The sequence below is a fragment of the Brachycentrus maculatus genome, unplaced genomic scaffold, assembly GCF_059751285.1.
Source record: "Brachycentrus maculatus isolate JH-2025_06_01 unplaced genomic scaffold, ASM5975128v1 h1tg000495l, whole genome shotgun sequence".
Taxonomy (NCBI): Eukaryota; Metazoa; Arthropoda; class Insecta; order Trichoptera; family Brachycentridae; genus Brachycentrus; species Brachycentrus maculatus.
In genome coordinates, this window is record NW_028281242.1 from 44,845 (window position 1) to 116,933 (window position 72,089).

Genomic DNA, 72,089 nt, shown 5'->3' on the forward strand with positions numbered 1-72,089 from the left:
AAAGCGAAAGTGTTAACAGGATAATAATAAAAAATGTTTGCAAAAAGGATGGCGCGATATTTAGAAAACACAGCACCGGAATAATTATTCCTTTCAGTGTGAGGCACTTGGTTGAATTCCTGAAAATTGTTTTAATTTGAATTCCTTCAAACGGAACAAGATAGCAATGAAAACAGTGGAATGTTTAAAAGCTTTGAAAAATGGTACGCGGAAAGCAAATTTGTTTCTGAAAGTACAAAAAGTACAATATTTTGACATCTCAACATAGGTGAAGAAGCATATGGAAGTCTGGGTATTTACAGGCCTTACGACCTGTCATAAGCTGGTAAATTTGGTACAAAACATAGCGATTTCTGATTGATTGTCAACCATGGATGGAATGGTGAATGCTATAAAGTGATCTTAACTAATTAACTAACTAACCATCACGCCGCTTCCCCGCAGGGGTAGGCAGAGAGAATAGAGCGCCACACCACTCTGTCCTTGCAAACATTCTTCGCCTCTTCCACGTTCATGCATCTCCTCATACATACCCGCCGATTGTTACGACTCCTAACCTGACCACTTTCAAGTATTTGGCATATCTGATCGTGCCATGTTTTTCACTGTCTTCCTCTGGTTCTTTTCCCACTAACATTCGCCTCATAAATTTGTTTTACCGTTCTTTCCTCACTCATTCGTTCTACATGTCCAAACCGTCTCAACACACCTTTCTTAATTTTATCGATAATGCTTATCTCAGCTTTGCATTCCTTCCTTATTTCACTATTCGCACATCTATCATACATCGTTTTGTCGCACATTCTTCTGAGATATCGCATTTCGACTGCATTCAGTCTACTTTCATCCTTCTTTTGCCAACTCCATGTTTCACTTCCATACATAAGGGTTGGAACCAGGACTCCGTTGTGCACTGCCAGTTTAGCTTCCGCTGATAGGTTTTTATTTGCTATAACTGATTTCAGTGCACCATTCACTTTGTTCCCAGCATTCACTCTCCTTTCTATGTCTTTAAAGTGATCTTATTCTTCTTTATGGCTTTTCACCCTCCCAGAGTGTTCTAGCCAGTGTAGAGTTAATATACATATGTAGAATATATATATATATATATATATATATATATATATATATATATATATATATATATATATATATATATATATATATATATATATATATATATATATATATATATATATATATATATATATATATATATATATATATATATATATATATATATATATATATATATATATATATATATATATTTATATATATATATATATATATATATATATATATATATATATATATATATATATATATATAAATATATATATATATATATATATATATAACGTGGTAATATTTTCCTTTTATTTTTACCTAGTTATTTTATTACATATATATATATATATATATATATATATATATATATATATATATATATATATATATATATATATTTATATATATATATGTATATATATATATATATATATATATATATATATATATATATATACATATATATATATATATATATATATATTATATATATATATATATATATATATATATATATATATATATATATATATATATATATATATATATATAAATATATATATATATATATAAATACATATATATATATATATATATATATATATATATATATATATATATATATATATATATATACATATATATATATTTATATGTAAATATATTTAAATATTTATTTTTTCAATTAAAAGAGAAATAGTTGTGTTTTTTTTTATTATTTACACAAATATTTCATACTATTTCCGTGAGCCTGAACGGCTCATTATTAGAAATAGGTATCAATTGTGGTAGACTGAGTTCGAACCGAGAAACTCTGAAGAGTCCGCGACACTAACCAAGGGACCACAACCCAATACAATATTGATCAATTGAACCAGAATTGACAGGTAGTAAGTGCTGTAAATATAAATATTGAATACGGCACCAATCTGTCTTTTGAATCTATGAAAATATTTTTAAAAATTAATAAAACAACAATGCAATCGAAAATATTAAAATGCTGAAAACTGACATCACCTATCAAGAAGGACTCTGTCCACCATGAGTAATGTTTAGAATTGCGTGTGCTGCTGTTAAGTTCAACAGATGGTTCTGCCATTGCGGAAAAACTGTTTAAAAATAATAATGTTTTATATATTTGTCACAAGAAAAAACACCAGTCAAACAATTAAAAATACTCTCATATTCGAATGCAACTTTTATCAAAATTCCAATGCAATCGGTGACCCTAACAGACTTAAGATTTTGAACAAACAAACGTTTACACTTTTCACAGCATTTTGAGTGTGATATACTTGTGCACAAATCTAGGTTCCTCCAATTAGTTATATTACATTTTTGACATCTCAACATATGTGAATAAGAACATGAAAATCTTGATATTTATAGGGCTTACGACCTGTCATAGACTAATTAAGTGATCACTCTACACGCGTGTAACATTCAATCAATCATCAAATCAAATCAATCTCATGACGTTTTATGATCGAGTTCACAACAGCCATCTATGATATTGTCAATCGTGCGTAGAATGGTGAATGTTACACGTGTGTAAAGTGATCACTTAACCAACCTAAGACAGGTCGTAAGCCCTGTAAATACTCAGACTTCAATATTCTTCTTCATCAATCTTAGAATGTCAAAATTTACGTTTTTGGTATTTGTTTTTTTTTTAATGGAATGGTATATTTTGCGAAATTTTTACAGCGGATTTTTCCATTTCGGGTGAGAAACGCAATGGAATATTTTTAAACCTTGTTAAAATTTGTTGCAGGTGTCAGAATAGCACAGTTATTTAACGATAATATGTGCTAGTGTGAACGCTAACGGAATAGTTTGCTGAATTGCTCCATATTTTGGTATATGAAATTCCTTATTGTAGGTTATGTCACATTCTATCGCATTGTACATAGATTGTACTTTCCCATTCCCCGAAGTGGTAGTTGAAAATATGCACACAATGTAACATCCCCGGAGATGCGGCTTCGTTTGGGCGCAGGTGCATATTTCCCAAGACACTTCATGAATATATGAATGGAAAATTACCGCGGAGTGATCGCCATCCAGCCAGAATTTTCCCGCGCAAATTCGCCTTAAGTGTTGCCACTTCAGAAAAATCACATTCCATTTTTTTTAAACTTGTACTGAATGTATTGGTGAGCTAAACTCTTTTTCTGTCCAAGCGGCCAAGTGTTGCCACTATAGAAATATCAAATGTCATTTTTAAATTCTTGTCCCCATTATTCTTGTCTCCTTTTCGATTTTTTTTGTGTTTTTACCTAGAATTTTTATTCATGAATAACATAAAATTTTACTAACTTTAAATATCAAGAGTAAACGCACTTCCAAGTAGGAAAAGTCTATAAAACTTTTGGCAACAAATGGTAACGCTATCTGTCAGTTCGAACTAAGATACGAATGTCATTGCTGCAATACTGCATATATACAACTTTCAAAAACAAATTACTTCATTGCTAACTTAGAATCATAACGTCGTATAAAATTCATGCCTTTAACAAGATAGCGTTTGTTTTAGTCTAGTTTTTTTTTCAATTTAATTATATACAATTTTAGTAACTTTGAACATAAAGAGTAAACCCACTCACAAGAAGGATAAGGTTATAAAACTTATAAAGTTGAAGCCTAAGTTGGAATATGATAAGTGGTATTGCATAAGCCGTAACTAGATTTCAGAGTCATTTGAACGTTAGGTAATTAATAACAATCAAATTCTTTTATCCAATCGGTTGAATGTTGGTAGACTACTGTAGAAAAAAAATCCTAAGCATTTTTAAAAGTTCTTGTACAGAATACATTCGTGAGCTGAACTAATTTTCTGGCCAAGCGGCCAAGTGTTGCCACTATAAAAAATATCACAATGCTTTTATTTCAATTTCTTGAACATATAGTGCACATAGGCAGGCTAATTGCATAGTAAACGAATGTATGACAAAAAAATCCTTTACTAGCTCTTTTTCTTTCCAAGCGGCCAGACAATGGAATGAATTACCTCCCTGTGTGAAAAAACACCATCTCTGCTGACCTTCAAGAAACGCCAGAAACATTACTTTCTCTGTTTGTAACCTAAACTGCTACCTTTACCTCTCCGCCTCAACTCCTTTCCCGACCATAGTTCCTTGTTTTCCTTACCTTTCACGTTTTAATTAATATTCAATAAGATAATTACTTGATCATTAATACTGCAACTCATTAAATTGAATGTTCTTTTTTAGTTTTACTTATTGACAAACACTATATACCCATTAATATTCAAACAGATGTGTAAGGTTCAAATCTCGACAAATCTCAAATCTCAAAATTTATTTAGATAAATTGTATACATTTATTTAAAGAACAATTATGAACATTTTTTTAAATTGCCGACAGCCACCAAGCCACCTTGTGTGTCTTGTCGGTGGAGTTCTTTTTTAATATATTTTTATTTGTTTTTAACCATTATAACCAAATATACACACAAAAAAGAGTTAAAAATTAATAATATAAACTATTTTACAATTTTCATATAATTAACTCTTGATCATTTAACAATTCCTTTATTTTGCCTTTGTTCCATGTTTTATTTTGACCTCTAACATCCGTCGGCAACAAATTAAAAATGTTCTGAACGATATATTGCAGTGTTCGACTCCCATATTTATTCTAAACCTTTATCCACACCCAATGGTGCATAGGACACTGCATGATATAAACGCAATGTTATCTTGATCGTTAACACATGAAGGAAAGGTCATCAGCCCTCCGCTTCAGGTACTAGTCTAGGGTAGTATTAAATAAATATTATAGTGTAAAATCTCTAATATTTATTTTCACCCCCCTGGGAGTGGAACCCGGAACCTCCAGCATGGTAGCTAAACACGTTAACCATTACACCACGGAGGCGAACAAAGATTATTACGATGTTATTTATATACGATATTGTAATTACTTGATTATTTGTACTGCAACTCATTGCATTGAAAATTATTTTTTCGTTTTACTTATTAACAAACACTATCTGCCCATTAATATTCAAACAGATGTATAAGGTTCAAATTTTGACCTGTAGCTGTGTATTTTTTTTTCCTCTTCGTATTACTTTCGTAAATCAGACATACTCCATTCATAGTATATTGGTTCATAGTTTTGGAGTGAATATAATATTTTTCAATTCACTTTAATTTGGGTTACTGAGTGTCTGTATACCTAAATCAACGTCGTTTAATTTTTTTCTTTGGAAATATTATATTGACTACGAAATGTTTGCAAAGTTTTAAAATCTTTATCGAATTATTATTTTGTTCGATATTTAGTCAACAGCCAGCTTTTATATATATTTTTTTCTGAAATAATTTTTTGAAAAAATATTTGTTTAATACTTTTTATTTGAAAAACTTTAATTTATCTGTTTTAAAAATAATCTTAATTTTTTTTTATGAAAATGATAGTTAAAAAATGTTTTTTCTTCTTTTTCTACATAAAGCAAAAGAAAAAAATTGCGCGTGCAGCACCGTACAAGTGAAACTTCTTAAATAATCTCTAAATACAATGATAAATATTACCTACACATCCCGCGGCAACTCAGGTGTTCATATATAACGTCTGACATGCACATCTACAACACTCGTATTCTATCACTTTGTATCGTTGTGCATGCGTCCCTCTCTTTTGCTACACTCCCGTGCAGTCAAATTCTTTACCTTTCTTTCTACTTTTCTGTACGTTATATCTTTCTTCTCTCTCATGTAACGAAATTTGCCTAATAAACGTGTCACGTCCTTGAAATTTCACTCTCAATTATTGTCTACAACTATCGATTATCGAATCGCCACCTAAGAAGTTTCACTTCAAAATTATTTATATTTCATTATCTTTGTCAATTTCAAATTTATATTTATTTCTATGTTAGATTTAAATGTACTTGTTATTAAATATTTTGTTCCATTGTGTAGATTTTTTGACCGCGACCCACACATGTGACAGCCGGGCAAACATAAACATCTATTCAGTCTGCAAGTGCATTGTGTTACGTTACATTTTTGGTTCCATGTTTCATTAGCCGGGCGAGCCGAGTCGAGCCAAGCAACAATGCGGCGTCCGCCTCCGGTCTCCATTACATTTAATCACATAAACACGTACGCACTGTCATCTTTCCATTCGTTCTCGCCCGTTTGACATTCTTCGCGTAGTTTGGTGGACACACTCTAGGCAACTCGATAAAAAGTATTATTTCCCGCCCTAAAATGCATAGAAGAGTGAAAATTTCTAAAGCGGCAGCTACGTGCGCGAGGTGTTTCCAAAATAATACCGGGTTTTCATACAAAGATTCCGTTTTTGGACGATTCAAAACTTTGGTAGCTTCTTCAAATAGTGCGGCGAAAAAGGACTACCACAGTGATAATGGAGTGTACGGACACAGGCCTAATAATACAGATGAATCCAATGGTAATAATGAACTTTTTATATATAATATCATGTTATAAAACTTACGTAAGTTCTTTATAAGTTAGATATCAGGAATGCGTGGAGTATATACATTTTATGCATTGATAAGGGCATAAATAAGTACTTAGGTACTAAGTCAACGACCGCTCTACGAATGCAATAGCGACCTGAACATATTACGTGTTTCTAGACACCATAAAGTGACAATTTTGACGTTTAATGTCAATTTTGACAGCTGATTTTCGCACAGCTGATCTGTCATCGCGAACGTTCTGCAAAAATCTCTTACAAGTTTAAACTCTTGAAAAGTTCTCGACGCGATTGTTTTTTTCTTCATTCATAAATTATACACTTGACTACGTATTTTTACCTATGTATTCGTGTATGCAAGTCGTTGGCGAGCGAGTGAATTGTCGACGAACTTGACCTTCGCTCCCTGGATTGTGGTAATTATTAATTTAGTAATATATGAACCTCATAACGCTTTGTACTTATACGTTTTGACAGATAATAGTAGCTGTAGAGTGAATATAATATAGAATTTATTTTATTTTACCACACCGTCCTTATCTGTAATAGTATTATTAAAATAATTGAATGTAAATAGTACATATGCATTTTACTATCAGACATATTACCTACATATTATCCTTATTCATACAGCTTCAACTACAATAATTCACATTTTTCTTGATAGACATGTATTTTTTTTAAACAAGCAGCTGTGATTTTTTTTTATATTTATAAAAAAATATTTTCCAATCTTTATCAGTAGGTACCTAATGGTTCAAAGGTGCATCATATAGAAGCAGTGTTATCTTGATCGTTAAATACACTAATATAATGTATTTTGACTCCAACATGGTAACCAAACGAGCAAACCACTAACTATACTAGGGAAAGTAACATGTCTACAGAATTAATCTAATTTCATTAATTGAATCGGCAGTCACTTTGTGGTAAAAATTTATCCATTTTTAATTAATGTTTTACTTAGTAAAATAGTGGTATTTACTATGTAAAACATGAATTAGAATTAATCTAAATTAGGTGATATAATTTTTATGCTGATATTTCTTGCTTGAACTGCATTTTATATAATAATACAACTTTTTAGTTTTTCCCACTTTTTTATTTTATTTGTCAGTTTCGTCGTTACCGACTACATTAGACTGGTGGGAGACAAAACAAAGCAACAACAAAATGCTTTGTTATATACACAAAAAGGCAAGGGTGAAAACCATGATTCATTTTGAAGTAGTATTCTACAAAAATGCTGCCATATAAATTATTCAATTTTATTATTTTCATTATTGTATGTAATTTTTCTGACAAAATAAATTTAAGTTGAATAAATTCAAGTGGTGTATTATAATTTTAATAACATTAAAAATATGTTAATGGTTTTAAGCAGGATTTTATATAAAATTTATTATGGAAATGGATTTTAGCAGCTTTATTTAAATAACATATTGGTAAATCTGGAACTGTTGGTTGACAAATCCTTCTACCATACACTTGTATTGGGAAATCCGATGTTTGCTGAAAATTCAGAATCGGAGAAAAACTAGTTATATGTTGTTTTCAATGTAGAGTATTCAATTCAAACCCTTATCTGCACCCCAGTGGTGCATAGGGCACTGCATTATATAAACACAGTGTTATCTTGATCGTTAACACGAAGAAAAGGTGATCAGCCCTCCGCTTCCGGTACCAGTCCAGGGTAATATTGAATAAATATTAGAGTGAAAAAATCACTTTTATTTATATGACCTCCCCTGGGAATTGTACCCGGACCTCCAGAACGTTATACACTACAGAGGCGGACGCTCCGTATAGTATAGGTGACAATATAATACAAAAATATTATTGAATATTTTCTCTCATCCTTCTTTCAATGCAATCTAATATCGCCCGTGTCAAATTACAGTTCTTAGACAAACTTCACCGTAACTGATGTGTTAAATTAAGATTTCATTGTTTTTTGTCTATTCCAGTTTCTGAAGAGGCGGTGAGAGCACGGATTACTCACAGTAACTTCTACAGATTCGTTACCGCATATAGAGAACTGGGACACAAGACTGCTAAAACAAATCCTGTGGACTTGAGGAAAAACTATACGTAAGATTTTACCCTGTCAATACTAGTCTAGTACAGTGCCAGCTCCTTAATCCAAACTTAAATCGTGAAGTAGGTCATTCGGATTACTAAAGATCATCTCACTCCCACTGTTTTTAACTATTGATGGAAGAGCATTCCACGTCATCAATCCCGCTAGCATAGGCACATTCACTTTATAACTCAAATTTAGCGTGCTGGTTGCGAGCTGGTAAGATCACTTTATCCATATCATTTGTTGAAACTGATCAAAGTATGAGATGTCTATCAACCAAATTTTCTAGAATACATAGCTCTTTTAGATACTCTGGAGCCATATTATGTATTGATTTATATATGAGTAGACAGAGTTTATACTTGACCCTTTCAGAAGAGCATAACCAGTGCAGTAAGTGATGTAATGGGGTCCTGTGACTGAATTTAGTAACGTGTGTATCATATAGCTGGGAGACATTTTCTTACAATTTGTGAATAATTTTGAAATGCATAAGTAAGGATTGTTTTAGCGTATAGTTGTTTGATTGTCATGAGTTATTTTTTCTGAATATTTCCTCTGTGGAAGTTTACTTTCATTTAGTTTCATTGTGGATTATTGTGCAACATTATCGAATATGTAGTATGTCATTGCACCACCCTATCCGAAAATTCTATACTGTAGACTAGACTGATATAAAGCATAGTAAATTATCATTATCATTATCGTCATCTTTATAATATTGTTGTCAAGCGAGTAAGACTATAATTACAACTTAGCAATGTACTTGCAACTTTATTTACTGTCACCAATCATAACAAATATCATGTCAATTAACAACAAAATACCTGCGTGCTCCAACGAACTTTTAAAACACGTTTAATTATTCAGTAATATGTTGTTTACACTGAACTCACATACCTATTTATCCCCTTTCTTTATTTTATCAATAATTCTTATCTTAGCCTTGCATTCATTGCTTATTTCACCATTCAATCTATCTTACATATTTTTCATTAATTGATTCAGCAGTCACTTTGTGGTAAAATCTAATTACCAAGTAAAATATTAATTAAAAATTACATAGTTTTGTTGCATGTTTGTCAGGATAAAACTATGTAATTAAGAGATCGCATATTGACTACATTCAATTTACTTTCATCATAATATAAGTTTTATTTCTCATACCACACATATTGTTTTGACGTTAAAGAAAACACTTCGTTTTTTACCACTTGAGTTTTATTATAGACTACATGTTTCAGAAGTTAAACTTCCATCATTCAGGTCTGTATAGTTATTATACAGACCTGAATGATGGAAGTTTAACTTCTGAAACATGTAGTCTATAATAAAACTCAAGTGGTAAAAAACGAAGTGTTTTCTTTAATCATTGTAACACGTCTTACCACAAAGTTAATGCCGAAACAATAAATAAAATAAAAATTTTGACGTGGTTGATTTCCAAAGAATTTATAATAAAGAGGTCAACAAATAAGAGAGTGAACTTCAATGTAACAAATAATTAGCCATCCAAACCTCAATATAACAAATCACTCAAGATACCAATTTTTTTCAAAGCCCCTAGAAAATCATTTTATCGAGGTTCCACTGTATATTAATTACATTATCACGTAATAAACATTTTTATCCAAAATTCTACTTGCTCAAATTTAGATACATATACAAGAGATAATTTTTATTTGCCTGTTCAAAGCAATGTAAATATATATTTACTTTGCAAATCACAGTTTATTCTATGTACTTACATATTATTTATCTCTATGTATTCTGCATATCTTCATAATCAGTTATTTTCGGGAATTTATCTTATATGAGATCTCTTTCAACACAGGCTAACATTTTTGATGGCACTATAATAATAAATATGTTGTTGTCATGTTACATAATAATTCTTTACACTTTAACACATTTGCGTTCGGGTATTTTCTAGACAAATTTGTCGAGAACGAGGGTAAATATTTGATTTTTGTGCACAAAATCAAGTTCACAGTAAAATAGCCATCTCTTTTTAACTAAAGGTTATTTTTTAATGAAAAATTCGTTTTGTTGCATAAAAATGATTAATTTATTATGTAATTAACATTTTTTTAGTTTTTTACGCAAAACAAGTCACAAAATTGAAATATGTAGGTGAAATACAGAAAGTTGTGGAAAATTCCGAAAAATAATTATTTGCTAGTCCACGGCGATGTTCTCTTATTCTAATTTTTAGACTTCTCGCAGTTTGGCCAGTATAAATGAATAAATATCCATGTATCTTTTAAAAATTAATGCTGTATGGATATTCAGTAATGGGGATAATAGTGAACATTACACAAGTGTATAAACTAATCGCTTAAGCCAGCCAAATGCCAGGTTGTATGCCCTGAGACGCTCATACCTCCATCTTTTGTATAAAAACATACGATAGATGTTTCATCTTAAGTTGAAACAACTATAAATAATATCGAGTTTAGTAAAGTTGAGATATAAGCAGGTAATGGACTGTCAATACTGGAAAGATCTGATTGGAAGCCAATATAAAAATCGTTGAGTTGTTTTTAAATGACATTCTTATCAAACTGTCAAACTATTAGTAGTTCTCTCTTAGGCTATGTTCAGATGAACTGATTTATATGCTAGTATTTAGGTTTTGTACTGACATTTCTTGGTGGAACTGCATTTTATGTAATAAAATAACAACCATATAGTTTATACATTAAATGTTTACGTTTGAGTCTACTCAATTGTATTTCTTTTTTTTTTAAACACATAAAAATATAATTTGTGATAATTGTTTCGCCTGGTTATGGATTTTTCAAACTAATGTGAAGATTAAATGGACTGAGGGTCCTTATATAGCTATACAATTCTAGGTACTTCAGTAATAATTGTAACATGTGCAGTAACAGTTTTGTACATTTATGTACAAAAAAATATTTACTAAGTATTTTATTGTATTACAAGCTAGGATCAAAATGTCCAGTTTTTTTTTATGTTCAATTTTTCGAGGTTCAGTCAGTAGAGTTTGGCAAAGAGTTGATTGAGAGAGGATAATTTTTTGCCAGTTAAGACTCCAGCACGATTCATTTAATTTGTTTTCATCGCTGCAAGGATGGTACTAGATTAACTCACACTCAAAACTATGGAGATTTTATCAGCGAATACTAAAGAACTGCTCTATTTAATGTTTCCAGGAAGTTGAAGGAGCTTCACCCGGAACGCTTTGGGCTTTCATTATCAGACCGGCTAGACTTCAAGGGAATATTGAACGTTCCCGAATCTAGTGGTACTCTAGAAGAAGCTATCGAACTTCTTCATAATCTGTACTGCAATCATTTATCTACAGAATTTACTTATCTTGAAGTGAGTACAAATCATTTTGTAAAAAAATAAATTTGTATTATTAACCTGTCCGGGAGTGAGTTGCTACAGACAAAACTGTATCCGGGGTGTTTATTCTTTTTTTATCATAGTCTATGGTAATATATATAAGCCATATATTTTCTTGAATATAATATTTACACCAGTAAACATTTTTTATATCAAAATTATCCACGTTTTATTTCATGGGTTTTCTATTACAGCATCCTTACAACGATGTCACACAACTTTGCTTTGAGTAAAATGTCGTGGGTAAAACAGAAAAATAATCTGAAGTGTGATTTTAGTGTTTAAATTCAACCACAGATGGCAGTACAAGTACCATTTTTTAAATAAATGTCACTGGGCTTTAGTTATAAGTTCATATACGCCCATACTCCTTTGAGGAAAGTTTTTGGACGAGTATCTACATCCACACTGCAAATCTTCATGGCATTGCAAATCTTAATACTTCTTAAGCTATTGCTTTAAAAGTTTTACAAATGTTGTATTCAAATATGCGCGAGTGTTTTTGTCACAGTTAAAACAGCTTTTTAACAACTGTGACAGCGCCATCTGTTGAACGTTACAACAACCCACGCAATACTGAAAATTGCTCATTACGGACTAAAATTGCATTGTGAAATTAAACATATTAAAATTTCGCTCACTCCTTTCAAGAACGTCAAAAATCAAAAACTTAATTTTTCAGGAGAACGTTTTTAAAGTTTAAAAATATAATACTATGTATTAAAAATAAATGTCAGGCCACTTATTGAACTTTTTACTGGGCAACAGATCTTTTTAGGTAAAACCTGAATGTTTTTTCTCCATTTGAAAAATATTTAGGATATTTAAAAAAAATATTGATCAATACCTTTTCTTCAAAATGCAAAAACAACACTTTCTGCCCTGTAGCGGGTAAATATTAAGTTAAAAATATGGCGCTTTTGCTGGGATATAGTACATTTTTTGGGCATTCCGAAAACATGCACAACTGAAAATTTTCAACAATTTTTGATTTATGATGTTCTTGAAAGGAGTGAGCGATATATGCTTTCTCTTTTCCTTCTTAACCATTTAACTAGACTAAACCACAGCAACGCATGGCCGGGTAAAGCTAGTAAACAATAATAATAACAATTTGTCATTGTTTCTCGAAAACAGTCGGAGCAAGAACGAGAATGGTTCTCCGAACGAATCGAGGGCATTCATTTCGAGGAGATGTCTCCATCAGACAAAGTGAATATAGCGCGAGAGCTGCTGAAATCGCAGGCCTGGGACCAATTCATGACGGTCAAGTTCCCTTCCGTCAAGAGGTACGGCGGAGAGGGGGCTGAGGGAATGATGGCATTCTTCACGGAGCTCTTCAAACTATCTAGCGCCGGTACTTTTCTTTATTCGCAGTATATTAATTTTTATATATCAACTAACTACCTAAAATTACGCGCCCAAGTTTATCCCTAATGCGGATAGCATTAGGGATAAACTTGGGCGCCTAGATGCTTATGAATCAGATCTGGGAATGCGGTGGGACCGCTTTCAATCTCAACTAACTAATTCAGTCTTCTCCTTGTGTCCAGTATTGAACAAAGGCCTCCCTCTTGGACTTCCACAGTTGTCTGTTGGAAGCGACTCTCTTCCAGTGCAGGCCCGCCACTTTTTTAATGGCATTGGACCATCTCGTCATACAAAGTGCTATCTAAAATTTTATTTTTAAATCCATTCTAACTAGGCTGAGGAAATAGAATGCCACATTACTCTGTATCAGCAAATATCCTTTGTCTCTTCCATATTTATTGGAATTATGAGCAGGGGTATATATGAGGAGATGGATGTGGTAGGGGAGAAGATTTTTCGCACAGATTGAGGTGGCGTTCTATTTTCTCTGGCTACCCCTGTAGAGAAGCGGGATGGCGATTAGTTAGTTTTTAGCAATATAAAAATTAAAATAATCACAATTTGCATTTAATACTTGTATATTTGAAGTAAAAAAAAATTATCTGAGTTTTTATCTGATTTCTCTTCGCTGTGTGGAATTATTTTGAGGATAATAAAAACAATAGTGTTAACCTGTCTTCTGATAACTCCTTTTTCATTTTGTATTGAATTACATTTTTGTATTAAATTTCAGATACAATAGAGAAAGTGATCTTGGGAATGCCGCATCGTGGAAAGCTAAACTTGCTCACTGGAATGTTGCAATGTCCTCCTGCAAAGTTATTCCTGAAATTTCGAGGTTTACCAGAATTTTCTCCGGATACCAAATCCATGTGCGATATACCTAGCCACTTCAGTAAGTCTTAATTTCTTTATTGTTTTTTCCTATTGGCTTAAATTAAAAATACAGGTTTTTTACTTCAAATTGGACATTTACCAATCAAATTGGATGTGTTACATACAAAACAAATTGAGCATTATATTGTATTTTATAAAAAAGGTAGAATTTTTAAAAATATAATCATATTAGTACTACTTATGCCGTCAGTGTGAATACCTGACCACATCTTTTATTCTTAAGATTAATAAGTATGTTAATCCTGAAGTTGGCAAGCCTGCGCGTCGTGCTGTCATAGTCTGTGTGCGCGATGTGCTCTCAAATTTGCAAACCTGATTTTCAACTGTATATGTTTACCTGCGCTTCTTTGTTAGTGGCGGATAGCTCTTGCAACATCCAAATACCATCTTAAGCAATTTCCCAATCGGATTTAAATAAAACCGCACTGTAGACCATGAAGATCCAAATTTATGACTCAATTCTTCAATGGTTTGATGTACCTTTACCATGCATAGACGCAAACTGCTTCAAACCTGACTGTTTCAAAATAATGACGTAATTCCTGGTCCACCTAATATATTTCAAAGTTAATTTCGGACACCATAAGTCTCTTAATGCAGCATTACTTATTGTCTTTTCTTTGTGTTTTAGGTGTTTCACAAAAAATTGAGATTGATGGGGGCTCATTTCAAATCTCTATGTTGAACAACCCTTCACATCTGGAGGTAAGAATATAATTTGTTGAAAAATATTTTTTTTATCCCTCTGTACCACAGGCTGCATTCCATATAGGCAGAAAAGCTGTGCCTATCCTAAGTTACCCATGTAATATGTAAAAATGCATCCAGTACCTACCCTACCTTACTAAGTAATACATACCTAGCTTACCTTAGTACCTACCTCTACTGCCTACTCTAATTAATTATCTGTGCACGCCACTGCTCTACACATATATTTTAATTTTTCACCATCTTCTGCTACTAGTTTGTTTCTGGACATATGCCTTTCTCATGGTCATCCACAGCATCACATCCTGGACTTTGACCAGTTTATTTTTATCTTTCAAATCATCTTATATACCTATATACGCAGATATTGAATTTGTATTCATTTAAATTTTATCAAAATATAATTTTTAACCAAGATTTTAATTCATATCTCTACGTAAATAAAGAAGTCTTTTAAGGTAGGAATATGAAAGTATGGGCGTTGATAGGGCTTATGATCTATCATTGCCTGATTTATGTGATCACTTTATACACGTGTAACATTCACCATTCTACACATGATTGACAACCGCACTACAAAATTTTCAGAATGTTGTAAATTATGCTTCAATTGAAAATCAATATAAATCTTCATATAAATTACTCCAAAATGGAGAAAATCCAGAATTTCTGAAACAAAAATTTAGACACGCTCAAAATAATATTGTATTTTTATTTTTAGGTTGTGAATCCCGTTTCGATGGGAAAAACTCGGTCCAAACAACAAATCCTCAAGGAAGGAGACTATTCTGATGATGTGAACTCAAGATTAGGCGACAAAGTCATCAATATTCAGGTACTTATTTATGCAGTACCTACTTACATGCTTACCAATCTCTAGGGTTTTTCGTAATATTACAAACATACATTGCCAAGCTCTTGTGTTTGTTTATTCTTACATTGAAATTACTTTTACAGGTAGGTCATTAAATGTGTAGTAATATAAAAATATTTTTATAAACATAACATTATGACTTTATTATTGTTGGAAGCCATCTAATCATATTTTATACAAACTATAAGTAGAAGGCGAAAGCCGACGAAACTCGGTTTATACAAATTAGATGTAAAGTGTGGAAAACTTTTATATGTACCTGCTAAGTATCGCTTATCGTTACATGTCAAAGAGTGTGCCTACCTGCTGATTCTATAATTTTATATATCGAAGGGACCATAAGGGCGCTTGTCCACTATCCAGAATTTTACCATCCGGCATTCCGGTTTTGAAAAATGAAAGCGACTATGACAGTTTAGCGTGATCGTTTACGCGCAACGTGTTCACGCACCGATCAAGGGCTCCAATCCGAAGAAAGATGGACAAAAGCACAAGCCAATCCAAGCCAATCATCGTTTTAAAACGCTAACTGATGTGCCGGAGGGTAAAATTCCATGTAATTCCGTGTAGTGGACAAACGCCCTATAACAAAGGATTATAAAAAACGAATCAAAATTTTTATCAACCAAATGAATTATATCTACCGTTAGAGCATGATAAATACATTGTTGATAAATAATAAATAAAAATGAATACATTTTTCTTAATACGGTTGTCCAAATTAAACATTCCTCAAAAGAGTATGGGCGTACGTAAGAGTATGGACCACGCTTATAACTAAAACCTGGTGACATTTGTTTCTAAAATGACACTTGTACTGCCATCTGTGGTTGAATTTAAACACCAAAACCACACTTGCCAGTACAGTTTTGACCGCAGAAACTCTCTTCTAGACAAGTTATTTTATGAAAATGTATTTTTTACGTGAAAAAGTTTTTTTTATGACAAATCACTTTTATTTTATCTATTTTTATTGTGTTTAGAGGTATTTATCCCTCTATGTGTTCCACATTCTATAGTTCCATGGGGATGCTGCATTTGCTGGTCAAGGAATAAACCAGGAATGTCTCATGATGGCGCAAACCCCTAACTTCGATATTGGCGGGACAATTCATGTCATTGTCAATAATCAGGTATTTTATTAAATTTTAAATCACATTTTTTTGAGTAGGTTTGCACAGAAACCCCGAACCAATGTAAGAGAACCAATCTCAACTCGTGACTTATTAAGACTTGACAAAACAAACTCGCCATTTCAATTTAAACTAATTAATCATCATGCTACTTCTCCGCAGGGGTAGGTAGAGAAAATAGAATGCCACACCAATCTGTCTTTGCAAACATTCTTTATTTATGAGTCAAAAGTATTTTAAATACTTGATCATGCCAAGTATTCTTCAGTTCTATTTCCAAATTCATTAGCCTCATATTTTTTACCATTCTTATTTCACTCATTCGATTCACATGCCCAAACCATCTCAACTTATCTCAGCCTTGCATTCCTTATTTCAACATTCAATCATATATCGTTTTGCCCTACATTCATCTGAGAGAATACATTTCAACTGCATTCAGTCTACTTTCATCCTTCTTTTGCCAACTCTATGTTTTAGTTCTATACATTGTAAATAATTGCAAAATAATACAATGTAATGCATTCATAGAAAAAAATACTAAAAAACATTTGCCACCTATATTTATAGACTAACTCCATGTTTCACTTCCTTACATTAGGGTTGGTAGCATGACTCCGTTATATACCATAGTGTTTATCGTATACCCACACACGGCTATACCTGTGCGAGATTTTTCATATTTAAAATATATATAAATTAATGCATGTATGTACATACCATGAAATGATGTTACGTGAAATGCAAACAAAAAATTATTTATTAATTATTTTACAGATTGGTTTCACTACTCCCGGAGAAAGAGGTCGTTCGAGTCGCTACACTTCAGATCTTGCCAAAAGTATTAATGCACCCGTTTTGCATGTCAATGGTGATTACCCAGAGGTATGAATATATGTATTTCATCAATAAATTTAATAAATTACTTCATCAATAAATTCTAGACATGTACTATAGAAACCCTTCTCTACCGCCCTCAGCTGGCCGGCTACTCCAGCTGATCCCAACTTGCTAAACGAAAAAAATTTTTTCTACTTTTTTTACTATAGGCTTCAATTTTTGTATGCATGTTGTATTGTATATGTGTAAAGAAACGTATTCCTTCAGTTTTTGAATTTGAAAAGTGTTCCGCCGATAAAACAGAGTGCGACAGAGAAAAACCAAGATGGCGGCGTATGTCATTTTTCAGAAGAACTTAATAAACAAGTATTGTTTCTTTGTTTTTTCAAAGCAATATGAGTACATATTAAGTTTTATTTAAAATTTATTAGTGTTATTTTAAACTTCAACTTGAGAATAAAAGTAAAACTTTGTATTAATGTGTGACAAAATTTCTGAACATGTGGTTTACAAAGACATATTTTTACTAAGGGTATTTCGCTCACTCCTTTCAACAACGTCATATATCAAAAATTGTAAATTTTCAGTTGTGCATGTTTTCAAAATGCCCAGAAATGTTCTATATCCCAGTAAAAGCGTCATATTTTTAACTTAATATTTACCCGCTACAGGGCAGAAAGTTTTGTATTTGCATTTTAAAGAAAAGGTATTGTTTAACAATTTTTTTTAAATATACCAAATATTTTTCAAATGGAGAAAAAACATTCAGGTTTTACCCAAAAAAATCTATCGCACAGTAAAAAGTTGAATAAGTGGGTTGATATATATTTTTGATCCATTGTATTATATTTTTAAACCTTAAAAATGATCTCCTGAAAAATCAAGTTTTTTGATGTTGTTGAAAGGAGTGAGCGATTTGTGAACTACAACACGGAATTTTACCGTCCGGCACTTCAGTTAGCATATAAAACAGATGATTGGCTTGGATTGGGTAGTGCTTTTGTCTTTCTTTCTTTCGATTGGTGTGCTCGAACGTTGCGTGATCACGGTGCGCTTAAATTCGATCACACTAAACTGTCGCAGTCGCTTTTATTTTTCAAAACTGCCAGATGGTAAAATTCCGTGTAGTGCACAAGCTGCGTAAGAATGTAAAACTGTTTCATTTCTACTCATTTACTTTTGAATTGCCTGAGATAGCCACATCAACTTGATGTGGCTATTTCAGGCACATTGATACGTATGGGTGTTTGTACTGTCTGATATAGTAATGCTTATATTGTACAATGCATTACTTGCACATTGCAGATTATTGTACGCATGTTTAAAGTATCTTGTCGCTAAGGTATTTTTACGCATGTGCCCCCAATGCACGGATATGTATTTCTTTATTGTTCTTATACATGATTTGCCCCCACGGTTGTAGTCTGTCTCACTCATGTCACTGTCACAAGGAATGGAAAAAATCATATAATAATAGTACAAAATTAAGTCCAAAACAGAATATGCACGGAAACTCATTTGCGCTTGCGTGGAGATATAGAAGATAGTTTGGCAATAGTTCTAGAAAGATCCTTTCTCTACAAAAAATACTGGATGTTAAAAGTGAACCTTAACAGTATATAATAAACTAACTAATTTACTAACCATCACACCGCTTCCCTGTAGGGGTAGACAGAGAGAATAGAACGCCACACCACTCTGTCCTTGCAAACATTCTTCGCCTCTTCTACGTTCATGCATCTCCTCATACATACCCGCCGATTGTTTCGACTCCATATATAATACATATTTTGTTTTGGGTTGTTCTTCAAAATCCTTAAAATCTAGTGAATTTTTTCAGTTGGTGGCAAAAGCGACTCGATTAGCTTTTGAATACCAGCGGAAATTCCGGAAAGACATTTTCATCGACTTGAACTGCTTCCGGAAATGGGGCCATAATGAAGTGGACGATCCTACTTTCACCAATCCATTGCTCTATAAATTAATCAATGAACGAAGGTACTGAAATTAATTTTATTTATAAATCTTTTTACATCCTAATGGCCAGTACATATAAGCAAATTGCTTCATAAATGCGTTTGGCAAACCCACCGGTATTTTCAGAATTGCAACCTGGCAACTATGGGGATAGTGAGAATGGCCAACCTGGTGACATTACAGAACGGTATCTTCACCTTGAGCCGTCGTGCTGAATTATAAACGAAAATATATTTTTTTTAAAACACGGGACAACATGACATATGACAGAGACAAACTGATTTCCGCCACTTTATGTGCGGCCGAAAACCAACAATGAACGGATTTCCCCAAAATGCATGGCTGACGGGAAATATTGTAGACAACACTATTTCCCTATGCATTTATGAAAACATTCACACGTTTATTCTTCTTACCCTTTTCTGCATCCCGTGGTGCATAGAGCACTGCATTGTTTGGGCGTAGTGTTTTCTTGATTGTAAGCTACATAAATACAAGGTGATCATTCTGACACTTCGGGTACCAGTCCTGCGTAATATTAAATAAATATCAGAGTGAAAAGTCACTTATATCTATTTTGACCCTCCCAGAGAAACGAACCGAAAACCTAACAGAAATATATTGACGCCTATTATATCAATTCATTGTTCCAATTTTATGAATTTTTTTCACCACAAACCAGTAGAAAATTTCATTGAAAATGTGAATTTAGCTAAACAAAACAACATTCTTTTATTTATAGGTCCGTCCCAGATCTTTATTCAGAAAAATTGATTGAAGAAGGCGTTTGGACTAAGGAAGATGCTGATCAGGTGGTTTTACAACATACGAAGTGGTTGGCAAATGAATTAAAGAATTTAGACAGCTTCAAACCAGATGTAAGATTTTCTTTTAAGCTTCTCATACACATATCTACAAAAAGAAATATCGTATGTTTAACACATTGTTGGCAGGTTTTTTTTATCAACTCCGATCCCAATTGGTATACTAATTACAGTTATATACTAATCACAAGTAACCGCAAACCCAACTCCGATCTATACAATATTATTTGACGTCTTGTGCTCCGATCCCAATTGGTATACTAATTACAGTTATATACTAATCACAAGTAATCTCACTAACACTCCGATCCCAATTGGTATACTAATTACAGTTATATACTAATCACAAGTAACCGCAAACCCAACTCCGATCTATACAATATTATTTGACGTCTTGTGCTGTACCAAAAGTAAGCAAATAGAACGCTTATAAGCATCTCTCGCTCTCTACTTACAGTATGTTGAAGATGCTTTTAAATGTTTCCCACAAACAATGTGTTCATATGGACCTAGCATTTTTAAAATTGCTATTTAGTCAGCATCTTGTGATCATTCGCGATAGGTTAGACGCAGTAAACATGTCAAAGCTTCACAAAGAATTTTAAAAGTATTTTAAGCAACCAATGATTACACTGCTTACCCTACCTACTATCACCGCATTACTCCATGTTTTATATGTATTTGACATCTTGCAGAAACCATATTATCAAGAACAGTGGTCCAACATTGTTCAAGCACCGAGTGCCATCGAAACCTGGGACACTGGGGCAAGACTGGAAGAACTGACTCTTATTGGAACCAAATCTGTCCAGTATCCACCTGATTTTGTAAGTTTTACTACATAAAGTTTTAACCTTAATTAAAAATCTAGTCTGGAGCATACTCTTGTATGGAAGCAAAACATGGACTATCGGGCAAGCAGAACGGGGGTGGCTGGAGCCGTTTGAGATGTGATGCTACAGGCGCACGTTCATTGATCATTTTTTATAATATTTATCAATTGCCCTAGAAAATTCTCCTTGCCTATTATGTAAACTAAACACTTATCCCTTTCACTGCCTACACTGGGGTACTTCTAGAAAATTTGGTGATGGACTTACAATCTTGTATTTATTTAGATTGGCAGTGACAGGTATATTGAAAGCTTTTAAATGTAAATTCACAGTAAAATTGGGATACAATTTTATATTGTTTCACATTTTCAATAAATTTCGCCACATAGTTCAAAAAAAAAAATTGCTTATCAAGAGCAGATCTGTCAGGAAGCCTAGATGCTTCTGTATCAGATCTGGGCATGCGGTGGGACAGCTTTCAATATTGCCTATTATGTACAAGTATTTATAAGAAGTTAGAATTTTAAAACAAAAATATCAGAGATATTGCTTAATTAGCAGAAGTATTTAAATATATTTCTTTTTGTAAGTTCTCAATCTGTTTTGTATATTCAAGGCCATATGTTATTTTGTTCTGGTTAACAATATCCTTTTAGTGGTATCTGTTGGCAAAATAATATTGCTTTGATCTTTTTTATATTCATATGACATACGCAAAGACTCGTATACAAGTCATCCGTGGCGAATGTGTTGCCTTCTGCTTCCTGCTAAATCTATTATTTTATACCATACCCTTTTTTTTAATATCTTAATGTTTTTTAATAGTTTTATAACATAAATGTGGAATTGTTTAATTGGCTTTTTTTTAACGTAACTATTTTTGTTAATGTAATGTAATTTTTATTATTGTTTATGTAACTATTGTTTATTATATTATTTTTTTATATGTAAAGCTGTACAATTCCCGAACAAATAAAAACAAAATATAATAATATTTCATTTTTCAGGCAATTCACCAGCACATCAAAAAAAATCATGTGGATTCCAGATTATCTAAAATTGCGGAAGGAGCAAAAATCGACTGGGCAACCGCTGAAGCATTAGCAATTGGTAGGCACATATTTTATATATTTAATTATTTTTTCATTATTATTATCGAATGAATGAAGATAGACCAGCAAAACAAATTTATGAGGCGAATATAGTTTGGAAATAGAAACAAAGGAAACCAAGGCAAACTTGACATGATCAAGTATGTCAAATACTTGCAATTTGTCAGGCTATAAGTCAGAATAATCGACGGGTATCTATGAATGTGAAAAAGGTCAAGAATTTTTACAAAGACAGATTGGTGTAAAAAAAATGGTAGCACAAGTACGGGGGGGGGAAGCGGCGTAACGCTTAAGGTGGAGACTGACCGGAGCATTTCGTCGTAACATCGCTCGCGGCAAGCATCACCGAGCATCCGAAACTATGGATGGAGCGCTCAGCTCGGTGTACTGACTGCCTGAATGCTCTCATCGTAACGTGTTACGTTACGACGAATTGCTCTGGTCAGTCTCCACATTCCATTTTTATGAATATTATATATATTATTACTAGTTCAATCTCAGAAATTCAAATGACATTATAATAACATACATACATTAGGGTGTCCTTTATTTGGCAAAGAATAAGACTATCGATATAATTGATATGACATTCTTTTCTCTCTGCCTGCCCTTCCGGTAAACTGGCATGATGGTTAGTTAGATTTGATTTTAGCGTTTATTATTAAGTTAGAATTTAGCGTTTAACGTTATGTGTGGATAGTACATTAACATTGTTTTTTCAGGATCACTGTTACTCTCTGGGCATAATGTTAGATTCAGCGGAGAAGATGTCGGTCGGGGTACCTTCGCCAACCGACACATAATGCTGGTGGACCAAGAAAGCAATGATATCTTCATCCCTCTCAACTCCCTTGTCCCGGAACAGAAGGCCTTTTTGGAGGTAAAAAACACCAAAGGTTTTATTAAATTTGAACACCCATGGATGGAGTTCTGTTTAAAAATTTAATTTAAAATTAACCACTTTGTACTCTTTTTTTTCACAAAAATAGAACTCAAAATGTCTGGTATATGTTTAAAAAAAATGCTTAAAAAATTATCTTCCACATTCATTCATCTCATACATACCCGCCGATTATTCCATCTCCTGACCTGACCACTTCCAAACATTTGTCATGCTCCTATACCAACTACATTCACCTTATAAATTTGTTTAACCGTTCTTTCCTCACTTATTGGTTCCACGTGTCCAAATCATCTCAACATGCCTTTTTTAAAATTTTATCAAGAATGCTTATCGCAGCCTTGCATTCTTCCCTTATCTCACCATTTGAACATCTATCCTACTTTGTTTTTCTGCACATTCATCTAAAAGATTGCATTTTAACTGCATTTAGTCTACATTCATCCTTCTTTTGCCAACTCCGGGCTTCACTTCCTCACATTACGTTTGGAACTAAGACTCCATTGTGCACTGCCAGTTTAACTTTTAATTAGTTAAAGAGTTTAATTGCTGTAACTAAATTGAATACACCATTGACTCTGTTCCCAGCATTCCCTCTGCGTTCTTTATCATTATCAATCTTTCTATCCCTAAAAAACATACGTCTCGAAATCATTTGTAAAATTTCCTCATTTACTACTGTTTTACATCCAGATCTACATTCATTTCTCTCAAAAACAGTGACTTTGGATTTCTCATCATTCATAAACAAATCACTTTCCTGGAACACATTGCATACACTGTACACCTTCAACAATCAAGATAACACCGCTTCTTTACGTGCAGTGCCCTATGCACCATTAGGTGCGAGTAAAGGTTAGAATGTGAAGAGACCATAGTATTTTACATGATTGCATTTTTTATTATTTTTTTTAATTATTGACATATACATATTTAAAATATTTTTTGCAGAGTCCCACCAAGCCACCTTGTATGTCTTGTCGGTGGAGTTATTTTATATACATTTTTTACTGTTTTTATCCATTTTAACCTAATATAAACACAAAAAACAAAGAAAAATATTAAGAATATTAACTATTTTACAATTTTCATAACCAAAATTGAAACATGGGAGCCAGATGTTAGTTAGGATCATAAATTCTGCTTTCTGTACCATTTGTCTGCATTTCAGGTGGCTAACAGTATTCTTTCTGAAGAGGCAGTGCTTGGATTTGAGTATGGAATGGCTGCAGATAATCCCGACAACTTGGTGATTTGGGAATCTCAATTTGGCGACTTCTTCAACGGAGCTCAAATAGTCATCGACACGTTCATCGCATCTGGTGAAAGTGAGTATCAACAAAGATGGATAAGTTGTTTGCTTTCTGTCATTGGCTGGTTTAAGTGGCATTGATTAGTGTGAGTTTTGGCAGATGCCACAGCGTAGTCGGTTAGATCAGTAGTGTTAAACTCAAAAGGTGCCAAGGGCTGCATAAGGCATTTTGGGTACACCGGCGGGCCACATCAATAAAACTCAAAAATCTCATTTTCATTTTTATATAACTTTAGGTGAATAATTTATTATCAAAGACAGTCACATGAGGTACAGTAGATCCAACTCAATGATTTTGTAAAAGAATATCATATGTTCCTGTACAAAAAATGATTTCAATGAAGAATTAACATAAATGAAAAATATAATCGCCGTTAGCCGTGGGCCGCGAGTTTGACAGGCTTGGGTTGGATGCTCTACTGCGAAACTGACCTAGTGGATTCGGTTCCATCCAATTGGGAATTGAATTGTATAAATATTCATTTTCTATTTGCTTATTTATTTTATTGTTCGTTCATTGTTCCTTCGCCTCCGTAGTGTAATGGTCAGCACGATCGGCTACCGTTCTGGAGGTCCCGGGTTCGATTCCCAAGGGGGGTAAAATAAATAAAGTGATTTTTTCACTGTCATATTTATTCAATATTACCCTGGACTGGTACCTGAAGCGGAGGGCTGATCACCTTTCCTTCATGTGTAAACGATCAAAATAACACTGCGTTTATGTGACGCAGTGCCCTATGCACCATTGGGGTGCGGATAAGGGTTTTATTATTTTATTATTATTATATGAAAGAAAATTGTTTTTGACATTTGAAAATTCCTATTTTATGAGAATCTCGTGATTGTTCGTGAACACAGTGAACTCTTTATATTTTGTTGCCTTATTATTATATTTTATTTAAGAAGAAATATTTGTGTTTTTATTTTTTACAAAAATACTTCAATTTCATACTATTTATTTCTGTGAGCCTAAGCGGCTCATTATAAGAAATACATAGGTATCATGTTGTAGTAGAATGGGTTCGAACCGAGAAACTCTAACTTAAGAGTCTGCGACACTAACCGCGGGACCACAACCCGACACAAATTAATTGAGAAAACAATAAAGTGAATGTTTTTAGTTACTATAACCTTACTTTTTTTTGTCAACAGCAAAATGGATGAAGAGTAATGGTCTAGTTATGCTGTTACCTCACGGCTATGATGGAGCGGGAGCCGAACACTCCTCGAGTCGGATGGAAAGGTTCCTCCAAATAACTGACAGCAAGGAGAACAAACCTGACGGCGAGGATGTCAACATGCAGGTGATGAATGTCACCAAACCGTCGCAGTATTTCCATCTTCTAAGGAGACAGGTGAGTTATGAAATTGAGGTTCGGCATTTGCCTTTTTTGTAATTTTTTGTATAAAGATTTGTTCTTTGCTTGTCACACGTATCGCTCACTCCTTTCAAGAACGTCATAAATCAAAAATCGTCCATTTTCAATTGTGCATGTTTTCGGAATACCCAGAAAATGTACCATATCCCAGCAAAAGCGGCATATTTTTAACTTAATATTTACCCGCTACAGGGCAAAAAGTGTTGTTTTTGCATTTTGAAGAAAAGGTATTGTTTAATTATTTTTTTAAATATACTAAATATTTTTCAAATGAAGAAAAAAACCTTCAGGTTTTACCTAAAAAGATCTATTGCACAGTAAAAAGTTCAATAAGTGGCTTGATATTTATTTTTAATACATTGTTTTATATTTTTAAACTTTAAAAACGTTTTCCTGAAAAATCAAGTTTTTTGATTTATGACGTTCTTGAAAGGAGTGAGCGATATGGCGTATTCTGGAATCTTCTTGCTGCTCCCGGAAATCAGAGTCCTGTACAACTCTTGATCAGGGCCATGTATTCTATACAAGCAGTGCCTCTCTCACATTGTTGTTGGGTTTTTTTTTTTCTCAACCCTGACCCTAATTAGTATACTAATTAGGGTCGTTTACTAATCACAATAATGAAAAACCCGATTCCGATCTGTGCAATGTTTTTTGGCGTCTAATATCACTTAGAAGATCCCCTCAGCGCCCAATGATGCTGGGACCGTTCACATTGGAAGTCTATTCCCTATACATATTTTCAAATTAATGTTTTTTCACTCTTATATTTATTTAATACATATTACCCTGGACTGGTACCAGAAGCATAAGGCTGATCTTCTTGCCTTCATATAATTATCTTTCAACTTAACATTGCGTCAATTTGATGCCGTGCCCTATGCATCATAGCGTGGAGGTAAGGGTAAGAAGAGAAAGCGCAAGACCAAAAACAAAAAAGGTTAGAATGTACTGTACATATGTTGACCGGAATGTAGTATATAATCATACTGTGCCATTTGCAGATTCTGCGAAACTATAGGAAACCTCTGGTGTTAATATCTCCAAAAACTCTACTCCGTATGTCTGAGGCTACCTCTACACTTCAAGAAATGGGATCTGGAACTCACTTTCTACCAGTCATAGGTAATATTCATTCTTGTTTACTTTAACCTTTTAACCGCGTTCACTTTGTTCCTGAGAGACGCCCGTGCGCGGCAGTATTTCGCCGTTTTTTAAATGATTACTTTTATCATGTATTTAGTTAAGAAACGATTTATTTTCCTAAGCAAAAACGTTCAATCGGATTCATTGTGCCTTTTTGGTACTCTATAATACACTGGTGTCAGATTATTCTTGAAATATATCATAATATAAACAAATAAGATCGTAACATAAATAAATCAAAGCACGCATCGTGTGTCACTCTTACCCACTGGCGATGCGTAGCGTCGAGAGTGAGACAGATATAGGGCATGATTATGGCGCAGACTTATTACCGACTGCAAGAAAAATCAGGGATCTGTTCTTTTATTTATCCTTGTGATGTTACAAAATATTAGTCAGATATTTCAACAGATGTCATAAGGCCAAGGATTGACGTATTATTTTATCCAAAGTTCCACACCATGAAAAAATCCCTCCAAGTTGAACTGAGGTTCGAAACTTGGAGTAAAGTAAAAACACATACGGTTATGTCAGCCGCGTACAGAGAATGTTTTGTGAAAACACATACGGTTATGCGAGCCGCGTGGATCCGGTTAACAATTGATTTAATGAGAAATTAATACAATTTAATCACAATATTTTATCAATAAAAAAACTCTAAATTTCAAAAAACAAACTTTACATTTGAAGTTTATCTCTTTATTGTTGGCTTGCACACAGTCTGTGACACCTTCGATAATCTTCATCATTCATTCGGCACATTATTTGGAACAATATGATACCTGAAATTCAGCCATAATATATCTGAAACAAGTCTTGATCATAATAATACTTGGCCTGAAACTTGAAACATTGAAGCTCTAAAGCTTAGCAAAAAACAAATAAGGATCCTAACTAGGATCTTGACAGGACACTGCAGACTAAGGAAACACATGACGAAAATTGGACTTCATGACTCCCCAGTATGCAGATTTTGTATGGAGGATAACGAAACGCCAATCCACATTCTCTACAATTGTGACACACTCGCTCACAAATGAAGTCACATCCTTGGAGGACCTCTACTGGACTCCGAGAAGGGGAAGCTCCTACCACCAAGACAGGTCTAGAGTTACATGACTCATGTAGGTCTTGGCGGTGAGCCTAATATGGTCACAGTGACATAAGAGATGCAAGATCCCTTCACCTCAAAAAAAAAAAGTTGATTCTTATATATCACAGCTCTCAAATTAAGACTTAATCGGTAGTAAACAGTTATCAGGCTAATAGAGAATTTAATGTTCCAATGAATTTTGTATTTATGTTTATAATTTTACTATTTTTATTAAATTAATGAATTTTTTATGAATAAATATATTTTTATTTACTTTTACTATGATATTTTAATAAGTCATATTTTTTCTTTAGGGGATGAATTAGCGGAGGCCCATAGAGTTAAGAAAGTCATTATTACGAGCGGAAAACACTTTTATGCCCTGGACAAAGAAAGAAGGGAAAAGCAGATATATGATGTCGCCATACTCCGCCTAGAGTCACTTTGTCCCTTCCCACTTGTGCACCTACAAACCGAACTTGCCAAATATACCAATGCTAAATGTAAGTAAAAAAAAAAAAAAAAAAAAGCACCTCAGTAGTGTAATGGTCAGCACGCTCGGCTTCCGTTCTGGAGGTCCCGGGTTCGATTCCCAGGAGGGGTCAAATAAATATAAGTGATTTTTTCACTGTAGTATGTATTCAATATTACCCTGGACTGATACCTGAACCGGAGGGCTGTGATCACCTTTCCTTCATGTGTAAAAGATCAAGAGAACACTGCATTTATATGACGCAGTGCCCTATGCATCATTAGGGTGCGGATAAGGGTTTTATTATTATTATTAAATGTAAGTAAAAAATTAATTGTTTTAATAGCATCTTGTTTTTCTTAATCTTACAAGCCTCATTTGTATGTTAGTTAGCATGCTATTCTAGCATGTGTGAGATCAGAGGTTCAATTACCAGCTACGTAATATATAGGACTTTATATAATGGTACAAACTTATCTATTCTTCTTCTTCTGTGCGTGTCATGTCAGGTCCCCTAATGTCGACTATCACTTGAGACTAATTGTCCTTGTCTCGGGCATCTCTAAACAGCGCCTGACAGTCCTGATTCTCATCCAATCTCGTATATTCCGGAGCCAGGAGACCTGTCTTCTGCCCACATTTTATTGCCATATACTCAAAGCTCCATATTTGAAACCATTACATTATTTTTTCCTAAATATTATAAGTTTATTTTTCACAAATATAGTAAATTTTTTTGATATGTATTACATTTTTATATCAAATAGTTATACAATATGCGTAATTGGCATTTATAAGAAATTACATATGTGCATGAGTACTTTCAAATTACAATAAGGAAAATTGTTTTTTAGTTGTGGCAACACTTCCTATAACGATAGTGTAATGACATTCAATATGGCACTGTTAGTTTGAGTTTTGACCGTTTTAACTGGTTTTTTTTTTGCCGAGTCATTGAACACTGGACATATCGTTCACTCCTTTCAACCACGTTATATATAAAAACTGTCAATTTTCAGTTGTGCATGTTTTCGGAATGTCCATAAAATGTACTACATATATCCCAGCAAAAGCGTCATATTTTTAACTTTATATTTACCCGTTACAGGGCAGAAAGTGTTGTTTTTGCATTTTGAAGAAACGGTATTGTTTAATTATTTTTTTAAATATACTAAATATTTTTCAAATGTAGAAAAAAAAACATTCAGGTTGTACCTAAAAAGGTCTTTTGCACAATAAAAAGTTCAATAAGTGGCTTGATATTTATTTTCAATACATTTTATTATATTTTTAAACTTAAAAACGATCTCCTGAAAAATCTAGTTTTTTGATATTATATATGACGTTGTTGAAAGGAGTGAGCGATATGTTACAGCGATATAAAAATAATTTTTCATATTTCTTTAAATTTTCAGCCTTCATTTGGAGTCAAGAGGAGCCACGTAACATGGGTGCCTGGTTCTTTGTGAAACCCAGATTTGAAAACTTGGCTGGCAGAAAGGTACATTTTAAACTTCCTTCTTTCTGCGAGAAGTGTGTTTATGCATTGAATTCTAAATCGGATGAATGACTGTGATTTCTTCTTGTAGATTGTGACTTGGCAAACTGACGAGATGATTCATTAATCAATTATCTTATTAATTTACCACTTTACGGTCCACGAGAAGATGTTATTGACATTTGTCTGATAGGTAGTCTGGTGTAAGAATGAATTCATACCTTCAATATAAATGTTTTAAAATAATGCATATTTCACTCTAAGGGCGTTTGTGCACTACACGGAATTTTACCGTCCGGCACGTCAGTTAGCGTTTTAAAACGATGATGATTGGCTTGGATTGGCTTGTGCTTTCCTCCATCTTTCTTCGGATTTGTGCTCTTTATCGGTGCGTGAACACGTTGCGCGTAAATTCAATCACGGTAAACTGGCCTAGTCACTTTCATTTTCAAAACCGGACTGTAATTACGGGTAGTGCACAAACGCCCTAATACTAATTTAACCATTTCATGATCATTTTTATTTCACAAAAATAGAACTAAAAATATCAGGTTGTTTTATTTATTATTTAAAGAGTTTACATAGTTTAAAAGTTATCCAGTTCAAAACAACAAAATAGAAGCAATATTGTATGTTTAAAAAAACTTTACTTAATATATAAATAAATATGTCTAACTATGATAATAAAAAATTTAAATTAAAAGATTGGTCATTTATCAAAGAATTTCCAATAAAAAGTGTCAAGAGCTCAATTGGATTGTTTATCTTATGTAACGCAAACAAGTCCAAACATACAAGCAATGCTCGGGTTAGCGCGATACGACACATACACGGTCTGCGAACACTTTTTTTTCATAATATTTTTGTTTTTCAGTTGTCATATGCCGGAAGAGAGGTGGCCGCGTGTCCTGCCGTCGGCGTTTCGAGTTGGCACAAAGAGGAAGCGCAGCATGTCATCGAAGCGCCTTTCAAAATGCCTTAATGGCATTGCTAATAGGAGAGACTTTATTTTAAAAATAACCCTCTATCTACTTTGAACATATCCGCTCCTTATGTGGGCCGTATGTAATCAGCAAACTGCCTCCGGACTCTTTATTTGACTAACTGACCCTTTGCACCCTCCAAAGTTAGGCCCGCATCCTGTAATCCAAACGAGAACTGCCTGTCAATTGTCAGCAACGCACATTCTTGGCGATTTAAACTTGATAAAAAGATGCGCCATCAACTGGACGACTAAATTGTCTGAAATTAGAATTCGTGGCTAAGCAGGGTTTAGAAGGAAATCTTAAAAGGATGTTTTTAATAGATTTTTGTCAGGATGTTGGTTTATTGACTAATAAATTAGTATAAAAAATCATAAGACTATCGATAACATTCTTATTGAAATCTGTAGAGAACTAAGGGAGATATTAAGGTTTATACTTTAGATATTTGAATAAAACGAAAAATGTGCATTCGCATACGTCATCGAACGTTTTATGACGTCATATGGTTTATAGCGCTGTAATAGTAGTAGTGTGGTTACCAATACACCACCATTTAAGTTATACAAATATGAGGGGAGGGGTTGTGAGAGGGTGGACCATAGACATCAACAAATAGAGCCGCCAATAATTTAGCAATGCTACCAATATTGAAATAAGTCCATCGTTTCTGTGACGTCATTCATTACCAACTTACGAAGACAGCGTATTTACAAAGTCAAATTTTCCTCAAGAAAATAATGAATGAAAATATTGATTATATTGGCTGTTATAAACACAAAACGAATCTAATACAAACCTTTATAGGTTGAATATGTTAAATTATATATTCTTACCGTCTGATAATGATCCATTACCTTGATTGGTATTTACAGATAATAAAATCAGGGGTAATCAATAATTTAACTAATTTTATAAAATTAATTTTTTCAATATAGTTGTAATTTCTTCTATTACAGTTATTTATAGAGCATTTTAAACTGCATTTATCATTTTGATACGACTATGTAGATTTTAATGTTTAGTTTATTTTGGTGCCCATAACTATTTTTTGGATTTTAATGGATAAATTTATATATGCTCCCATCACCTCATCATAATTTTACAGTATTTTTTATGGTCCATAAAAAGTTGTAATTTTTTTTATTTACTTAGAAGATTTTTCTCAAACAATTTGTATGAATGTTATATAATGCAATAGAACCTCAATACAACAAATTTTGGAGTTTTGTAGAATTCAATATATTGAGTGATTTGTTAGATTCAGGTTTGGATAGCTAAAAACCCGGTTTATTAAAGTTCATTCGAACCCTTATCCGCACCCCAATGGTGCATAGGGCACTGCATCATATAAACGCAATGTTATCTTGATTGTTAACACACAAAGGAAAGGTGATCAGCCCTCCGCTTCAGATACCAGTCCAGGGTAGTATCGAATAAATATTAGAGTGAAAAAATCTGTTATATTTATTAGACCCCCCTCCGGGAATCGAACCCGGGACCTCCAGAACGTTAGCCGAGCGTGCTGACCATTACACTCTTACTCTTATATCGCTCACTCCTTTCAAGAACGTCATAAATCAAAAATCGTCAATTTTCAATTGTGCATATTTTCGGATGCCTAAAAAATGTACTATATCCCAGCGAAAGCGGCATATTTTTAACTTAATATTTACCCGCTACAGGGCAGAAAGTGTTGTTTTTGGATTTTGAAGAAAAGGTATTGTTTAATTTTTTTTTTTAAATATACTAAATATTTTTCAAATGGAGAAAAAACCTTCACGTTTTACCTAAAAAGATATGTTGCATAGTAAAAAGTTCAGTAAGTGGCTTGATATTTATTTTTAATACATTGTATTATATTTTTAAACTTTAAAAACGTTCTCCTGAAAAATCAAGTTTTTTGATTTATGACGTTCTTGAAAGGAGTGAGCGATATGTCGATCACTATATAACAAATTCTATGGAAATCTACCTTGTTAAATAGATCAATATGTAGAGTGTGAAAAATATTACAGTAAACACCTTGTAATTGAAATATATGCATACTACTTGTATGTGCACAGTTTTATTTTACATATTACCACTGTATACATAAGTTACATACTGGAAATACATATGCATAAAAATATTTACATAAACTAAGTTTACTTACTTTGGTTAATTTTGTTTGGACATTTGTTTACAAGCTCAATAAGTTATATAAAGGTATATTTTTCATTGAATACTATGGATAGTTTGAGGGGATTTTTTTTTTAAATGTTACTTCGAGGAACTTGTTATACTGAGGTTTGTTACATTGGGGTTCCGCTGTATAAATATAAATTAAAATACCAATTTTTTAAAATTATTTATAACTAATTGTTGAATTTTCTATACATTTTAATGATTCACTGTATTATATTAACATTTTAATATTTTTATGAGAAAAGTAGTTCTTAGTTATTTATATATTTTATTAAAAAAATATGTGAACCTGTGGGTATATGAATACCAACTACTTACATTTATTGCCATATGATAATTCTTTTTATATTAATTTTAAAGACTGGAAAATTTCATAGCGAAAATAAATATATATTTTTTAAATCATTGTTTTTTTACACTTTCGGACTATTTGCGATTTCACATGATTCACGCCAGGAATATACACAATTTCAAATCAACCTTCCCCTCCCGGTGATATGTATTTACTACAACACGAGTTTAAAAATGAAAATATCAATATAAAATATAATAGATACGGGCTCAGAAATTTTTGTATTCCTCCGTAATACTATTACGTGTTACATAAAAGTATTATAATATAAAGATATTCATTTGCAACGACGCAAATAAAACAATTGTAAAATAAATTGGGGATTGAATTACCAATATACAGAAGTTTCTCAGAGTATGTGTGCGTGCCACATTTAACGTACACATGCACGCGGCTCCATAATGTTTCGGACAATCTTATTTTAGTTGCGCCGACAAGACGTCGTTTGGGATGGTCATATCGCTACACTAGCTGTGGCGGATACTTACAATGTATTTTTTTTCTTTCTTAGGTACTATCTTAGAGCTAACATTACAAAATTGATACATTTCAACTTCCACTATCGTCAATAAAAGCAACATTTAAGAATATTTACATTATTCCTGTTTTTAATCACATTTTCATATGATGAACAAAATACATATCCCCGGAGCGTGCGGAAGTTTTTAGCATCGTAAGGGAAGGGTTAATACTAGAATGTATAACGTTCGCCCCTCCCAAGTAAACCTATGGTGAAGCATAAAAATCTTTACAAATAATCTAGTCACGATGTATGTTTGAAATTGCAATAATTATATACAGCAATTTTACTTTTGCCTGTGTTAGTGGGGCCTTTTATACCTAAATCATTATTTTCGGGAATAAATTGCCGCCAGTTGCCATTGCCGCCATCTTGATATGTCTCTTTTTTAACTTTAAAATGGTAGTGATCAAACTTTTTTGAATTTTTTCTCTAATTGATTCTTTTGATTCTCAATTTTTTCCTCTAATTTGATTTACTACAAGTTGACAATATTTTGAGTGTCTAAATTTTTGTTCATAAATTCTGGATTTTGCTTGACTCGGGAATCATTTATAAAAAAAAAATATTGATATCTCAACGTAGATGAAGAAAAATATGGATGACTGGGCATTAACAGGACTTACGACCTGTCTAGGCCTGGTTTAAGTGATCACTTTATACATTTATGAAGGTTTCTCCTAACTAAAATACAAATTTCAAACATAGATGTCGCCAAAAAAAGTAGTATATGATATTTTATTTTAAGATATTTTATTTTTGGGTAAGAAGGGAATTGGCCACACCTGTCTTTGCAGGTCACTCTTCTTAAAGTAGCCACCAAACGCGCGTTTTTTGCTTGCGTTTTTCTCTTTCGCAATTCCTAACGGATGAATCCCTTAGAAAAATTTCGAACGCGATATTTTTGCTCATAAAAAAAATAACCACTTATTTGGTAGTTTTTGTATGGGATTCATGCATTCTGTATTCTTTTAGAGGAAAACGCCAGCTAAAAACATGTGTTGACTGCCTAAAAAAATATATAATAATTAACAAAGGTACACTATGTTCACAGTTATTAAACCTCATTTTTTTAAATAATTAAATTAGAGTATAATTTTTTTTTTTAAATAGAGGTAAAATATCTGTGAACAGAGTGTACCTATTATTTACATACATTATATGTACACAGGTACTTACCTACTTATAATCGTACGTACGGATAGTTGTTCAATAGATCGTGCTATATCGCGACTTGTACTAAATTTGATCAATATTTCTGTAACCAAGCAACCGAATTTGCGTCTAATTTTCGTTACCACGCGTTCCAAAGACACAACAATCGAGTCTATAAAGCGATGCTATTTCACTGACCATGTTCATATCATAATTATCCACCTCGCGCGGAGTTTGACAGTTCGTAAAAATGGCGGGAAAGGGCAAGAAAAAAAAGAACTCGATTGCAAATGGCGGCGGTGACAAGAAGAAGGCCAAGAAGGGTGCCGCGAAGCCCAAACGGGCCGGAAAATCCAAAGGCAGGTGCAATGTTGACATATTTACAGAGGCCGCCATGGATAACGCTTACTACGTGTGTCACAACATCCAAGATTTGCTAAAGATCAGAGGATTTCCCTGGCCAGACGCGCAGAAAAAGAAGAAGAAGAAGTAATCGCTGCTACCTGCTACCATCACGCTGTTTCCTGCTGGAGGATGGAACGCCACATTCTTCTCTCCCGATGTACAGTCCCAGCTTTCTCTACTTCCATACATCTAGTCATACATGCCCTACGCTTATCTAGACTTTTGACACGACCAAATTTCAGATTATTTAAAATTGAAAAAAGCGCAACATGACATAATATATTAAAATAACCAGAAACAATAGGTACCTTTTTATTTTAATAAAAAAGTGAAATTTCGTACGATCTTTTATTATTTATTATTTTTAATTGAAAGCAACACCTAGTAACAGCATAAAGCAAATCGCAATAAAAGTACTTCATTATTTATAATTCAAACATCAAAGGAATTAATTAAGGCTCAGCTCGAAATAGGTACAACCAAAAATAAAAATAAAACAATACCGTCTATTTCAGGAAAAATAAGGATTTTTTTTATTCCCACGGTAAGTGCGCACCTTTTCCAAATTATCATCCGCTCCAATGGTGTATAGGGCACTACATTGCATCGACACAGTGTTATCTTTATCGTTAATACGTGAAGGTGAGGTGATCATTCCTGGACTTTAGGTATCAATAATCAAACATCAGAGTAAAAATATGTCATATTTATTTTGACCCCCCTGGGAATCGAACCCGAAACCTCGAGTAAGATAACCAAACGCGCTAAACACTGCACTACGATGGCGGAACTGGATAGTAGATAGGTACGATATGTATATCCAATCGATAAATTACAAGAGACGTTTCAAATTATAATTTAATGGGAACAATATTACTGAATTTGATGATACAAGGTAACATTTTAAATGAAACTGTAAATACACGCAAATATCTATAGTATACTTGTTGGAATGTTGATATTAGCATTATCGACAAAGTTATGGAAGGCGTGCTAAGACGTTTTACTACACAAACGTCAAAAAAGCAAAAAAAAACTTTAGGCAGTCGTTGACAGTAAAGAAAATTCCGGAAAATTGTTTCATAACCAATCAATTCATCGAGACACGTACGAATATATACTATTCTTATTATTTTAAACGTGTTCCCACGCTCTTTTCTTGCAGAATCTTTGCTTACCTTTGCATTAAATCATTCGTCTATTTATAAAGTCGCTGTTTTGTATTTGGTTATACCCATCGGATCGGACATCGCTGCGTTCCCGTTCTCCAAAATGCCGCTTCGAGTCGCGATTCTAGAACCTGCTGCGAAGTTCCACGCGCGAGTTGTTCGTCCGCCCACATTGAAACCTGCGAACGGACCGCGCGGTGGTAATTTTAAATTTCTAGTGGAATCGCCAGTCAGTCGCTTTGCATACGGCCGGCAGCGCGCGACTCTTTAAAAAAAAATCTTCCCAACACTACTTTCACATTTTATCTATCCCATTTTTTTCGTACTTGAAACATCTGTTGCCTTGTTGATTCGATACTTGTTCGAATTCGGTTGAAACATAAGAATTCGCGTGGTTTTTTCTCGAGGTTAACTAAAGACTAATTTATATATTCAAAAATGGGGAAAACTCCAGCGGTTGGAATCGATCTTGGCACTACTTATTCTTGCGTTGGAGTGTGGCAACATGGAAAAGTCGAGATCATCGCCAACGACCAAGGAAACAGAACGACTCCTAGCTATGTCGCTTTTACAGACACCGAAAGGCTTATCGGAGATGCTGCCAAAAACCAGGTAAATTTTGACACTTCTGTGTAAATAATTATCTCAGTATTTTAAACATATCAATAATTATTTAAACATAATTATTATTTAAACATATCTATAATTATGTCCGCCTCCGTAGTGTAATGGTCAGCACGCTCGGCTACCGTTCTGGAGGACCCGGGTTCGATTCCCAGAGGGGGGTCTAATAAATATAAATGATTTTTTCACTCTAATATTAATTCCATATTACCCTAGACTGGTACCTGAAGCGGAGGGCTGATCACCTTCCCTTCGTGTGTTAACGATCAAGATAACACTGCGTTTATGGTGTATGATGCAGTGCCCTATGCACCATTGGGGTGCGGATAAGGGTTCGAATAATATTTTTTTTTATAAACGTCAACCGAAGTTTAGAAGTTGCCATTCTATTTTTCTTTAGATGGGAATTGCATTTATTACATATCATATCCGCCTCCGTAGTGTAATGGTCAGCACGCTCGGCTACCGTTGTGGAGGTCCGAGGTTCGATTCCCAGGGGGGGGTTAAATAAATATGAGTGATTTTTTCACTGTAATATTTATTCAATATTACCCTGGACTGGTACCTGAAGCGGAGGGCTAATCACCTTTCCTTCATGTGTAAACGATCAAGATAACACTGCGTTTATATGAAGCAGTGCCCTATGCACCATTGGGGTGCGGATAAGGGTTTTATTATTATTATTATTATTAATTAAAAAAAATTTAGAACATTAAGTGGATTTTTGTTTCTACTAACTAAATAAAGATATTTTATTTAAATCTGTGTTGGAAACAGGAGGGATAATCTAGTGTGGGCCAATTCTGCCATTCTATTACGTTATAATTGTATTATATTACGTTATATCTTTTAACTAACTAAATACCTATCACGCCGCTATCTCTTTGAAAACAATCTTCGCCTCTTCCACGTTCATGCATCTCCTTATACATACATATATCATCCCGACTCCTGACTTGACTGACCACTTTCAAAAATTAAAAATATGTGAGCCTAAGCGGCTCATTATTAGAAATAGGTATCAAATTGTGGTAGAGTGGGTTCGAACCGAGAAACTCAAGACTCAAGACTCCGCGACACTAACCACGGGACCACAACCCGACAAATGCTAGATCGTAAGCCCTGGGATGCTCAGACTTCAATATACATTTTTTATAACAAGTTGAGGCAATTTTCAAAAAAATCCTTTCACCAGTGGATATGTCAGTTTTTGAATAATTTTCAAACATATCAATTTTCCACATCCTCTTACACATTTGTGTTTGTGGGTTTCATATTTTCCGAGACATCTGACTGTCCGCTTTTTGGGGACTTTGAGTTATAACGACCGAGCTATGAAAATACATTGGCAACCTTACATCTTCCAATTTTATGATGCATACATTTTCCTTGCCAAATCATAATTTTCTTTGCAACTTACAGTCACATACAAATATGTAATACTTCGTGGAGCTCGCTTTTGAAATAAAACTTCTTATTTTGAATGGTAAATGTTACACATGTATGTTACACATGTTACTTAAACCACTATGTGACAGATCGTAAGCCCTTTAAATACCCAATGTAATGTAATTATTTTTCATTTAAGTTTTACTGGGTAAATACCACTACTGCTTCAAACCTATTATGACGGACACGTGTTTCGATGCATACCTAAACTGACCATTTATTTTTGTCCTCAAAACGGGACATCTACCAATTTTTACGTAATAGTATGTAAATTCAAGAAAACACGTATTTTTTATAGTTTATATGTATCAAAAAGAAAATGAATATTTATAAAGAAAATAAGAGGAATAAATAATAAAAATGTGAAAAACAAAACAACAAAAAACCGTCGATTTTTTGCACTTTTTAAAAAAATTTGCACGTGTGTTGCTCTTTTTTTTTAAAAACGGGACATTTCGACGTCCCGAAACTTTACTCGGGGACAACGGGACAGGCCTCTCAAAATGGTACAGTCCCGTTCAAAACGGGACGTATGGTCACTTTATGCATTCCGCATTATTTTCAAACACCGTAAAAATTATGCGAAATGCATCGAAACAGGTGTAGTTATAGATTTGAAGAAATAGTGGTATTTACTAAGTAGATATTACCACAAAGTGAATGCCTAATCAATCAATAAAATCAATCTGTATGTTTTCTTGTCGATGAGAACATTTGTAGTTTTCAAAACTAGTCGTGTTTGCACGCGTATACTCAAAAGTGGTATTGCACAAGTGTTTTATTTTTATATTCAAATAGATGTATGAACCATTAAATATTTATTTTAAGCGCAATTCTCCATGTGTAAAATCGTTGAACAAACTTCAAATGCGTTCTTCCACATTCGTGTGCAATTATGCATGACGTTGTTCCGAATCCATAGTTCTTTAATAGTATTTTGAGTCCATTTGTCGATTGAAATGGTTTGTGGGCGTCCTCACATGAGGCCATTGTCTCCTGCCTGATCAATTTTCTACTAGTTACCATTCACCATTGTAATATTTTTTCTAAACTCATTTGGTATTATTTATTTCAGTATACCGTGAGTGTAAACCTACAAGGATTTACGTACAAGCTAAATTAGCTGCAGCTTAGACTGCTAAATTATTTGGGCGGCAAAATGGATCTTTGTCAGGCGGGAGGAATATCTAATTTAACATACTCATCCTATAAAGGATTGTATTAGACTCGTTTTGTGTTTATAACAGCCGATATAATTAATATTTTCATTCATCATTTTCTTTTGGAAAATTCGCCTTCGAAAAACGTTTATTTGTTAAGTCGCAACATAAATTTCTCTAAACACAGGTAACATTTTACGTAATTAACATTTTACGTATTGAAAGATAGGGAGTTTAAAAAATGCATAAAAACGTTTTTTTTCCATATATATTCTAAAAAACAAAATAATGTCCAATAAGTATTTATTCTCTTTTATGTATTTATTCTAAGTATGTATTTTTTTGTCCGCTTCCATAGTGTAATGGTCAGCACGCTCGGCTACCATATCGGAGGTACCGGGTTCGATTTCCAGATGGGACCAAATAAATATAAGTGATTTTTTCACTCAAATATTTATTCAATATCATACTGGACTGAAGCGGAGGGCTGACCACCTTTCCTTCATGTGTTAACAATCAAGATAACACTGCGTTTATATAATACAGTGCCCTATGCACCCTCGGGTACAGAAAAGGGTTTATATTATTTATTTATGTATTTATTCTAAGTACGTATTGTTTTGTCCGCTTCTATAGTGTAATGGTCAGCACGCACGGCTACCGTACTAGAGGTCCCGGGTTCGATTCACAGGGGGGGGGTCAAATAAATATAAGTGATTTTTTCACTCCAATATTTATTCAATATTACCCTGGACTGGTACCTGAAGTGGAGGGCTGATCACCTTTCCTTCATGTGTTAACGATCAAGAAAACACTGCGTTTATATGATGCAGTGCCCTATGCACCGTTTGGTGCGGATAAGGGTTAGCAGCAGCAGAATATATGTATTATTTAAAAAATCGGTCGCGAACAGATATGTGACCTCTCCGGTGGAATGAATTTTGTGTTTGAGAATACCCCCTTAAAGAATATTGAGTTGCAATTAACGTACATTGGACCTTAAAGCCGTCTCTTCTCTATATTCGATACTGCCTTTATGTTTGGATTGCGTTCGACTGCACGGCTGTCCAAACTCAAAACACAGTAAGGGACATTTTTTTGTAGTACGTTTTTTTTTGCATTTTTTGACTAAGTAGATTCTACTTAGTCCAAAAATGCAAAAAAAAAAACGTACTGCAAAAAAATGTCCCTTACTGTATTTTAAGTTTGGACACCCGTGCATTTGCGTCGTATTTTTCTCTTATGCAAACGTTAATGAATGCACATAATGATTAGGTCACCATTTGGTTGTTTTTATTGCTGATATTATTCCGCGACTACCCGACATGTACGAAAACATGATAATACTGCCTAAAAGCAAAGGTTATCGGTTATCGAGACATGATGTCCATTTAAATTCGCCCCCAATTTTGTGTCCTAATTGAATTTTGGGAGAAATGTAAAACCGGTGTAAATTCTTTTTAAAAGTCTTTTCACGAAATTTCACTTTTTTTTTGTTTTTGAGATATTATAATCTTAATAAAATAATCGACCATTTTTTGCCTTCAAATACACATATTTAATTCCTAAATATTCTTCCATAGTGAAATAGTCAAAAAATGGAAGTCATCTCAAAATTTCGCATTTCTATTCAGTGATTTTTTAAATATATACTTATACATATATATATATATATATATATATATATATATATATATATATATATATATATATATATATATATATATATATATATATATATATATATATATATATATATATATATATATATATATATATATATATATATATATATAAATATATATATATATATATATATATATATGTATATATATATATATATATATATATATATATATATATAATTAATTCTTTATTCATTTTATCATTATCTCTCGAATTACCAATTTATGGTTTCTACGGACGTTTACATTTTAAAAATTCCGACTAGTAGTCCGGTATATGATTGAATTTCTCTAATAAATTAGTGATTTCATACTCTTAATACATTTTTCTTACTTAACTTTTAATATTTATTTAAATTTTACTGTTTCTTTTTTTAATTTTGCAACACTTCCTTAATATTCTTATTTTTTAAAACTATTTACGTATTCTGTTTGTCTTCTATATTTCTAGTATAAACTTATTACAATTAGCTTCATATAGTAAATATTTTATAAAATTTATACACGCACACAGGCAGACTATGCCAATATGGAAATTTTCTATGTATGCTTCAAAGATATATATATATATATATATATATATATATATATATATATATATATATATATATATATATATATATATATATATAAATGAATGAATGCATATACCACGAAATATAAAAACAAAAAAAAAATAAAAAATTAAAATAAAAAGTTGTTTATTGATTTGGCGTTAACTTATATAAATTGATTGATTCATCTGCCATGAAATACTTTTACAAAAAAAAAATTCACATCTCCACATAGATGAAGAAGAATATGGAAGTCTGGGGATTTACGGGGCTTACGACCGTCATTACGTTACGAGGCTGGTTTTAGTGATCACTTTACACACGTGTAACATTCACCAATTCTACCCATGATTGACAACCATACTATTGTACAAAAATGTATAAATAAGTGAATTAGTTTGTATTTTTCACATTGCCAAATGATCCCAATTTATATTTGTGTATACCTACATATACCTACATTTTAAAAAATCACGGTAATTTTATATGTCTACCGAGTGACCTAAATATTACTTTACGGTGTGTAGTCGCATATAAAACTTAGTACCTACATCCAAACTGAGGCTCGGTATAATATTACATTCTGGTCACATTTCGCATTTCCAGCTATTTTTTTCTTGTTGTATAATGTGGAATCTCTTATCTATAAAAACATCTGGAAAATTGACTTAACAGCTGTATGCTCTCCACACTACATATATTTTTAAATGGAGCGCAGTGTGGAAAAATTCATTCGATAGTTTTAAAATAAACCAGGAAATATTCTAAGAATTCTATCAATTCATTTTGAAACGAAAAGGTTTTTGTTTATGAAAGAAAGTGAACAGGGCATCGATTACATACGAAAGTTTACGTTTTAACTAGGTGTTGTTGATAACTTTAATTCTGGACGATAATTTCTTATAATTTGGTCGTGGAAATATCCAGACTTCTTATTCATCTATGTTGAGAAGTCAAAAAATAATGTAAACATTAACTCCTAATTGGAGATAATCCAGGTTTGAGAACAAGTATTTGGACACACTCAAAATGTAGATAATTTCTTAAATTATTATAAAAATGCTTTTTGCTAATACTTTGTAGCATATTTCACAAACTTTTAAACAAATCACAAAAACAAACTTCGTTCACCAATTTTATTTTGGTGTTATTTTTTCAACCCGTAACGATCAATTCCTGAAGAAAACAAGTTATTTGTCAAAATCGGTTGAAAAAATGGTACCAAAATAATATATAACTTAAAAAAAACGTATTTTTCTGATACTTCCAAACTTAATAAACTTGAAAAAAAAACACAATCAAAGTTTGAAAGTATCAGAAAAAAACGTTTTTTTAAGTTATACATTAAACATCGAATTTATACGGTAGATACGTTCTACGCGAAACTAAGTACAAAAAACGTGTGTAATAATTATACTGAAATCATAAAGAAATATGGTGGACAGGTTTTCTTACATAAAAAAATGCCGTTAATACTCGTATTTACAAGCGCCTTTTCTAAGTATGATGGGATTATTTATTCTACCGTTATCTATGTAACCCTAAACCTAAAAAAACGACAATTTAAATCATCAATTTAATTTACATAATTATGCGTAAAATACTTACTATGTATTTAAGTATTTTTACTTCAAAGTTTCAAGTATTGATTTTATATTGTGCCAAAATTTTAAACTGTATGTATCTTTAAAACACAAATAATAGAAGAAAAGTTAGGAAAGTTCAAGAGCTTTGTTAATATTCAAAGTTACTGAAAGCTCGCGTGAGCGTTGTGTAGTTATTGGAAATCATTATCAGGATAGCAACAAGACGTATTTCGTCTTATTCTGGAAACGTCAGAGAAACTATAGCATACTGACTAGCTACACCAGTAGTCGGCAAACTTAACTTATCAGCCATAGAGCCTTTTACATGTCGCTCACTCCTTTCTAGAACGTCATAAATCAAAAAAACTTGATTTTTCAGGACAACGTTTTCAAAGTTTAAAAATATAATAAAATGTATTTAAAATAAATGTCAAGCAACTTATTGAATTTTTTACTGTGCAACAGATCTTTTTAGGTAAAACCTGAAGGTTTTTACTCCATTTCAAAATTTTAAGTATATTTAAAAAATAATTAAACAATACCTTTTCTTCAAAATGCAAAACAACACTTTCTGCCCTGTAGCGGGTAAATACTAAGTTTAAAATATACCGCTTTAGCTGGGATATAGTACATTTTCTGGGCATTCCGAAAACACGCACAACTGAAAATGGACGATTTTTAATTTATGATGTTCTTGAAAGGAGTGAGCGATGTATGAGATACTCGTTTATGCATAAAACAACAATTAAACTCTTTCATATGAGCCTAATCAGCATTTATTCTTCTTCTTCTAACCCTTATCCGCACCCCAATGGTGCATAGGGCACTGCATCGTATAGAAGCGGTGTTATCTTGATCGTTAAATACACGAAGGAAAGGTGATCGGCCTTCCGCTTCAGGTACCAGTCCTGGGTCATATTAAATAAATATTAGACTGAAAAATCACTAATATTTATGTTGACCCTCTTGGGAATCGAACCCGGGACCTCCAGCATGGTAGCCTAGCGCGCTAACCACTACACTATGGAGGCGGAAATCAGCATTTATAGTAAACCGTACACATCACAGGGATCCGGATTTAGGAATGAGTGATATTTTGATAACGGTGACTTTGATGCTCACTGGTAATACCAGCATTTTTCTTTGATAATATAGTAAAACCTCAATATAAGGGATTCTATTTACCGAATTGATATATAACGGTCAAAAAATTCGACCAAATGTAAAAAAAAATTTAAAACGTAGTCAATATTATATGTACATGCTTAAATTCAAGTGGCGCCGCATGTAAACAATCTAAATACAGTGTTCATATTTTCAAAAAAAGTTTTTTAAATTTATTATAAACCTTTTTTTATACAACGGATTTTCGGCTTTAACAAACAACCCCCTTCCCGCAATAAGTACACTCGCTTTGCTTCCTTTTACTTTGCGTTTTTTTTTAAGTTGCGTCGTTACTGAACTAAGACTCATTTTCGCTATCTTAGATGTTTATATGATTTCCAATGAAAATTAGCAATTCACTTTGCGTCGCGATATTTTGGAACGTATCAACGACGCAAAGTGAGGTCCTTTTTATTTTTATTTATTTTTATTATTTTATTTATTGAAAAACAGAATATTTAACAAAAATAACATGATATAATAAAAATTTTCAAAATAACATTCGAATTAGAGGTTTTCACTTAAGCAATATAAAAATAAAAATAAACTCTCATGTACATAAAAGTATAACTATATAATAAACTTACATTACATGTTTTCATCAAATAATAGAAATTTTCTTTATCAACTAGTCAAATAGACATCAAAAATATTTCTTTTAAACGTTTTAAAAGGAACATTATTGATGTCTTAGTATACATTATATCGCGGCTTAACTGTTTGCTTATTTAGTACCTACATACATTTATAATTTATTATTTAATTGGGAGCTAAAAAAATATTTATTAAATCGGTAAAATCGTGGCTGCATCGGGACTCCCAGGAGACCTACTTACCTATATTATCCCCAATAAGACACTCCATCCATAACTAATTCTTTATTGATCTAACATCATTTCGCGGTACACTGGATGCTGCGTCCTTTAAATGTGAATCATAACCGATCACCTTCCTCAAAAGGCATACAAAGGCGTACAACACCTAGTATGGGCATGATCAAAACCATCGGAATACAATCAAGGTATATACCTACTCAATAAAGCGGTCGAAAGTGATATAAATGGTGCTGCTATAACTCTCTTGCGATGAAATTCACCATGACACATGGTCATACACACACTCCTTATACGAATACTTACACAACACATTTCTATTTTTTTAGTGGTCTTTTTGTATTTATGTAACTTGTCGAATGAATTATTGTTGAACGATCAACATTCCCTAACAATATTACAAAATGCATTTCATTCGTTAAGGCTGAGATCTCAAACGTTAAAATCCAGAACGCGACCGGCCGCGCTATTGGTCAAACGTATTTTTATTTAGAATTTTTACTGAAATTTGTATTTTTTTTAAATATACTGAAAAAATATTTTTACATGTTTTTTTACTCCTAATAATACATTTTATTAACTCTTTTTAAAACCATATATTTACAGTAAACCCCCCTAAAACGTTGAAATAGGTACCGCGCTATCGAAGGGAGCATTATGAGGAGTTAATATTTTTTATTTTTTTCAAAACATATTACACACAAGTCATGTATACATATAATATTCCCGATGAGTGATTTCTATTTCTCATTTTGGGACATGGGATTAAGGTTAACAAGACTGGAACACAAATAATAAAGTAACAAAAAAATTTAATAACGAAAACTAATACTAATATATTATTAGATTAAAACCAATATTTTTAGCTTTTCCACTTAATTTAAAATTAAGTAGAAAAGCTAAAAATATTGGTTTTAATCAAATAATATATTAAAAATGCAATTCCATCACGAAGTGTCAGTGGATAATATAAATCTATTAATACTTATACATGGCAAAATATAAAAACAATAAACAGGTTTGATAAATAGGCATTAGAAACATATTTAAAAGAAATAAATGAGAAAAACTTAAGGTAATAAGCATATTTTAAAATGTAATTTTACATTTTAAGCAGCGAAAATTATTGTAATGAGTCATTATTCATTAAAATACAATTTAAAAACATATACACTCTTTAAAGTTCTCTCCGATAACGCGGCACTTATCTCAACGTTATAGGAGGGTTTACTGTATTTCCAAGAGAAAAACATTTTTTTTACAAAAATAGTGTTTGAAGCAAAAAATTCAATGACGTTAAATGCTACCTGGGTTTAAAGAAAATTAAGCTGCGGACTGTTGATTACTGGGCCTTAAATTAACTCTGTATTCGAAATTATTTTGTAAAAATGTTTTATTAGATACTAGTTGTACCCGGCCACGCGTTGCTGTGGCTTAATGTAGTCAAAAGAAAAAAATGAAAGCATACTATTCTGTTATGCTATTTAATTATGTTATTCATTTTACGATGCTTGTGAAGCAATGAAAATAGTAATAACTTATGAAACTAAATGCATTCCAAAACATGCTAAGAAAATGCTAAGCGTTAATATATGTCAAGAAGCACGATGTTGGCCATGAGTATTATATAGTATGAGTGTGTTGCTCTTAAGGTGGAAACTGACCGGAGCATTTCGTCGTAACGTAACACATTACGATGCGAGCATTCAGGCAGTCAGTACACCGAGCCGAGCGCTCCATCCATAGTTTCGGATGCTCGCTGATGCTCGCCGCGAGCGATGTTGCGACGTTATGTTACGACGAAATGCTCCGGTTAGTCTCCACCTTTACGTCCAACACATGATGCTTTACTCGTGGCAGGACTTAAGATTTTGCACTAACGAACCTTTTTTACGAAGCTTGTCAGATTTAAATGTGAAATGTGATGGAAACAAAAATATGTACCAATTACTTAGATTATACTACCTGATTATATCAATAGCTAATGACATAATTTCGAATGATTTCCTCTTAAATGATGTTTTATATTTTTACCACGACACCGCCCACTCCAAATTCCTCTCGATTCAACAGCAAAGTTAGAGTGACTGTATTATACACGAGTCGCCAATACGTGTGTGCGTTCTAATACACATGCTCCTATACTAGAGCAAGCCGTGGTACCGAAATAGGTGACCAGAAAACTGAGATTAATTCCAGCATATTTACTTTACACCACTCTGGACAGCTAAGCTTTTAACTAGCTATAAATGCTTTGCTTGAAAAGTTTTACAAAACATTTTGAGTGTGTCCAAATACTTTTTCACAAATCTGGATGATCTCCAATTACAGGAGTTATTTTTCATATTATTATTTTTTTATTTCCAAGAATTTGAGTAGACATCATAGGTGGAATTGGTGAATGTTACACGTGTGAAAAGTGATCTCTTAAACCAGCCTATGACGTTCGTAAGTCCCATAAATGCCCTTCCATATTCTTCTTCATCTATGTTGAGATGTCAAAAAATAATAAGTTTTACTTAGTTAAACATTAATTCGCCTCCGTGGTGTAACAGTTAGCGTGTTTACCTACCGTGCTGGATTTCCCGGGTTCGATTCTCAGGAGAGGAGGGTAAAAATAAATATTAATGATTTCCCACTCTAGTATTTATTTCATATAACCCTGGACTGGTTCCTGAAGCGCAGGAGTGATCATCTTGCCTTCATGTAAGTAAAGATCAAGATAACACTGCGTCAATATGATGCAGTGCCCTATTCACCATTGGGTGCCGTTAAAGGTTAGAAGAAGAAGAAGAAACTTAGATTAAAAATGGATAGATTTAATATTATTTTTTGACATCTCATCAAAGATGAAGAAGAATATGGAAGTCTGGGCATTTACGGGGCTGACGACCGTCATAGGCTGGTTTAAGTGATCACTTTACACACGTGTAACATTCACCAATTCTACCCATTATTGACAACCACACTACTCAAATTCTTGGAAGTTCTATATATATGAACCAATTTAGAAACCTTATTCTTATATACCTTGTCAATAATGGGTAGAATTGGTGAATGTTACACGTGTGTAAAGTGATCACTTAAACCAGCCTATGACGGTCGTCAGCCCCGTAAATGCCCAGACTTCCATATTCTTCTTCATCTTTGATGAGATGTCAAAAAATAATATGAAAATAACTCCTGTAATTGGAGATAATCTAGATTTTGTGAACGAGTATTTGGACACACTCAAAATGTTGTAGATAGATTCTATTACAAAGTGACTGCCGAATCAATAAATGACAGAATATGGAAGTCTGGGTATTTACAGAGCCCTGTCCTGGGCTGGTTAAGTGATCACTTTACACACGTGTAACATACACCATTATACTCATTATTGACAGCGAAACTACTCAAATTTTCGGAATTATTGATAGGGTCGATTTCGACTTTAGGTCTAAATTTATTAGAATTATTGATAGCATCATGTCATCGGTAAATAACATCTGTTCAGAATATTAAAGCTTTATTTATATTAAAATACGAAAAGCTAATTATTTGGAACATTTATTTATTTTATTTTATTTTATTTATTTATTTATTTCATGGATACATCCATTTTTTTACTATATCTATTACGGCTCTTTAAGCATGGCCTGTGTTGAGCCGAAATACTTACATGTTAATACAATTTATTATTATTATTTTTTTTTAATTATTAGATTATATATATATTTCATACCAAAGATAATAAATAATAATAATAATAAAACCCTTATCCGCACCCCAATGGTGCATAGGGCACTGCGTCATATAAACGCAGTGTTATCTTGATCGTTTACACATGAAGGAAAGGTGATCAGCCCTCCGCTTCAGGTAACAGTCCAGGGTAATATTGAATAAATATGACAGTGAAAAAATCACTAATATTTATTTTACCCCCCTTGGGAATCGAACCCGGGACCTCCAGAACGGTAGCCGAGCGTGATGACCATTACACTACGGAGGCGGACAAAAGATACAATAACAATTTACAGTAGAAAGGTTTTACAGTAAAATACTTACACCTGGACTTTAATTAAATGACTTTCTACCTTGTCCCTTCCAACGAGAAGCAACCATCTACGGACACTGTTCCTAAAGACATGATCACTAAAAAAATCTTATATTCTTGACGTAGGGTATTTACGGTGGTAAGCGTTTCTCATCTCATTTTGTTATTTAAAAAATAAAGGCAAACAAAAAACATCAAAATAATTCCCTTTTCCTCTTCAATTTAAATGCATTTTTTTTTTCAAATAATTTTAAAATGTATGTTTCAAAATTTGACAGAAAATCAAAACGAATTGTGTGAAAAAAAATAGACACAATGAATATATTACTAATTTTTCACTTAAACTAAGTATAACATTTTGAGTGTGTCCAAATACTTGTCCACAAATCAGGATTATCTCCAATTACGGGAATAATAATTAGAACTGAATGCTCAGACTTCCATATTCTTCTTCATCTTTGATGAGATGTCAAAAAATAATATGAAAACTTCAACTTATATGATTCAATGGACAATGGTAAAATAATTTTCTAAAAAGCAATATATAATAGAACTTATTATATTATAAAATTAGACACAGTTTTATTTTAAGAGAATCCATCCCAATTCTAAATTATTGTATCATTGTGTAATATTTACAAGACGAAAATAAATACATGATCATGAAAAATAACTACAAAGCAACTTCTAAATAAAAACCGACTCAAGGCTATAGTGATGTGATATGTAATGTTTGTTAGTATGTGTGAATTTTATATTCACGGCCAAGATCATTGTGTTTTCGCCTAGAATTTTCACTCATGAATTACATGAAACTATCGTAACTTTAAATACAAAGAGTAAATCCACTCACAAGTAGGAAAAGGCTTTAAATCATATAAATGTGATGTCTAAGTATGGCAATGATGAGCGGTGTTGCATAAACCGTAGCTAGATTTCAGAGTCACTTGCAAACAAATGTTGGTAAAATAATTATCACATGTTGTTCTCATGAAAAAATATCGTTATTTAGCTAAAAATATGTATATTACTTTGAGAAGCTTCATTCTTCTCAGGAAAAAATATTTTCCATTCCTCGTCATAGTACATCATTCTTCAGTAATTTTAGGTTGGTTGGAAGATATTGCTTTTTAGCAATAAGCCCACCAATGCACTTATTTATTTTCTTAGTACATGAAGTTTAAATAATAAAGTTATTAGCTTTCCAAACGCACTCCCAGTGCTTTTTGAAGGCTTCCATTTTCCATTTTGTACACTCCCCAGTACTTGAAACTCTCAACCCTCTCGATGTGCTAGTTACTCATCACTAAAGGCTGCTGGACATCTCTAGGCATGAGTGGTTTCACAGCGCATGAGATATTAGCTATCTAAATGCACTTCCGGTAATTTTTTATGCTGCCATATTCCACTATGATATTCCTAAGTATATGATAAATGATATTCCACATATTCCTAAGTACTTTAACTCTGGACACTCTCGATTACCTGGTTACTCAAGGGTTGCTGGGCATCTAGCCATAAGTAGTTTCATAACACATGAATTATTAGCTTTCTAAATCACTCCCAGATCATTTTGAAGGCTACCATTTTCGATTTTGTACGCTCCCAACCATTTCAAACTCTCGACTCTTTTGATGAGCTGGTTATTCAACACCAAGGGCTGCTGGACCTCTAGGCACGAGTGGTTGCAGATCATATAAATTGTAGCTTTTTCTGATTTCCAGGTGGCGATGAACCCTCGCAACACCGTATTTGATGCCAAGCGTCTGATCGGACGCAAGTTTGACGATCCCAAGATACAGGACGACATGAAGCACTGGCCCTTTACGGTTGTCAACGACGGCACCAAGCCCAAGATACAGGTGGAGTACAAGGGTGAGAAGAAGACCTTCGCTCCCGAGGAAATCAGCTCCATGGTGCTCACCAAGATGCGGGAGGTGGCCGAGACCTATCTCGGCGGTAAGGTGAGCAGTAAATTAAAACATGATATTGTAATGATAGCAAAATTAAGTACAGAAAACTAAAATTGACATATTACAAAATATTCTATGGTCACACAATCTCGCCAAAAATTAACGAGACGATTCTATGAATACAAAAAACAAGTGAAAAATCTTTATAAAAACCTCAACAGAAACTTTTTGGCTACAAGCCTATAATAATAAATGTAGTTAGTAAAATATTTCATTTTTAAGTATAGTTAAAAACTTGGCACGATCAAGTATTTAAAATACTTGAAAGTGATCAGGTCAAGAGTCTGAAGCCATCTGTGAGATAACCAGATGCTTGTCGAAACCAGTTGGAAGAAAGTACAAAAAGTAAAAGTGGTTAAAAACAATTTTTTTGTGTTATTTTATTTAAAGTTTATAAAATGTCCTACAAAGTATAAAAAAATATCAAAAACAGCAAAAAACATTATTAAAAAAATATGTTTCTTTTTTTAGGTTACTGATGCTGTCATCACCGTCCCAGCTTACTTCAACGACTCCCAGCGACAAGCCACCAAAGATGCTGGTGCCATTGCCGGACTTAACGTCCTCCGAATCATCAATGAGCCCACCGCGGCCGCTCTCGCGTACGGGCTGGACAAGAATCTCAAGGGAGACCAAAACATCCTCATCTTCGACCTTGGAGGCGGAACCTTCGACGTGTCCATCCTGGGCATTGGTGATGGCTCTCTCTTCGAGGTCAAGTCCACAGCGGGAGACACCCATTTGGGAGGCGAAGACTTCGACAACCGCCTCTTGACGTACTTCACCGAAGAGTTTCTGCGCAAGCACAAGAAGGACATCAAGGGAAATGCCAGGGCCCTGCGTCGTCTCAGAACTGCTTGCGAAAGGGCCAAGAGGACTCTTTCATCCAGCACTGAGGCCAGCTTGGAAATCGACGCCCTTCACGAAGGAATCGACTTCTATTCTAAGATCAGCAGAGCCAGATTTGAAGAGCTGTGCATGGACATGTTTAGATCAACCCTGACTCCAGTCGAGAGAGCTTTGAATGATGCCAAGTTGGAAAAGAAATCTATCAATGAAGTGGTGTTAGTAGGAGGTTCAACCAGGATCCCTAAAGTGCAGAAAATGCTTCAAGACTTCTTCGGAGGAAAGTCTCTAAATCTTTCCATCAACCCAGATGAGGCTGTTGCTTATGGAGCCGCAGTTCAGGGAGCTATTCTCAGCGGAGATACAAGGTAAAATTCAAAAACTATTTTTCATTTATTACGTACTTGTTTTTATATTGAAACATCTTATAAGCATTTTGAGTGTGTCCAAATACTTGTTCACGAATCTGGATATCTCCACTTGGGAGTTATTTTTACTTTTTTGACATCTCAACATAAATGAAGAAAAATATGTAAAAATAACTCCTGAGTAGAGAAACCCAGATTTGTGAAGAATTATTTACACAAACTCAAAATGTTATGAATAAAATAATCTGGTTAAATTATAAGCTGCATAAAAAAATCATACATACAAACAGCATACATTCAAATAAAGGGTCTCTGCTAAATAAAAGCTTTCTCAACCCAACATGGATAGCTCCAGTGAACTCTTGCATACGGTGTCATTAGATTGATGATATATGTAGGAGTTCCAAAATTTTGAGTAGAATGGTTGGCAATCAAAGGTTGTCATTTATTCACCATTCTGAATGTTACACGTGTGTGCAAAGTGTTCACTTAACCAGTCTACGAAAGATTGTATGCCCTGTGAATACCCAGACTTCCATATTCTTCTTCATGTATGTTATGATGTCAATAAAACTTTATAAACAGATAGGTCTAAAGATGAATAATTATTATGGAGTAAATCTGTGGAAAAATTAGGGGCATAAAAAGATTAAAAGCTTTAAAAGCAACTCATTGTGCACATGCCTTTAAAAATGACAAATCATGATATTATAAAAATGACAACACGGAATTCAATGAGAATATATTTTGTATTATATTATTTCAGCTCTCAGATCCAAGACGTCCTTCTAGTAGATGTAGCTCCTCTTTCTCTGGGTATCGAGACAGCCGGAGGAGTAATGACAAAGCTGGTGGAAAGGAATTCCAGGATTCCCACCAAGCAGCAGCAAACCTTCACTACCTATTCTGACAACCAGCCCGCCGTCACCATTCAGGTATACAGAAAAAACAATACTCATTCAAATTGCGTTTTAAATCATTTCATTTATAAATGAAAATTGTTTGTTTTTAAAGGTCTTTGAGGGAGAGAGAGCAATGACAAAGGATAATAATCTGCTTGGAACTTTCAATCTTACTGGTATACCGCCAGCGCCAAGAGGTGTACCCAAAATTGAGGTATGATTTCTCCATTGACATAAATAAACTTAGCATCACGCTGCTTTCCGCAGGGATTAGCAAAGAGGAAAGGACACTACACCATTCTGCCTTTGCAAACAATATTTGTGTATTCCACATTCATGCGTCTTCTCGTACCATACACCTCATGCATTTTGACTCCTGATCTGACATTTTCAAGTATTTGAAATACTTGATCAGGACGAGCTTTCTTCGGTCTTCCTATGTTCCTTTTTTCCAACTCTATTCGCCTCATATATTTATTTTCCTGTTATTTCTTCAGTCATTCGTTCCACATGTCCAAACTATCTCAACTCATGTTTCTTGATAATCTTTATTGATAATGCTTATCTCAGCCTTGCATTCTTTCCTTATTCCACTATTCTTCACTCATTTGTTCTACATAGTCAAACTATGTATCTCTAACACACCTTTCTTAATTTTATTGAATTATGAATTAACAATAAGCATAGCTTTGCATTCTTTCCTTATTTCCCATTTGAACATCCATCATACATTGTTTTGTCGCAAATTTGTTTGAAAGATTTAATTTTGACTGCATTCAGTCTACTTTCATCCTTCTTAAGCCGATTCCATGCTTCACTTCCATACATTAGGTATACATTTACAATATTAAACATTTTTCTCAGACTCCTTAAATAGTCATCCATAATATTTTAACCTAATTACAAATCTCCAGGTGACCTTCGACCTGGATGCCAATGGTATCCTGAATGTGTCAGCTAAGGACAACAGCACCGGAAAATCGGAGCGTATTACCATCACTAACGACAAGGGAAGACTATCTAAGGATGACATTGAGAGGATGTTGAATGAAGCTGAGAAGTACAAGCAGGAAGACGATAAGCAGAGAGAGCGAGTGCAGAGCAGGAACCAGCTGGAGGCGTACATCTTCAGTGCCAAACAGGTTTGCACACAATCTCTTCTTCGTCTGCTTGGTGTATGCCTTGTGGCTTGTTTTTAAGAAGGATTAGGCTCCTGCGATATCGATTCCCAGCTGTCGATATTACCAATGCCACATCTATCTACATATTTTCTTCTTCTAACCCTCATCCGCACCCAATGGTGCATAGTACATATGTACCAGTCCAAGATGATATTAAATAAATATTAGACTGAAAAATCACTAATATTTATTTTGACCCTCTTGAGAATCGAACCCGGGACTGGAGGTCCGGGGTTCGATTCCCGAGGAAGGCGAGCGTGCTGTCTATTACACTTTGGATGTGGAAAATGTTTGTTCTAGCACATTCTTAATTGTTTAAATTTTGTAATATCTTGTTCATTTTATGAAAAGCTCTTGATCTTATCGATCCCAGTTCAATGACAAATATTCCAAAGCCAAAACAGTTATCTAACATATTGCCAATGCCACATCTGTCGACGTATGTACCCCTAAACCTTACTGAAATACATCATTTTTAACCTTACAGCACATTTAATGTCTTCTTTTCTTTCTTTGCCTACCGTCTCTCTACTGCAGGATATAGGCATCTTCTAGTTTTTACAGACTTCTCTCATTTAGGCTTATTCCACTTACTACCAGCAACGAGGACAATGTCATCAGCCCATCTTTTCCTTGCTCGGTCTATTCCTCTCTTCATGTCACATGTTCTCCACCGCCTTACTCTGTGATTTAGCGTCTACTTGTATTTATTTCAGGCCGTGGATGGAGCTGCTGCCGGTAAGCTGACGGACCAGGAGAAGAACTCAGTCCTGGACACTTGCAGCGCCGGGCTCACTTGGCTGGAAGGGAATAGTCTGGCCGAGAAGGAAGAGTATGAACACAAGCTGAAGGACATCCAGAACGTTTGCCAACCCGTCATGGTCAAGTTGCATCAGGGAAAGGGAGGACCCACTGTTGAGGAAGTTGACTAAACTACCCACGGAATCGCACATATAGATTTTAAAAACTACAAGCGAGGCAAAAGTAATATCATTATGTAAATTGGCTGCCATTTTGTTAGAAATAAAAAAAATTGTGTTCCGTTTTCACCAAAAGATTATTTAAATGTTGTTAAAGGCAACAGTGAAGAATAAATCACCAATTTGGAGCCAAAATGTCGTATAACGAGCACATATGTGCATCAACTCGTTTTCGTGGTGGTCGTTTGACCGATTAAATTTTTTCAACTTAATAACGCTTTGTGCAAAAATTAAGTCACATTCACATAATGATATTACTTTTGCCCTACCTTCTATAAAAGAAATGTCAATAGACGATCTGCGGTCAAAAATCAAAACCTAGCGGGATCTGCTAGCAAAATTTAAAATCAATTGCCACTCTAATACTCTTTCTTTCCTTCTCCTTCACCCGTTCAATGGGATATTTGTTAAATCAAGAACTTAGAACATAACAGTTCAGCGGTATTATCGAATTGCAATATAAAATTTCAAATTATTTTGAGGTTTGGTCGAAATGCGCCTATTTTACGATTTAACTACGCGAACATAGAACCACATGCAATTGCACATGGATTCTAAGAGTATTCCTTGTTAAATATTGTGTAGTAACTAAGTAGGAAAGATCTCATTCATTTTAAAATACACCGTTGAGGTGAATATACTATGAAATATGTATTTTATTTTGTAACTAAAGTCGGATACCGTAAAGTGGGTATACTTTGCACCATGGGTGATACTTTGCACCACCTTCTGTAAAGAAATTGTAGAGCTGGTCATCTCTGATACATGTCGTTTTTCATTCTACTTTCTATTGTTTCTGATAGATGGCACATCAATCTACTTTTTAGTTTATAGAAGTAACAGTCGGTCGCTATTGCTTCAATGCGTTTTACCTGTCCGAACGTAAAGAAAGTTTTCTGTCTGAAAATTGTGTCCGAAAAAATCCAGTGGAATCAGTATACTGAAACTAGTTACAACAAGTGAGTGATTTCTAAATCGTAGGTAGATAGGCTCTGCTTTTCTCAAATGCTGTATTTTTTAGTTACGTTGTCAAGTTTATGTAAAAATAATATTTTTTTAAGAACTGACTTGTATTGACCACATTTGGGGTAACATTGCACCAAGTGCAAAGTATCCACAAAAGGCCATAGTTAATTAATTTGATGAAAAGTCTTAAAACGGTTTAAACAACTTGACATGTTTGCTAAATATCTATTGGTTTTGTGTACTTACTTAATTCCTGATGGTATATTTTTTTCAAAAATGTCAAGAACACACAAACAGCGGCCTTATGCCAGACGATACTGCGATTTTACACCGAAGAGAGTGGAGCAGTGTTTGGAGGCCATTCGAAATGGTACAATCAGTCAATGAAAGGCCGAAGAAATTTTCAAAATCCCCAGAAGGACGATTAACTATAAGCTCAAAGGTCAGCACAAAAAACCTGTGGGAAAACCTCCAATATGTGACAAGGGCGAAGAACAATCCTTCGTAAACTGCATAGTAGACATGAGTGAGTACGGTTTCCCAGTGAGTGTTTTTAACATTCGCTACATTCTAATAGCCTATTTGGATAGATTTGGCAGAAGAGTACGAATATTAAAGAACAACGTACCAGGCTCTGAATGGATAAGATCATTTATGCAAAGACATAAAACCTTGACTGTTGCTAAAACTAGTCAGTTGCTTAATCGGTTGCCATTAAAAGCGTATGACGATGACGTGCGCCAGAGTTTTCAACAGTTTTTTGGAAGAAAACAGATTCAACCCAAAGAATTCAGTCTTAAAACGCAGGAAAACGATACCGATAGAACCAGGTAAGAGCATTGCTCACGATCCAAATGTCGAAATGAACGTTGACGAGACACAAATGCTACCTGAACCAACTACATCAATAATCCCACCTTCCACATCGAAACTTCCAGCATATCTAGCATTAACTGATTATAGTTCACACGGAAGCTTTGAAGAAGAGGGAGAAGAACAAAAACGATGACTGAAACCAGTTATCGTATTTGTTCTTCCGTTTCATTAGGACCAGTAAAAAAGAAGGTGGGAAAATATGTCGTATTTCATTATGAAGGAGAAAAATTTCCGGGACAGATTTTGGAAATAAAGCAAGACAGAGCTGTTAAATCCATGCAGGAGAGTCTCAAATCGTGGAAGTGGCCGATGAAGGATGACTTTCTTCTATATTCTTGGAAGGATGTAGCGGGTTACATAAAAGAACCGAAAATGCAATCCAAAAGAAGTTTCTTTACCGTCCCGGAACTTGACCATATTTAGACCTAATTTAATTTTAATTCCTATTATCTATATAGTACGATATGTTTTAATATCCACCTTTTATTTTTATATAATTTTAAACCTTCAGTATTGAAAAAAAAAACATTTTTGTTAGATTTTTCAATATTTTTTTTAAAAAATTTATATCAACTGTCTTATTTTTCCATAATTATACAATATTATAATCTGCATTTAGTGAACTATGAGCCAAAACCCTTCATAAGGTGCAACAAAACTTGTAGGATAGCCTTTACTTTGCATAAATTTGGATTCTAGTACGAAAAGTGTAGAGAAAATATCATGGTGCAAAGTTGTACTTTACCCCGGGATACTTTGCACCAAAATATAAATATAAAAAAAAAATACAGGCAAAATAGATAAAAATTTAAAAACGTATCAGACATGTTACAGGTATATGTGTTATTACATTGCAATAGTTGAAACCTCAGAAAAAGTAAAAAACCTGATCTGAATAGACAATTTTTTGAAAAAATGCAGTATTTTGGTGCAATGTATACCCACATTACGGTACATCCAAATACAAACAAAATGAATTATTTTAAAAATCGCAAGCATCTAAATAAGGTTTTGATTTTTGATAGCCACCGAAAGAAATTAAGCTTAAATAATATGTTTTATGATTCTGCTTGATTGTCTCTTAGATGTACCAATTGCTGTTAAAATTTATATTCAATGAAATCACCAGGACAACAGTAAGAAGCATTTTTTGTTCGTTATTTGCATTTTTTTTTTAAATTCCTATCTTAAAATGAAACTTCATATTATATTAAATGAAATTTTACAATTAATGAATTTAAGTATATTTATTTTCGACTCAGATTTTTTTTAATATTATTTTTTTAAGTTTAAAACACCCATTTGTCTCATCATAAAAATATATATTTTAGTTTTATTTTATGAAAATGATTACACTTTCCTCTAAATTTACTTAAAAAAAACTCATAATTATTTTGCATTGTACAAAAGATATTGTGAACTGTAAGAATTTTTCTTTACTTTTTTAATGATTATTTTTTCACATAAAATTTATCAAGTAGTGTTAAAATTGTTAGTTTTGGTGCATACCGCATACAGCATACATACATACATAAGATATAAAACTTCTTATTAATTTATAGTTACCACTAACCAAATTTTCGATTTTAATTGCAAATGGTTTTGAATGTTTTGTTTACAAAGATTTATTTTACTTTTACAATAAAATTCATGTAAAAATACATATTTCTATTTATTTTTGGTATAAGAAAGTGAAAAATTACCTGATCCTTTATTTCCTTCAGTCACATCAGATTACTAGTTTTGCAACTACATATTATCAATAAGCAGTGGTGGCATTCAGCCGGTTTGCTAGAACCGGTGCTTAAATTTTTTAGAGTTCGCTAAACCGGTACTTAACCCTTTGTTGTCACACAATATTCCGATTGAGATCATGTATCGGAGCATGCTTGGTTTACTTGGTCCGCCACTTTTCAAAAATATTTGAACCTCACAAAGAGAAAATAATATTGGAAATATGAAAAAAAAATAAATGGAAAAATTCAGTTAAGTTATTGCACTTAGTAAAAAGAATATTGTGAAAAATATCGTAGTCATACAGGAAAAAGTGGCCAACTGACAAAACGCAAAATGTTCAGGATGGCAGTTCAAATCACTTCTGCTTGGCAAGAAAATTAACATCATTCATTTTTAACAAGTCAATATATTATACTTCATATTTTAAAATCCTTTGGGATTTTTTTTGGGCAATATAAAGCTAGTAAGATATCAAATAGTCAATGATCACGTTTTTGTAAAAAATGCAATTGGTCACTTTATCCTGAATGGCTTACGATAAACGCTTCAGCATTCGGAGCATTCTCAGTTGTTATGTGAATGTTCTATTTATGTGCAGAATAGAAAACAAATAAATCAATTAATGTAAAACCTATTTTTTTATAGGGTGAGGGGGTAGGGGTAGTATCTAAAAGCCGAACCGGTTCTTGAAAATTTTGAATCCCATCACTGTCAATAAGGGTTGCAACAACTTTAATTTTTATATTAAATATTGAATTTTCAGTATATGTTTTAGGTGTCTGAGAAGAAGCATATTTCGTTTTTATATGAAAGAATATTCTACTTAGTCCAAAAAAAACTTATTTAAAAATGTCCCTTACTATGTGTTTTAAGTTTGGACAGCCGAATTGTGGTAGATATTTTTATAGTTTTGATGGAAAGCGATAAATATGAATTTCAATAAAAGGGTCTTTTTCAAATTTTGAGCGGAACGTATATATGGTAACCCTATCAAAATATATTAATAAGGAATCGTAATTTTCTTCTGGCAGCACTGAGTTTCATTTTTAGTATTGCCAAGTAATTCGAGATGTCAGTTTTTAATGTATTTAAATCCAATCTAAAAAATAAATTATTAAATTATTTTCATCCTTCACCCTATGGTGTAAAGGGCACAACATCAAATCGAACTGAATTAAAAGGTTAATACTTGCAAACAAAGTTCTGCGCTGCAGATTCAGATCTAACAGTAAAATTTATCAAATTTACTTGTTTTGGATATCACTGCTATATGCTAAAAGAGATATTTGTATGCAATACCGATTTCCCTAGATAATTGTGTTCTTTTATTTTATCGTAGAGATTTTTTACAACATATGAATAAAAGCAGATAAAAAAAAACATAGCTTTGTCAATTTCAAGAACAATGAATCAAAAACGCTTCTTTCAATTTTTGTTTAAATCTCTTTCCACACACAATGATGCAAATAACACAGTATTGGATCAACATGGTATTATTTTGATCAGTATAATATAAATGCAATGTGATAGATCCTAACTTTCAGTTTTTTTTTAACCTTTTTAATATAACGCCCTTTCAGCTTGAACGGACACCCCTCCCCTCATATGTCCGTTGTATCAAGGTTTTACTGCATCTCATAAATTTATGAAGTATTTTTTAAATTTTATAAATATGTATTTCACGATTATTTATTTTTTATAATTCAAAACGCGGAAACGTCTGAAAAAAAAACGATACGTACTTGGTGCGTAGTTTTGTACAAGATTCATGCATTCAGAATTCCGAAAGGGGAAACGGACGGCGGAAAGCTCATGTTGTCTAGGGCCTTAGCCAGTCAGTTATATTGGGTATTTTAGTAACTCTCAGCATGGCAACATTATATTAAAAAATGAACGTATTTATTTGACAAGTGTTTGACAGACAACCAACAACAGAGAATACAAGTTATCCTTCGCTCGTGGTGATCGCGCGAGTCATGGTGATAACAATTATTTAATCTGTATACAAAAATAGATTTGTATACATAATTATATATTTTAGTAGTGATTAGTTTAATAGCTGTAAACCGAAAATAGGTGCTTTCTCTTACCTTTGCATCAAAAGGCAATGCTGTGATTTATAAGTAGTTCGCGCCTTATATTGTGATAGTGTGCTGGTTACATCGATTAGGCTAATTCTTGTAATATTTAAATTATAATTAAAATTAATTGATAAAGGTAATTGTTACCGTTTAGTTTAATTGAATTGCGATATGAAGTGTCCATGAGTTACGAGTAACAACAGAGTGATGGTTGTTGACTTTTAGCCTTGTGCGTGGTTATCAAATTATTTAGATTATTCTTTACTTACCGCGGCAAAATATTTAAAGTGACAAAATGGTTGAAGCGAGTAAAATGATGTTTGAACAAGCAACACAGGGGATGGAATGCTGTGATCTCATTCACCCTTGGACCAAGGGTTGCTGGAATGGGACGATATCAATGCTTTTGCATTCCATAAAGGGAAGCTACAAGTTCTACGCTGCATTATATGCGGTATGTATTTATAAAAATAATTTTAACATTGCTTAATTTTTAAATCTATCCAATATACCAGTGCTCAGCGCCCTTATCTCACCTACCTAGAATTCCTTCTTAGAATTTCGCGGCAAACCAAAAACTATACACAGGTAAAATATGTAGACCATAGAAAAATTATTTAGTTATAGTCAGGGATTTTTTTTAAATACAAAAAGGTCCCAGAACTCGCTTCAAGTCAAGCCTTTTTCACAAAAAAAAAATAGTTCATTAGAATACCGTATTTTACCATTTCAATTTATGTATTAATTTTAAATCAAACACAGATTTTTTTGAGTCTACTAAGTTGTATTTTACTAACAAAAACACATAAAAAATTATATTGTGACAATTGTTTCGATGAATTATATAAACATATATTATAATTACTTAAGAGTAAACATTGTTTTGTCCAATCGATTTTGGAAATTGAAAAAATTATTTTCTGTTAAATGGGTAAAAAAAATCCCTGATTATAATAGTAATAATAATTATTCCGTAGTAAATTTTGAAAAATAGACAATATTATGACAAATTAGTTTTCATTGTGTATTAACACTCTTCGGACGGGAAAGGTATTTCTACCCGTTCCGTCAATTGATGCTTAAGGACGGGAAGGGTATTTTTACATTCTGCGACGGCTTCATTTCAAAATTCGGAAAGAAGGAATTATCCGATGTTTTTATATGAATATTTTATACCAATCTCTTTGTTAAGGTCTTAACTATATGTAACAGCGGTCCGCAGGCGTAAAAATACAGATCTGAAATGTGTTAAATACAAAATGAAAAATTAGAAAATGTCAAATGCATTGATTTTGATACTTTTCTCCAACTGGTTTCGACAAGAACCTTGTAATCATCAGGGTTAAACATGTACTCTGTACATTATTATATTAATAATATCTCTGTATTTCTATTATAATGATATCTGTATATAATATAATTACTAGTATAATATATTAATAATACTGTTGTAAATACAATAGTATACTTATTTACCTTGTATATAGGAAGCCAAGAAGTTCGCCTCCGTAGTGTAATACTCACACCTGGTTAGATTTCCAGAGGGGACCAAATAAATATAAGTGATTTTTTCACTCTAATATTTATTCAGTATCATACTGGACTGAAGCGGAGGGCTGATCACCTTTCCTTCATGTGTTAATAATAAGATAACACTGCGTTTATATGATACAGTGCCCTATGCACCATCAGGCGCAGATAAGGGTTTATATATTTTTTAATGTATTTATTATAAGTATGTATTTTTTTGTCCGCTTCTATAGTGTAATGGTCAGCACGCTCGGCTACCATACTAGAGGTCTTGGGTTCGATTCACAGGGGGCTCAAATAAATATAAGTGATGTTTTCACTCTAATATTTATACAATATTACCCTGGACTGGTACCTGAAGTGGAGGGCTGATCACCTTTTCTTCATGTGTAAAACAATCAAGATAACACTGCATTTATATGACGCAGTGCCCTATGCACCATCGGGGTGCGGATTTGACCCCCTCCCTGGGAATCGAACCCGGGACCCCCAGAACGGTAGCCGAGCGTACTGACCATTACACTACGAAGGTGGACAAATACAAAACGAAATTTAAAAAATACTATTGTAATACTCTGCTGACACATCTTCCTTCTATCTTACCTCTGAGAATCACATGCTACCCTTCTGGCATTTCACTGTATTCAGTAGTTCAGCTGACAACTCAGAAAACTCATCATTCCCGTCCAAATGCAAAGCATTTTTTTCACTTTTATTTTCTACCAATCAATTAAATTTTATGTCTTTCAATTGACACTGCACAGCTGTCGACCATTTTGAACTATTGACCATCCTGAGATGATTGTTTCAATTGATTTGTTAGTCGGTCCATGAAGATGAATAACAGCGTCTGTCTCTACTCCATCTATTGTATAACTGTTATTCTATTTTGATTTGAATGTCCTGCTTTCCTTTTTACTGTCCAGTAATCATTTTTAACCTCTTCAATAATCACAACTAAATTAAACAGTTCTCTAATAACACATTCGAAACTTGTATTTTATGTCAATCATCTTGTTACCAAGATGAAATGTAAGATGTACCGTAGAACGGGGCTACTTGAACTTTGATGTGTTACTTGAGCCCAGTACAATAAAGAGATTTAAATCTGTATTTGGTCTACAATAATGAACGTATCGTGACAATAAGTGTCACCTGTCAGGGAAACAATGAATCATGTCGATACGTTGATTATTGTAGACCAAATACAGATCTTAATATATTTTTTGTACTGGGGTCAAGTTCTTCAAAGTTCAAGTAAAGTTCTACAGTACTATCAATTTTTTTACTAACACATTGTTGTCAGGCGCTTTTTTCATCAATCTCAGCCTTAATTAGTATACTAATAAGGGTCTTATACTAATCACAAGTAATTACAAACCCAATTCCGATCTGTACAATGTTTTTTGGCGTTTCTCGCTCTAGCAAAATTAAGCAAATAGAATGCTTATAAGCTTCACAAGCGTACAGTATGTAAAAGACGCTTTTAAACGTTTACCGCAAACATTTCAACATAGGTGAAGAAATTATAAAACATATATCGTAGTCGTACAGGAGAAAGTGACCAACTAACAAAAACAAAAATGTTCAGGGCCATTCAAGTCACCTTTGCTTGGCAAGAAAATAAACATCAATGCAGTTAGTCATTTTCAACAAGTCAATATATTATACTTCCAAGTTTAAAATCATTTGGGATTTTTTTCAGGGCAATATTAAACTAGTAAGATATCAAATAGTCAATGATCACGTTTTTATAAAAAAAAAAGCACTTGGTAACTTTCTCCTGTACGACTATGATATATCGAATTTGAAATATGGAAGTCAATAATCGCAAACATCTGTAAATTTTAACAGCAACAAAAAATATAGGATTGGCATACAGAAAATACAGTATTTTGAACATGTTTTTAAACATGTCCAAATATCTCACAGGTAATTGCTATTCTTCTTTTATATTATTTTTTACATTCAATATTTATATATATATATATATATAGATATATATATATATATATATATATATATATATATATATATATATATATATATATATATATATATATATATATATATATATATATATATATATATATATATTAAGATTTTTTTTTGTTTTGGAATTTTGTGTTTTTTTTTTTAAATAAATAATTTCATATTATTATGAAACCTATATATTTATATTAACACGTTGTCGGCGGGACACGGCATTTGCCGTTTTTTGCGGACTGTCGGTCAACTGCGGGACACGGCAAATGCCATTTTTTGTCGACTGTCGGTTATCGGCGGGAAACGGCAATATACGGGTTTGTTATCAGCGTGAAATAAAACGCGTTGAAGGGTAATCTGCTACCTGGGTGCTAGGCGACAGTCTGTTGACGTTATTTGAGATGCCTTGTCCGGATTGGCTAGTGTGTCGCTTGTAAAGGCATCGCCAGAAATCTAGAGTTTTTATGCGATCTCAATCTCCAGTTTAGTTTGAGTAATTTCATGTATTGGACTATTTTTCATACCGCTCACACTGTTTTGTTTACTGTTTGGTATTTTATTATTTGAATATATTAGCATTGTATAGGGAATGATACCTCGGAGGGGAAGACTATTTTTTAGAGTTTACAATGCTTCTAAAATTGTGAAATATGGAATACTTAATTAAAAATTATGATTATGATTTATTTTGATGATCAAATGTCAAATATGATTTCTTTGAAAATTTAGACTAGGGTCTATTGTTCGAAGCGCCCGACTACAATGTGTTAAAACATACTATGGGCTAAAAAATATGAACCAAAGACCTACCTAAAAATGTACTAGCTGTCCATACAAAATCAGGGATCAATGTCCAAATTTAACTGAACCTTTCCTAACTTCTTGACTTCATATCTTTTACACTTGTTATTGTTTTATTTACAGCAGATAATATAAATATAAGTGTGATTTCATGTAGACTAACTGTACGCAGCCACTTCATGCCGTGGCTCGCTATATTAGAATAGAAAAGAAAGGAAACTGAAAGTACACATTTGTAATATTTAAATTTTCATGTGAAGCAATGAAAAAAATAAAACATCCAAAGGATACAACATGAAAATTAAGACTTAGCTTCACACACGGTGTTTGAAAATGATGCGGAATGATGCAAAATTTCAAAGCAATTGATAAACTGGAAGGGATTTAAGACTTTTTAACGAATGACATTTTTTTGTTATTAATATTTAAAATATTAATACATATTTACCATTTACTTTGTGGTTACACTTTTTTTTTTTACATAATGTTAGTAATGTTAGTAATACGAGTATAACCAATCACCGAGATTTTTGTCTACCGGTTATGGTAGTGACATGTAGTATTGTTTGCACGCTGGTGTAGTGATATGGATGGTCCTGACGAAGAGACGGGTACGTCTCGAAGCCGGTAGACAAAAATCTCGGTGAGTGGTTATATACTCACATTACTAACATTTTTGCAAAAAAAAGTTTAAAAGTTAACTTTTTTATTTATATACATACATTGGAACACTGCAAAAAAATAAGATAAATTGAGAAAGGTGTATTGAGATAGGCATGTGAATCGAATGAGTAAAGAAAAGTAAATCAAGTTTATGAGGCGAATGTGGTTAGTTATAGAAGCAGGGGAAGATCTAGGAAAAATTGGCATGATCAAGTATTTCAAATACTTGAAAGTGGTCAGGTCTGGGTTCGGAATAATCGGCGGGTATGTATAAGAAGATGCATGAATGTGGAAGAGGCGAATATTATTTGCAAATACAGATTGGGGTGGCGTTCTATTTATATTATGTTCTATTTATCTGCCTACCCCTGCGTTGAAGCGGCGCGATTGTTAGATAGTTATTTAATTAGGAACATGATTTTCGCGATATTCGAAATTGACATTTCAGATGGAGAACGACATTTTCATAAATTAGCACATTTTCATAAATTACTATTCAAACTTTAAACAGTGATATTATGATAGTGAATTAAATCGGAACATTCAATTAAGAAAGTAAAGGTCAATAAACAAATTTAGGTACAAAGGTTAATTGGCTTATGAGGCTATAAATAAATCAGTGTTGCATGACCAATAAAAAAATGGACATCGTAGTCTCTTCAGATTTTTATAGTTCCTACCTACGACTAACTAATTATCATGTCATCTCCTTCATATACAACAGTGTTTCCCAACCTTATTTGTACCATGCCCCACTTTAACGAATCAAACATCTCCACGCCCCCCCTATAATTTTTTTTTATTAAAAAAATTCACACATTACACAAAAAATTAATATCTTGATAGTGATAATTATATAACTTTGATTATTTACTTTCGATAACTATTGGAAAATTGGATAAATGATAACATTTTACCAGGTAGCCGAATGGCGCAATGAAGCGGCCAGTCGCAAAGGTCGCAGGTTCGATCATTTTAATTAGAATTCATTGATCCGGTGAGCTGATTGACAGAGAAACTCAATTTTTTGTGATGCAATCGAATCATGGTGCAGTTAGAAATTTAAAATTAAATTTTCCAGCTCAGATGTTTGGTTAAGAGTGCACTCTCAAATATATAAAGTTAGTACACGACCGGCTGCGCGAAAAAACCGGGCAATAAAAAGGATTTTTTTTTGCAAAAAAGTCTTCCATACTTACGTACATGTGAGAATAAATCTCTGTATTAAAACGTTTTAATATTACGTAATGCGTGTTGTGTCGGTTCATTAATATTTTTTTGATTTTTCCTTAAAGTTATTATTATTGATGACTACATTAAACCTTCGGATCACTAACAATTTTTTTTCTTAATATATTTATAAAAAAATATTTTTCACATTTTTCCTCCATTTTTCATGGAACTTAATCACCTTAATTTCGCAATATATTGTGTTATATCTCTCACTCCTTTCAACAACGTCAAATATAAAAAAAAAACTTGATTTTTCAGGAGATCGTTTTTAAAGTTAAAAAATATAATAAAATGTATTAAAAATAAATATCAAGCCACTTATTGAACTTTTTACTGTGCAACAGATCTTTTTAGGTAAAACCTGAAGGTTTTTTCTCCATTTGAAAAATATCTAGTTTATTTAAAAAGATAATTAAACAATAGCTTTTGTTCAAAATGCAAAAACAACACTTTCTGCCCTGTAATGGGTAAATATTAAGTTAAAAATATGCTGCTTTTGCTGGGATATAGTACATTTTCTGGACATCCCAAAAGCATGCACAACTGAAAATGAATGATTTTCGATATATGACGTTGTTGAAAGAAGTGAGCGACGCGATAAGTATATACTATTTTTATTTCATTTTCATAATAAAATAATTTGTATGTCATGTATAATTAAAATAAGTTTATAACCTTTATAAAATGTTAGCCAATGAACAAGTCAATCACACACCTGCGAAGTACTCGATTATAATTTTAAAAGTTAGATTATTCTAGTGATAGAAATTCGTTTTAATTTCTACTACTACTGCTACCACCATCACGCCGTTTCCCCGCAGGGGTAGGCAGAGAGGATGGAACGCCACACTCTTCTGTCCTGACATACACTCCTCGCCTCCTTCACATCCATACATCTAGTCATACATGCCTCCGATTACGCAGACTTTTGACACCGCAAGATTTTAGGTTCTGATTGATCTGATCGTGCCAAGTCTTTTTCGGTCGTCCTCGTTCTGTTTTCCGTTTTAATTTCTTTTGTATTTAAATATATTTATACGATAAAAATTAATAAATTAAAGGTCACAAAATATCAAACGTAAACATGACTTACATAAAAATTAAGCGAGATAAGATAAACACATTATTCCGTTAATAAATACTTAATATAAATAATAAATAATATCATTGGTAAACGCAGTAAGTACAATACATACTTACAACATTTTGAGTGTGTCCAAATACTTGTTCACAACATCTGGATTATCTCCAATTACTGGAGTTATTTTCATATTATCACTTAAACCAGCCTATGACGGTCGTCAGCCCCGTAAATGCCCAGACTTCCATATTCTTCTTCATCTTTGATGAGATGTTAAAAAAACAATACATACTTATTACATAAATATTATTATCTCTTTTGTAGCATATTTTTTCATATTGGCTACCTTTACACAAACCCAAATAAAAAGTTATTTTTTAAAAATCATGTCTTTTTTTCTTCTTGTTTATTGAATGAAGTAGTAGCAATTGTTTTTTTTACGCTTACGCTTAGTCGCGTAAAATCACGCAGTAAAGAATGTACGTGTAAAGGGATATTTTATATATAAGTACATATAAAAACTTCTTGCTTCTGCAAGGGTCACAACCCTCAGCAATGAGGATTAAGACGGAGAAGAACATATAAAAACATACACACAGAATAAATAATACAAAAAATATATATGACATCATTCATAAACATAAACAATATTAATATCTATTTTTTTTATTAATTTTGCGTTTAATTTGTAGAACTCCATTTTAATTTATGTTTTTATTGTTAAATCAAACACAATTTTTTTAAATCTACTAAGTTTTATTTGTGCTATTATTTGTCCGCCTCCGTAGTGTAATGGTCAGCACGCTCGGCTACCGTTCTGGAGGTCCCGGGTTCGATTCCCAGGGGGGTCAAATGAATATTAGTGATTTTTCACTGTAATATTTATTAATATTACCCTGGAATGGTACCTGAAGCGGAGGGCTGATCACCTTTCCTTCATGTGTAAACGATCAATTTAACATTGCGTTTATATGAAGCAGTGCCCTATGCACCATTGGGGTGCAGATAAGGGTTTTATTATTAATTATTATTAAGTTTTATTTTATTACACTTAAAAATTATATTGTGACAATTGTTTCGCCTAGGTATTGCATTTTCGTTTCGTATAGACATTCTTTTGAAAATGCCATAACTATGCGAAACAATTGTCACTATATTAATTATTATGTGTTTTTTTTTAACAATAAAAATACGACTTAGTAGACTCGAAAAATCTTTTGATGTAACTATTAATACATTTAAAAAATATTACTGTCTATCAGAACAATCCTAACTGTCCATCAAGCCTCATCCCTTAGTTTTTCCCTCTACCTCCTTCTCTTAACTCCCTTTTTCCTTTGCCTTTCCTATAATCATAAATTTGCAATTCTCATAAATATTTATTAAAATATAAAGTAGTTGTTTAAATAATACAGCAGTAATTTGTATTTTTTTTAATGTTCAAGCACTATCTACCCTCTGATTGCAAACAGATATCGCTCACTCCTTCCAAGAACGTCATAAATCAAAAATCGTCAATTTTCATTTGTGCATGTTTTCGGAATCCCCAGAAAATGTACTATAACCCAGAAAAAGAGGCATATTTTTAACTTAATATTTACCCGCTACAGGGCAGAAAATGTTGTTTTTGCATTTTGAAGAAAAGGTATTGTTTAATTATTTTTTTAAATATACTAAATATTTTTCGAATGGAGAAAATACCTTCAGGTTTTACCTAGAAAGATCTGTTGCAAAGTAAAAAGTTCAATAAGTGGCTTGATATTTATTTTTAATACATTGTGTTATATTTTTAAACTTTAAAAACGTTCTCCTAAAAAATCTAGTTTTTTGATTTATGACGTTCTTGAAAGGATGAGCGATATGGTATCAAACGTTTTGACCAATATCACAAGTCTGTTTTTGGTTGGTTGGAAGATTTTGCCATTTTAGCAATAAGCCCGCCAGTATACTTATTTCTTTTCTGTACATGAAGTTTAAATAAATAAACAAACAATGAGTGTAAGTCCCTCTCCAAGCACAAGAGCTTAGTCTCTTTTTGAACAGGAACAGCGTGACTGTACGCTACTGGTGTATACATAGTAGTATTTATATATGTAGGTAATAAAAATATATGAATAAGTATGTGTATTCCGTTTGTAGTTTGACCTATAATCCTTTTTGTTCAATTGTCAAGATAATATGAATATTAATCAATTAGCACGATTATTTTAAATTATTTTTAATTTTCATTATCTTACAATTTTATCTGGTGTTGAAAAACGAATGATAAAATAATGTTTTTTTCATATTATTTTTTGACATCTCATCAAAGATGAAGAAGAACATGGAAGTCTGGGCATTTACGGAGCTGACGACCGTCATAGGCTGGTTTAAGTGATCACTTTACACACGTGTATCATTCAACAATTCTACCCATTATTGACGACCACACCACTCGAATTCTTGGAAGTTTTATATATATATATGAACCAATTTTGAAATATTGTTCTTGAATCACTAGAACTTCACTAGAGACATCTATTGGTGCCAGGTGGTATTAGAGCCATCTTAAACCAGCCTATGACGGTCATCAGCCCCGTAAATGCCCAGACTTCCATATTCTTCTTAATCTTTGATGAGATGTCAAAAAATAATATTTTAAAATATGCAATC

At 33.0% G+C, this 72,089-nt stretch overlaps 4 protein-coding genes across 4 annotated transcripts in view; all 4 read left to right on the plus strand.

Annotated features, from left to right (window-relative positions):
- Positions 1-6,122: 6,122 nt before the first annotated feature.
- On the plus strand, positions 6,123-31,725 carry LOC148301973 (putative 2-oxoadipate dehydrogenase complex component E1 homolog). The gene is made up of 20 exons (XM_088272371.1): positions 6,123-6,513; positions 8,511-8,634; positions 11,806-11,974; positions 13,139-13,358; positions 14,106-14,267; positions 14,901-14,974; positions 15,699-15,812; positions 16,871-16,984; positions 17,762-17,869; positions 19,665-19,822; positions 20,544-20,679; positions 21,321-21,452; positions 22,466-22,568; positions 23,293-23,450; positions 24,643-24,799; positions 25,936-26,138; positions 27,167-27,287; positions 28,716-28,904; positions 30,289-30,374; positions 31,246-31,725. The coding sequence occupies exons 1-20, from the start codon at positions 6,312-6,314 to the stop codon at positions 31,351-31,353; spliced, it is 2,838 nt and encodes a 945-aa protein (XP_088128497.1). The 5' UTR covers positions 6,123-6,311; the 3' UTR covers positions 31,354-31,725.
- Positions 31,726-35,684: 3,959 nt separating this feature from the next.
- On the plus strand, positions 35,685-36,312 carry LOC148301974 (small lysine-rich protein 1). The gene has a single exon (XM_088272362.1). It carries the CDS (start codon positions 35,819-35,821, stop codon positions 36,059-36,061), a length of 243 nt encoding a protein of 80 aa, XP_088128488.1. The 5' UTR covers positions 35,685-35,818; the 3' UTR covers positions 36,062-36,312.
- Positions 36,313-37,361: 1,049 nt separating this feature from the next.
- On the plus strand, positions 37,362-56,794 carry Hsc70-2 (Heat shock protein 70 cognate 2). The gene is made up of 7 exons (XM_088272361.1): positions 37,362-37,754; positions 51,958-52,197; positions 52,678-53,420; positions 54,187-54,355; positions 54,435-54,536; positions 55,237-55,464; positions 56,220-56,794. Exons 1-7 carry the CDS (start codon positions 37,581-37,583, stop codon positions 56,433-56,435), a joined length of 1,872 nt encoding a protein of 623 aa, XP_088128487.1. The 5' UTR covers positions 37,362-37,580; the 3' UTR covers positions 56,436-56,794.
- Positions 56,795-61,940: 5,146 nt separating this feature from the next.
- Positions 61,941-72,089, plus strand: part of LOC148301976 (transmembrane protein 135-like) — a 32,188-nt gene continuing 22,039 nt past the window's right edge. The window contains exon 1 of the mRNA XM_088272373.1: positions 61,941-62,597. Within this exon, the coding sequence (XP_088128499.1) occupies positions 62,439-62,597 (159 nt within the window). The 5' untranslated portion in view covers positions 61,941-62,438. The remainder of the gene's footprint in view (positions 62,598-72,089) is intronic.

What these genes read in the sequence shown, in the direction of transcription:
- Hsc70-2 (XM_088272361.1), top strand. Translation starts at nt 37,581, where the DNA reads ATGGGGAAAACTCCAGCGGTTGGAATCGATCTTGGCACTACTTATTCT. An exon ending in ATTCTCAGCGGAGATACAAG is followed by an intron (nt 53,421 to 54,186) that starts GTAAAATTCAAA and finishes ATATTATTTCAG; the next exon opens with CTCTCAGATCCAAGACGTCC. An exon ending in GAGGTGTACCCAAAATTGAG is followed by an intron (nt 54,537 to 55,236) that starts GTATGATTTCTC and finishes ACAAATCTCCAG; the next exon opens with GTGACCTTCGACCTGGATGC.
- LOC148301974 (XM_088272362.1), top strand. Translation starts at nt 35,819, where the DNA reads ATGGCGGGAAAGGGCAAGAAAAAAAAGAACTCGATTGCAAATGGCGGC.
- LOC148301973 (XM_088272371.1), top strand. Translation starts at nt 6,312, where the DNA reads ATGCATAGAAGAGTGAAAATTTCTAAAGCGGCAGCTACGTGCGCGAGG. An exon ending in GACTTGAGGAAAAACTATAC is followed by an intron (nt 8,635 to 11,805) that starts GTAAGATTTTAC and finishes TAATGTTTCCAG; the next exon opens with GAAGTTGAAGGAGCTTCACC. An exon ending in TAGACAGCTTCAAACCAGAT is followed by an intron (nt 20,680 to 21,320) that starts GTAAGATTTTCT and finishes GACATCTTGCAG; the next exon opens with AAACCATATTATCAAGAACA.